Here is a 72089-nt window from a genome sequence, read left to right on the forward strand (position 1 = left end):
CCTCATAAGCCCCAAATTGGAAAGTTGGATTGTTTGGTCAGTTTTCTCCCCCCCCCCCCACTTTTTTTATACTTTGCTGTTGTGCAATGTCATGTAAGTGCAAATTAAAGTGATTTCTTTTACAAATATATTCAAATTTGAGCAAATTCTTCACCAATCTGCTAAAAAAAAAATAGTAGTGACCCTTTTTTACATTATTGGGTCGGGTAAATGAGGGCAACATCTTTTTTCTAGGCCTAACTTGCTGCAAGCCAAAAGGTGACATTCTTGAAAGCACCGTCTAAGCTGAAATAATCGGTTTTCCAAATATCTGCATGCTTAAATATCGTGTTCAGTGCCCCCCAAAAGTCCATCCAAATCACAAGGCAATTATAGTCAACCTCCTTCCCCCCATGGAAAAGTACAGGGGGGAAGTAAATTTGGGTCACTGACACATTACATAGTACCCATGACAAACTAAAAACCTGGAGCTTTCAGGAATGTCACTTTTGGCTTGCAAACTGGGAAGGGGGGGGGGAGATCAAATGGGTAATGGAGGAACAGAGGTTCAAATTGATAAAAGGGGGTTGGGGGTCACAATGGATAAAAAGGATGAGGGTGGAGAGACCACAATGGATAATTAAATGGCAGGAGAACACAGTATACTGGTACACATTTTTAAATTTATTTTTCAAGGTTTATTGGGCATATTCTTAAAAAAAGAAAAAGGTTTAAAAAAAAAATGACCAGCAGCACAGAAGATTCATCCAAGTCTTCGTACCATAGCTAACCTCTTGATTCAATGGAGTTAACCCCTTCCCTCACAAAGTGACCTACAACCTGATCCGAGCTGGGGTCTCCCAAACAAAACCACTCAATATGTGACATTACCAATAGTTCTATTTCTAAGTGTACAGGGCGGGGCACTGAACACTGCCATGCATGACATACTGCATCTGTAATGTAGGTGCTTTATTTGCAATTTCAATGATACTTTGTGTAGCCAAGAATTGTAGACAATGCATTGACTGTTGCTAACGGCAACAATTGTATTTATATTGACTTTGAAAACAATAAATTGTTTGCTTTATGTACCAAATCAATCTGTTGAACCCTTTGTAGTCTCTTTATTCATCCTTGAACAAAGACCAATTTCCTTTAATCTGCTCCCTTTTTCAATACCATCTCCCCCTTCCCCTCTTTCCTCCTTTCTACAGATTTACCAGTTAATCCAATAATTATAATCTCTCTCCCCATACCTCCCTGTACTATCTATCCCTTTACTGCAAATCTATCATTTCACATAATTTCAACATTAATAACCCATGACTGATATTACAATGTTTTTTTTTTAGTTATTTTTTTTGGGGGGGTGTGTGGAGCTTTTTTTAATATCAAATGTTCTAAATTTAATTTTTGTGCGTGTTTTTGGTTCATTTTTGTTTCCTTTTTTTGGGGGGGGGGGGGCTAGTGGATTTTTCTTTTTAAATGAGCAAATAGAATCCATTACAATGTTGCAAATAAATACACCTCTTTCTGTACATAATGCAATGTGTTTTTATGAACTTCAAATGAACACTGCATTTACATAGAAATATTTACAAAGAAACCAACAGGGAAAACTAATTTGCTGGTCTTACCTGTTTTCTGTCTGTTTCTTTGCTTTTTTGTTTGTTTTTGTTATCCCATCATTTTATTCACCATCTAGTACAGGACAGGGATGCAGTCAAGGCCAGTATTTCCGAGTCCCGAGGCCGTTGGAGAAAACCTTCTATAGACTTTGTACGCGAGATTGAGGCCAAGGCTGGCAAAAAGTGACCTCGAGGCCGGCCTTGACTATATCCCTGGTAAAGGATCAAATGTTTTGTGTTTGCATACTATACCCATCACTTATTTCCACACAACTCTGAGAGACAAGGCAAGGCAGTTGAACTGATAAGATATGAGAATCAGGACCTTAACATAGGCCTGTCCTGAGGAAGTGCACTTTATATCCCACAAATGGTTTATAATCCCCTATCAACCAACAACAGTACAATGCATGTATCCTAGTCATGAAGTGCAATGTCAAATTTCAGAGATAGCAACACCAAAAATGTCTAAATCTCATTCAAGAGAAGACTGGAAGTAGAAAACCATTTCTTAAGACAAAGGGTCGTTAAGGAGCAATGTTGAATTTCTAAAACCACATCCAAGTATTTAAAACTTGTTCCAGACTGGATGAAGGAAACCATTTCTTTAGCCATTGGGTCATTGACAGCTGAAACAATCTACCAGAAGTCATCAAATATACTACGTATCTTCAAACAGAAATTCAAAATTGCTTTAGAACACACAATCGTCTCTGCCACACTTAACCCTATCTAGGCCAGGGTATTTTGGTAGAGCATATGGCCAGGGGGGTGTTGAAAATCAGCAAACAGGTTGTCTTGGACAATTGTATAAAAATTTATTTAATGCAAATTGCCATTACTGTATGTTAATTTATGCACAATCAGTATGGAAAATCATAGTTTTTCCTCCAACTCCCTAAATAAAGCTCTAGATGTTCTAATTTTTGATGTAGGAACTCTTTGTAGTGTTTTTAGCAAAATGTACATAAAAAAAATTGTGATAACAGATCAATTTCTTATGTATTATATTTTTTTGACCAGCAAAACAAAAAATCATCATAAATTTCTGATTTTTCTTTGAAGACAGAATTTGCATTGACTTTGTTCATAAAATTACGTTTCTGAGCAATTTTTGGTGTGACATGCACTAACAAAATGTTGTTTAATTTTAGAACCGCGTACCTGGGCTTTGAAAAATTGGTCTCAAAAGATGCGCAAGACTTGAAAGTAAAGTCAGCAAGCAGCACGGTCGAGAACATTTTGTGTACCCCCCACCCCGGGCCTAGATAGGGTTAAAAGAAGTTGAGGCTATTTGAGGTATGACAAGCCTCTTTCATTGATCATCATGGTCAGGACTCAAAGGATCATTCTGCTCTTGCTCCTTCTGTTAGGCCATTCAAAAAGAGGTTGCTAATAGGTTATAACACACAACTGTCCCTGCAACACTCAGGTGTTGTTGAGGCTATGCAAGGTATGAAAAGCCTCTTTCTGGAAGACTCATTCAACGCTGGCTCCTTCTCTTAGGACCTGTCACCATCCTTTATGACCACGATGGGTGAATCCATGGCTTGAAGAATTTTTTCAGGTTTGTCCATGAAGCAGCTCTGCTTTACAGTGAATACAATTTTTAAGCCTAGAAGAGAGCTAAAGTTAAGTTAAAAGAAACCTGGATCAACCAAATCAGATAAGTGCCATAAAATGCCTTCCCAAACACTTAGCGACCCCTCTAACATTACTCCATCCAGGTGCCTCATAAGATACTACCATTTGAATGTCCATGATGTTTTGAAAGGCTCTGAATGTGACACGTAAGCTGAAAAGAACACCATTTGTCTATATTCGACAGTACTTGAGGATTATCACAACATTACAGATCACAAGATTTCAAGAAATCAAATACAGAGATGTCATTGTAAGTGAAGCAAATTTCTGGAAGTGAGCAGCACTTCAGCTCTCTTCTCTTCTTTGTGCAGATGCAAATGGGAAAACTGGATTAAAGTGGTTCTTGATCAATCTTAATCAATGCTACCGAGCCCCACAGCCATATTGGCTAAACTACTCCAGTGATGAAATTTGACAAACATGCAAGAGTCCCATTACGAATATTGATAGGGCCAATGAGAACAACCACAATGGCTAGACTCTTGTACAAAAGCTTGGAAAGTAAATCACAATGCTGGCAGAAAGAAATCTAAGTTTGACATTGCACTTCAGAGACTAGATTCAAGACTAACAAGTATTGCTGAGATTGAAGGGGCATTTTTTTTGTTTACGTATTGTGGAAAAAAAAACATTGAAGCACACAATCCTCATAAAAATGATTTACAGTTTTATATCCGAAGATGAATTACAAAATTTGAAGTAGACGAACCGATATCTCGAATCTACATTCATCACATATCTTATCATTCCAATGCGGGCAACTTAAATCTCTACACGTTCTGCGATTACATGATGCATACGCATATACAGTTTTGCACAAACATGAGTTTTATGGTGAATGGGAATACAGTGACTCAAAAAGTCTGTCCAAAAAAATAACATGTACAGAAAACGGAATAAATTAATTGCAAAATTCATAATGCTCTAAATGGTTATGAAAATGGTTTTAAAAATTAGATCAAAGTCTGAAAATACATATAAATTTCCTTGTCGAATAACTTCTTTGTCTTTTTTAGCACATTTTCATATCAGTCATGGCAAATATCCTGTTGCAAAAATGTGAAACAAAGATAATTTAGAGCAGCAGCTAGAGCAGATAGTACAGGGAGGTACAAAAAGAAAGAAGACAATCAATGGATCAACAGATAATGCAAGTATTGTTGATGTGAAAGGAGAGAAGAAAGTGAAAGTTAAGGGGAGGGGTAATGAGAAAGACAGAGATTATGGAATAAGAAGGGGAATGGCTAAATGTACAAGGAGAATAGGGAGACTACAATGAACATCAACAGATGACGATTTCATAGTAAGTCCCAATATGGTTTGACAGATTTTCATGAAAAGAATTTCATCCAAAAGTTTAAAATTGTGATTGAGGAAAAATGTAGATAAAAAGCCCAATTTGCAAGAAATGCTGCCCAATGTTTCTAATTTTTCTAACCCTCCGTGTAATGCTTTTGTAATTGTTGGAAGAACCCCGATTGCATTGTCTCACATACTCTAGGCTACACAAAATATCATTAAAATCATCAATAAAGCACTTACATCACGGAAGCTGTATACTATGCACAACAGTGTCCAGTGCCCTCCTCTGCACACCAAAAAATAGATCTCTTGGTAATGATGTCACTAATTGAATGATTCTGGAAGGAAGACCCCAGCTGAAACCAGACAGAAAGTCATCTTTGTGAGTTCAAGGGCCTACTCCATCAATCAATGATGAGGTCAACTGCTATGGTCTTCCAACTTGAATGAATCTCCTGCGCTGCTGGTCTTACATTCTTTTCATGAGTGAAAAAATATGATTAATACAAAAAAGGTATAGTACAGACAATCAAACTCAAAAGGGCAGGTCCAAGCTATCTGACATTCGCTTTCCGGTGGAGAATATCGTCGCACGCACCACGAACCGTCCTCTCTGCGCACTTCTATGCGAAAGTTACTTTTGCAGAAAACGCATTTAAAGAAAAGTTTGTTTTTTAAACCAGCAATAAGTGCACCTACTAGGAGAGCAAATTATTTACCAGTGTCTTCGTTAAAAAGTTCAGGTTCCAAAGTTTCATCCCACATCTTTATATTTTCTTGAAGTTAATTATTTACGCCACAGTGGGCAACGTAACAGAGAGGACGGTTCGTGGAATAGATGCAGTGCGCTTAACTTTCGCATCGAAGTGCGCAGAGTGGACGGTTCGTGGTGCGTGGGACGATATGTGACATAAAATACAAATCAAAGGGGTGTTTCAAAGAGATTTAAGAGAGACTGAAAATTACTGAAAATAATGGATCACCATACACAAGTATCGGTTGGATCAAGCTCACAGGACGTGTTCTGCATATTAATCAATTAGAATGGGCATTAAACATCATGTGCATGTTAATACACAAGCATGACTTATAGTCAGATTTAACTATTTGTGAAACACCCCTTACTGTTATTGTAATGCAAGCTCCAGTAACTTTCTTATGGCCGTAAAATGATCTGATAATATAGGAACACTTTTCAATAATAAATTTTTTCAATGAACAGATCTTAACCTGCGTCACTAGTAAAAATTCATATATGTATCATTATTTTTCACTTCAGATGACTAAAACAGATTAGTTTCATATTCTTTTGTTTCAGAGAGTTCAACCAAAACTTTTTTTCCTTTCCAATTAGCACATTTGTAACAAAATGCTGGTATGTTCATTTTTTTTTCTTACAAATCTTGAGAACAACAATGCCCATTTAAAAGTTATTCACAAATTGCTAATAAATCTGCTCCAAAGTTTTCTTTGTTTAGAAATTCAAAAAGATTTGTGTAGTGAACTAAAACTTGCACATATGTTTGGTTCTACAGCATGAAATTATACATGTACCCTTAAAAATGATAAGTGTTGATAATAAATTCCTTAGAAAAATAGAAATACAAAGACATAGGCAAGAAAATCCTATTGCTGATCACTACATGTAAGCAAAGCTCTTGATTAACCTGACAACAGCTTACATGTACTGGGAATAATTTTGCTTTACAAATTTGAATAGCATTTTTGGTCATAAGAGAAAAGCTCTCAAGTAATGTAGACTCTACAATCCTATGTAAAAATATGCTATTACAAAAGACTATGCATAGCAGTCTATCAAAAATGTGGGGCAAATTGCGATGCGATACCAGGAAAATTATTCCCTGGATTCCCTGGTGTACTACTTAAACAAGCTTATGAAACATTTGAAAATTAGCTCTTTCAGTTTATTGCTACTTAATTAATCCAATATTCTCAAAGATATCAAGATTAAACATGCAGTGTCCTGCAACGAAATAAATTGGGAATTTTGTTGAAAGCTAATAAGCTATTAATGAATTTTGTTGCTGATAGGTCGAAAGAAATGGTAGAAGATAAATATTACCAAATATATATGTTATTCTATGCATTAATAGAGTATCCTGTATCTGTAATGTAGCTTTGAAAATAGGTAATATTGAAGTTGAAAATATCTATATCCTAAACTTTCTCGGTGAATAAATGGCGGAATTGTATAGGAAAGATTAAAGATATTCATGGAAATATATTTTTAATTTTCTAAATTTTATTATAAATTTTTTTGGGGGAATGTTCCGTATTAAAAGGGAGGTTCATCCTGATAAGAAGTTGATTTAATTAAAGCAAAATAATATGAAAATATCTTTCATACGGAAGGAGGTATGAAAAGATGTGTCCGCTGGCGCTGATATATCCACGCATTTTTCAAAATGGCAACTTTTAGAACATATGTCGCACCACATATAGATGAGTTGCTCGTCTGTGACGTCAGAAAATAAAATTTTTGAAAATTCACAACTCCATTATTTTCTTAAAGATTTCCATCAAATCTTCACCTATATTGTTCTGTATTTTTTCTGCTTTTATTAAAACCAACTTATTGTCAGGGTAAACTTCCCCTCTAACAATTCTACGACAAGTAGATCCAGGGTAAAAAACCAGAGATAAAACACTGTAGGGAAAAACTCTGGAAAACCTTTGGATCCACTTTTGCAGAATATTCGGAACTAAATAAAAACAAATTATACAAACTTCATCAAGGTAAAGTAAGTTAACACCACAAATAACCACAAGGCCTTATTACCAAACCATCTTATAATTCTTATCAAGCCTATTAAAGCCTCACATAACTTATTTCCAACTTTGTTCAGACTAAGTGTCTTACATAAACAACAATTTAGATACTTTGAACTGTCAGCTAAGAGATGAAAGCCTGGACCTGCTCCTTAGAGTTACAAAAAGTCATCATAACATACCTGACAAAAATGGGTTCATATTATGTCACATATTTGAAACTTGAAATGTTTTGGATAAATTGACAAATTTTGAAATGGCAATCGGGTCGATCAATTTGATTTTCTTGACTAAAATCTCCTACATTAAACAAAAAAATTAATTGCCCCAGGCAGTATCACCTGCGATCTGAATAAATAAAATTTTTCTACTGCCATTACTTGATAACCATTCAATGTAAGTTTCAGGGACAAGGGACTCATTCTTTCAAAATTACCTTGAAAATTCAAGTTTTTAACCTTAGCTAACTTTTTGAAAGTTGATACCAAAACATGGTAAAAGTTCATTGACCCTATATGAGCATGAAATAGGTCATTAACTTAACCTTGGTAAAAATTTGAGGTTGATTACATTTCAGTGGATCAAGTATAAGTCAAGTTGTCAGTTTTTCATCAAGATATCCAAAACACTGCAATAAGGGTTCAACGATGCCACTATGAATTCTTCCAGTAGACACTGGTTGTATGCCTTGCACGCCGCTGAACTGGGCCACCCACATGGTCTGCCCGTCGGGTGCTCTAAGATCGTGCATGGCAAACCTCATCACCAACCAGCTTTTAACAGTCAGGGGGACATCACCTTTCATGGGGAGTGGATTACTATTTGCTGACTCCGGAATTTGAATAAAGCATTGGAAATACATGTAACTAAGACGTCTTTCTGGGTAAAGTGAACTCGGTGTACCAGCGACAAGCCTCATTAGTCTTGGGCAAGTGTCAGGCTACGGAAAGTGGGATAATGGCCAATGCCATAAGGCATTTTCCAGTGACATTAAATACATAATTCTGTTAATCATAAATCTTGATCAACAATGTGTGATCTATATCCAAATGGTGTCAATCTCCCCATAAAAGCTGATGCCCCATTGACTTTAATTTTGTCTAAAATGTTGATTATATATGTGAGTTTAATCATAATTTTTAATTTGCATCATTGATGTTGTTGGGATTAGATAGAATGATGCCACTATAAGGTTTGATAAATAAAGACTGAAAAATCATCTAGAATGACCCCCTTCTAGTATGAAAAAGGCATTTTCTACGCCCGAAAATATGTTAAAATGTCTGAATTCAGATTTTAGTCTGAAAAGTGGCATTCCTGTATAAAACAAATTTGTTTAAATGACCTATTTACAATATATACATGGAATGAAAAACATCTACGTGTATAATAATATAAAATTAATCAATTTGGTGTCAAACTTTACATGAGTCTTCATGGGGCTACACAACCTTGTGTAATTTCTATACAATTCTATCATGATTAGGCTTCAATAGACACCATGTGACATTTTACAATAAGATTAGGTTTTGATCGTTCCATTGACTGCCAGGTTTATCTTGGATCCGCTTGCTCCCAGCTAATAGAGAGATCTTTGTGGTACGAGTCCAACTGTAAGACAGAGAGTGAGTCAGAGAGAAAGGGTATACAAAAAACATTTTTTACAATTTTAAAATCAACAGGGGGATCTTAATAACTTCAATATCTATATTGTATCATGTAAGATAAATAACAATATAATGGCAGAATACTGATTCTGTAATAAAGGGATATATGGAACAAAAACACACAAAATTGTTAAAGGGGAATGAAACCTTTGGAACAAATAGGCTTGTGTAGAAACAGAAAAATCAAAGAATAAGAATAAAGAAAGTTTGAGAAAAATCGGACAAATAGTGAGAAAGTTATGAGCATTTGAATATTGCGATCACTAATGCTATGGATATCCTCACATTGGCAATGCGACAAGGATGTGTGATGTCACTGATGAACAACTTTCCACTTGGTGGACTATAAAATACCCTCAAAATGTCTCTTTTTGCTTTTCTTATGATGATACAAACTCTTTATCCATGATGTATCTTAAAAAAATATGTATTACAAGCCCTCATGTAGAAAGAACAGTATGATTTATGGATAGATGTGATAAAAGAGGCAATTCAAGTGAAATATATACTAAAGTAATGTGGAGAGTTGTTCACAAGTGACATCACGCATCTTTGTCGCATTGCCAATTTGCTATCTCTATAGCATTAGTGATCACAATATTCAAATGCTCATAACTTCCTCATTATTTGTCCGATTTTTCTCAAACTTTCGTTGATCTGTTTCTTTGATTTTTCTGTTTTTACACAAGCTATCTTGTTCCAATGGTTTCATTCTCCTTTAAAGAAAAAAATTTGAATTAAAAAAATACTGAAATATTGGAATAGAATTGTATCAAAGAAAATTAAATCTAGCAAAACCCGACCCTATTTTAAAGATTCAAAGATTCTACTTGAGATGGAAGTCACCTTGACTCCCTCTTCAGATACCGGCCATTAACTGACAAATCAATGTAAAATACTTGAGATTGACTTGTGCAAAAATTTAATTTGATAATAAGCCAGAGTCAAATTAATTTGATAATAGTGTTTGATCAATGTCATCATGCATCTCTGCAGATTAATCAACAAATGTATACATGTAAAACTGACCATGCAAAGGAAAGAAATATTAAGTAGACACTCTTCAATTTAGTACTGTCTGGCTGGTGATGTAGTATAGTCCCAGAGATTCTCAGAAAACTATCACCTAAGATGCTTATTACCATCAATTTGAAGTTGATATTAAATCCCAGTTTAAGTGTTACTCATCTATTCATATCCTAGCCATGACATAATTTCTTTTGGCAAGACATTGATCTACACTGTGTTGCTCTCAACCCAGGTGAGGTAAATGGGTACCAGGAAAGAATGTATTCCTTGAAATGCTTTCGTGCTGTAAAGGGAGGCAGGCATAAGCCAGGATACTAATATGCAAGTCCCTGGGAAGTACAGGGACATTATAAGATAATGTGCTATGTGCAATAAGGGCAATTCCATTAAATGATCCGACCCCCATTTTTCTCAAGTCTTTCTTCACTTCATTAACTGACCAAGTCATGGTCATTTGAGAGCATTACAGACTATCAAAAGAACCAGAAATCAGGGAGAGAACATCTCATGAAGGTCCCACATGTAGGGGGCGGACGTACATGTTTTATGGAATTGCCCATTAAAAAACTGCGTTATCATTATTATTCATGCTAAGATAATTTATTGCCCAGTATACATTCCCTTCAAGTTAGGTAATTCCAATCATCAATGCAAGTTTGAGTGTAGGATTTACTACTTACAGCTACAAGGAGGTGTTCATAGTTATCCTTCTTTTTCCTCATCTGTTCTTCATGGCTATTCTCCTCGTCATTCATCTAAAACAAAAACAAAAATTAAAGAAAACAACTTCATGAAATTTCTTTTCTAAAAATTATGTTAATGGTTGGAGAATTGAGGGGAAAATGTTATATAACAAAACTAAAAAACACCCCCCTAACATTTTTCATGAGAAATCTGTAATGCAAAAATTTGTGACACAAGGGTATGCCATTCCGAAGTCACAGAACATTATGTAAATGCATGTCAGATCCAAAATTGCTCACACCCATGATTTCATGTTCAAATCCAATGCAAATTCTGTATGTAGCCAAAAGTAATTAATGTATTTTTTTTTAACTGATTCTTACTGATTAAAAACAAATTGATTTCATGTTATTTATGACTGAAATAGTGTTGCTGATGATTTCCATAAAAAACAATGAAAAACGTTAAGTTGAAAAAAATGAAAAATCCATTACCATTCTTTAATTTAAATTTGCTTTTGATAATAATCCTACAAGATTTGATAATAATCTAGAAGATTTAAGGCTTTATTTAAAGATTTAAAGCCAAATTATGATTTAATGCAATAAATTGGGATAATGCAGTAAATCAAAAACAAATTTGAGTAAGTTTGGTACAATTAACAATCAAATTGTAAATATTACGTCATGGGTGTTGTGCGTGCCAATATTCACCCTGATCACGAGATCAATGGCCATGTAATTTCAAGATAGCCTGGGCTACATAGGGTTAAAAGTCGGCAATAAGAAAGGACAGCCACCCCTCCTCAAAATGACTGGTATAGGTTGATGATCAGCAAATTCATAAAAACATATTCTTTTTGGCAGTTCTGTTTTGCCAAATGCATAAGTACAAAGGTATTTCAGAAAATGAGAAACTACAGGTAACTTTGCCTAAAGTCAAATACTTTGAAGATACATATATTCCACATGCCTTGCAGGGGCAGCGAAACGTTTTTCAAATTGGGGGGGGGGCTGATCATGCAAAAAATCACAATCATATGGTCGTTTTTGTAAACGTTTTTTTAAAAAGGGGGGGGGAGGCTGAAGCCCCCCCCCCCCGCTTCAGCGGCCCCTGCCTTGCATAATCTAGTCTGATGAATTACATTTGCTTTGTTCAATATTAAACTTTGGGGTTAAAAGGCTCGAAGTGACTTCAAGAGAAGTCGGATTTTGCCTAGGTCAAACGCATTTCATTGGTCCAAACAGACTTGACTTGCAGATTCAGTTGTATTCAAGATTTACTCTTCCTTTCAATAACAGATATTAGAAAAGCAAATTTCTTTCAGTATGAAGGGACTCTTGATCAAGAATTTCAACTCATAAATGTACCCTCTGAAACTGGTGATGAATGATAACTTACCTTTTTCTTGATGGCGTTTTTCTGTTCATTGAGGACCTGAATGTGACCAAGTTTTTTCTCCTGTTTCTTGAAGCAGTCTTCCATCTCCCTGAGAGAGAACATTTAAATAAAAAGTTAACGGTGTAACATATTATTCCAAACATACATACCTAAAAATAGAAACAAAAATAATTTAACACTGTTACTGATTACTGCCAATATATAGCCTACGTTGCCTGCATGTAATTCTCATCAAATAGGATCAATGAAATAACCCAACTACCATGGGCCGAGGCATAATGTAAGAATGAATCTTCTATCAAAACAAGTGAAACGCCCTGGCAGTCTCGTCTTTGTTTAATATGTAATCCAATAGAGTAGCAATGCCGACTTTGTGACATGAAAAATGTATTCTCATTATTCTTCCACCTTTCGATATATGATTAAGAAAATCCAAGACCACCTAGGCCAAATACCTTGGAATCAATGCCAATCTCACTGGCCTTTTAGAGTTCTTTTCCTATTTATGCTGTAATGGTTGTAGCATATTTTTCTTGGTGTAAAACTATCGGGCATTTCCATGAAATAATCAACTTTTTTGTATGTAAGACCACCATTTTTCTCAAATTTTACTTCACTTCATAAACTGATCACCAAGTCACGGTCCTTTGAGGACATTACAGACTGTCAACAGAACAAGAAATCACAGACAGAAAAATTTCATGAAGGTCCCATGTACAGGGGGTCGGACGTACATATTTTATCTTATATCTAATTCCTCATACCTCTTAATTACATATATATCCAATTTAGAAAAATACTTATAATTTCAAACTTATCTTGAATATTCAAAATATGAACTTTTAGTCATACTTTTTTTTATCTTCCAGGAAAAAATTGTACTCAATTTCAAGTTCTTTATTCACATATCGCAATTGTTAATACCAACCTTTGTTCCCTCTGTACATTCTCCTGCAGTGCTGTGATGGTGTGTTGGTGCTGTAGCTGTAGCTTGACTAGTTTCTCTTGCTTTGATTCCCTCTGTCTGTTGAGATGGCCCTCCTGGGCTGTAGAGTCTCTCAGTTGATCCTTCTCCACCTGAATCTGATCTCTCACACCTTCTAATGCAGCCTGACCTTCCCTGTAATATGTGATTGTAAGCACACATTTAATTCTGGCATATATTCATATTAATATCTGCATAGCTCCAACTTCTTTATCAAGTTGAATAGTCGGCGTAGTGGAAGGAATTTGTCAGACTAGGGCCAGGTCTTACAAAGAGTTGCAATTGATCCGATCAATCACAACTATGGAAAGCCAGCAATGTCAACAACCAAACTGCATGTTCGTTCAAAATATTTTCCAGATATGATGTATATTACGTTCAGTGTTTTCTTGAAAATTCAGTGCGCTTCTCTTTATTTATTTACGAAGGACATTGTACAAATTTTCTGTGGAATAAATTATGACATTGATGGATTTCCAGACAGATGAGGTTGATCGGATCAATCGTAACTCTTTGTAAGACAGGACTGCACAAAACATATGCATTTACAAGGTGAATTTCACCAAAGTGAAACAGATTTCTGTGGTCCTAGAAAATTTGACTTCAACAGATTAACCTGTAGGGGAAGGCGGGGTAAGTTTTGACAGTTTTTGCTTTTTGCATGTTAGAATTGATATGATTAATAATCTTGTCGAAATAAGTACCTTGCCTTGATATTTAATTCTTCTGAAATATTTTCCACCTATATATAACTTTCTATCCCCACACTGAAAGTCATCGTGACCTTTGAAAAAAACGATGTCAAATGGCTCAACTTGCCCCATATATGGGGTAAGTTTGAGCCACCTTCTGGGGTAAGTTGAGCCACAAAAACTATGTACAAAATGTATGAGGGGAGAACCAGCATGTCAATTTTTTGTTTAAAGTCTTTTCACTTGCTAATTCTCTATAAATACTAACACCCTTTAAAAGGAAAAGAGCAGTCATGTAAATTTGCTCCTTTCAGCCAGCATTTCAATCGATTTTTATGGTTTGTTTGTTTTTAAAGATACATAACCATAGGAATTACCATGGCTCAACTTGCCCCATGCTGTTTGGCTCAACTTACCCCAGTCCGAACTTAGTGCGATAATTTTGTACCCACACATTTATTATGCATCCATCATATATAAGACTATGACAAGAATGAAGATCGATACCTGGACTAATAATGTTGTTATCAATGTCTTTATTATATTCAAAGACGTGTGTGTTTATAAAGCACTTATCTATTTCACACTCTTTTTTAAGTTTTTGGCTGAAATTCATATTTTTCCCTCTCAAAAACTACTTTTTGTTTCAAAGTTGAAAACAATGTGGTGGGGTTAGGGGTTATGCTATGGGTCATCAATACATGACACCACCACAATGTCCGACTCATTCATTATTGGCCTGGGGCTGGCGGCTCAACTTGCCCCTATGCTCAACTTATCCCGCCTTCCCCTATATATGCAAATGTTGAAAGCTTACAGGTAAGCCTAAAAGGACAGGGCTATTGAGATGTATTGAGGACGAGCATGATCGCCCCCCCCGTCTGATCTCAGCCGCCGTGATCACGCCAAAATTTGGAACACACATTCCTTACCACATAAACTACAAGCCAGTAAAACAAATTCTGAAAATAATTATTTTTCTTTAATATGAATAAAGCATGCAAATTTATCACCCAATTTCACTTCAAATTTTCTTTTTTTTTCAGATGTCATCTTTGTAATCTGATTTAAAGGTTTCCGCAAAGAAAATCCAGAATTCTGATTGGCTGAATTATGTTTCCAAAACAGGTGTGGGTAATTTGAAGAGACTACCACATGGGGAGCATGACCCCAGCATGGAACCCATTGAAATTTGGGTGGGTGTGCGGTCTCTTTGACCAGTATTCTTGTTTTCAAGCTGTTGAACGTACTTGGCCTATGAAAGGCTGGAAGTTGACCCAGCTAAATTATGTCTTCTTATAAAACCTATATCATATTAAAGCTTAGGACTTCAGCTTTATCATATAATCTAAAAATAATTTGGGCTCAAACAAAAATTAAGTGTATAAACAGCAACTTCTGTTGGATGAAAATAATTATTTTGTGTCATGTTTTAGATAAAAATTTCACCAATATTACAAAATGTTTTAAAAAATCCAGACACATGACCTGAAATGATTTTCTTCTTTACAAAGAAAAATCATGAAATTTGGCCAATATTTAGAGCAGCAATGGCCAATGAAAAGGTCTGCACCAAACTCACTAATATGCAAAAACCTAGTCATGGATATTACTGAGATAAAACAAGCTGCCTACTGGCTGTACTTGTCTTGCTGAAATTTACAGATTAGTAAGATCTAGATCTACAATGATATGATGACAATTGACATTGTGACTTTCTCATGAAACCATTGTTTGTTGCATCTAAAGGTACTGAGCATAAAAAATTTGTTGTGAAAAATTTCCCCAGAAACCTGTGCACCCACCTCTGTTTTTCCAGCTCTGTGTTGATAGCTGTAATCATCGCATCCCCTTGATCGCTGGACTGGAGTAGCAGCTGGCAATTCTCATTCTGACCCCGTAGCTCCTGCACTCTGTGTCCCTTCTCCTTCTTGGTCTCCTTACGCGAGGCTAAGGTGGAATGCATACGTGATATGTCAGCTTTCATCCGCTCTGGGGACTGAACTACCTGAGCTTGCATCTTGCTCACAGTATCCTTCTTGTTCAGGCTAGACAGCTTACGCTTGTCCTGGAGAAAAGTGAGAGAAAGTCAGAAACTTTTGTTCAATTGCAAATCGAGCACAACTCAGAAAATTGGAAGAGAGATGAATTGTAATTGAAACTCAAGTCAAGTACAAATTTGCTTTTTAATCAAAGGACTTACAGTTGGTTTGGGAGCTTATACTTGACTTGAATCTGAACGGAAGGTTCTTGCAATGCACCCTGAATTTGTTTAGTTTGAACATATCTTCTACAGAATGGAAGTTAAGAGGTACAGGGAAGTGATAACTGAAGCGAAACTCAAAGAAAGTCTAGTCATTACCTTGAATTTTCAATCATAGTTTCACCCTAGATATAATCTTTGCAAAAAAAAAGTAGCTTCCTTCCATATCTTACAATGCTAGGGAGGACCAAGTCATCAAACGTGCCATAGTAACCAAAAGGATCGGTTGCAACTTACAATCATACTTCACGACTTCCTTAAATGTAAGAAAAACTTGCTCCATTTCCCAACAAGTAACTCTTACTTTTCTGCCATAAACTTGGTATATTCTGCTTTGATGTGGTACACTATTACAGTAATGTCTTGTCTAATATAATGGCTACTGTACATTAACATTGCCTATTTACTCACTGGAAAGTGTTGATATTTTGGCATCATTCCTTACAATAATACTATTTAGATTACTGGTCAAGCAGTTGCCAATTGGGCATGCTTCATGGATCTTTCATCACTGTCACACAGAGCAATTAGACAGACCTTGATGATCCACAATGGGACAGCTGTAACCTCACACTTCCGATATACCCGGTAGACCTACAGTTGTAGGATGGACCTCTTCTTGATTTAACCCTAAAAGAGCCGGGTTATTTGGACCCATCTCACAGCCGAGGAGGGGCGGATTCCGCCTCCCTGAGATCTCGGCCTTCGATCGCACGCGCACCATGAAAATTTGCAGTGGTAGGGCGCGATATAATCTACAAGGCTGTATGGTTATTTCTTTATAAATAATAGGATTTTTCATGTAATGAATTAATTATGCTAATTTATTGATGAAACAAAACATTTGCTCGAATCAACAATTATACTGCCTCAAAACTGCTAATTTTTTTATTAACAGACCCTTTGTAGTAACACCATCAAATGTACTTGAATAAAAAATATTGTATAGCAATTCCTAGAAGTATTTTATTGTTTTTTTTTTCTTATGTATTTCTTTGTTTTTTTATTTTTTGTTTATTGTTTTTTCAATGGAAATTGTTGCAGACTTAATTTTGACCATAAACAAGACAAAATTAATTAAATTTAATCAGTAAAAGTAGAAATAATCATACAACATGAATTCAACAAGCTCACATCACTTCCCCCTCCCCCACTCAAATATAACATTAAAGATTATTTCATGAAAGAAAGATCAGAATCATGGCATTCCCATGTTCGGTAGTTCTCCGTTTCAGGCAATTTTTTTCAATACCTACTGCCCTTCAAAGAAAAGTCAGTTGAATGTAAAAGTATAATTTATAATCTCCCGCAGAAAGAAGCTGGCTTTCACATGAATTCACACATTGTTTTCATTCAAACTGTATTTATTTGCTGTATTTTTATTTATCACTGTAATTCATTTGTTATGGATCCCCTCCTTTTCAAGCCACGGGCTGTCCTACATCTAGGGTGTTTGATCAAAGTATTCAACATTGTATGTATCTACTCATGTAATTTTTACCTAATATCAATAAATGAATTGAATTGAGATTGACTTGAACCTAGTTACATGGGGGAAGGTGCCATCAGTCAAACACAAGAACTGTAGCAACAGGGAGACCTTCACCATGTTCTGAACGTACAGTATGTCCTGTTGCCCTTGATGACGGATACTATAAATGGCGGCCTGACAAAGTTATATTTTTCAGACCTTAGTGTTGATACCCCACACTAGTTTCTCTTTGGTTTCAGACTGTCTTTCATAATTGCTGGCACTCACCGCTAAGGCTGCTTTCTCAGCCACAGTAGCCCTTAGCCTTGAGATATCTCTCTGTAGTCCTGCTTGATCCTGCTGCTGTGCCATCATCTTACTGTCCAAGTCATCAATCTTGTCTTGCAACTGTAGATGAAATCAACAGAACACATGTGATTATTGCTAGAATAGTGGGTCTTTGTCAGTAGACCTTATGTACTGATGTCATCGCACCACCATCTTGGAGGCTGAAGCCATTGCTTTGCACGAGTTTGCTGATTTACAGCTGGCAAATCTCTGACAAGTTAGTGTACATGTATTCCTTTATCCTCTGAAGGAGGGCGCTATGAGATTATGATGTCATAATGCCTCATAAGTTCTACAGATATTGATGAATAAGCAGCAAAAATCATCTTTGTCAGAGGGAACATGAAAGTACATTTATGTTTAAGATTGAAAGCTTAAAGTGTTACTTTATACAAACTAGTGAAATTCTCATAAAATATAAAAAGTAACAAAAACAAGCTGAAATGTTAATTTTCAGATGCAGCCACTAAAATATTCAACATATTAGCTGAATATTTGATGAATTAACATATACTTTCTAAATGAAGATCTTACCCTTTTATATTGTGAAAAGCTTGAATTTTTTTAATTTCCATATGTTTAGAGTAAAACTCATAATCATATGAATAGATCTATTTTAATCCAATCTATACAATGTATTTTTTGTAAAGTTCATAAAAGCACATAGTAAACAAGCCGTGGGGCAAGCAGACACAAAGAGAAGAAATGGTGGATACGGTAAGGAATTCATTTTGATGAAATGAAAACATCACTTTATTGTCTCAAATTGATGATGAAACTCAAAGGATCAGATAATTATGGCATAGAGTTCAACATATATGCCAGTTGGGAAACAATTAAAAATGAGTTCAAACATAATTCAATAATATGACAATCCAAGTATTTGTATGTATAAAAAGAAAACATGTGCCAAATGTTTCTTGTAGAAAAAAATACTAATTGCTAAGAACTAGACAAAAAAATAAAGCAAGGCATTCCAGTCAGGTGATGGGTATTTTCCCAAGCAATAATAAAAAAAAATGTCCGATATGTTCTTATCGGATATATTAATATATTCATATAAAATCTGCGCTATACAAATTTATTTTTATCATTATCATCTGTGCTGGTGATCTTCAGTGTGACCATTTTACACCTTTGTCATGATTTTACAGTCAGATTCAAGTATTTGAACCAAGGCCCCGTAACATGAAGTCTAACAATTAATCGCTAAATATGAAATGACCTATCAAGATCATTGTTGCATGCACACTTTGCTCAACAGACTGAATAGGAACCAGTCAGAATTGTTCTTTCAAATTAGCGATTAAGATTAATTGCTAACCTTTGTGTTACAGGGCTCAGATCTATATCTACAATGACATGACAACAATCATCCTTTATATGAAATGAAAAACCCAGTGGGTGTTTCACAAATCTGCTCGTAAGTTAAGAGCGACTTTAAGAACGGCAGGTGATCCTTTCTTGTGGTAAATGGTATATTCATTGCCGATGGTTTAGCGCATAACAAAGGTTCACCAATTGCAGATCTGGTTTCAGGTACACCATGTGGAGTGTTATAGTAACAGTGGATAGAAGAAAGGAAATGGATAGGCGAGAAAGTGGAAATTTGAGAGTAGAGTATTCTTTCTTGAATGTAGTCCTGAAAAGGACTGTAAACCAGAAGAGATTGATGAGTTAAAAACAGATTGAGTAGTAGGATGGATGAGGAGATACTTGCTTGAGCTGGCGAGTAGAGATGATGAGTAGAAGCAGTTCAGGAGTGAGTGTCCGCTCGGCATGCAGATGTCACAGCGGGCTGAGGTTGTAGGTGGCGCTCTGTGTGAGGTTCACCAGTCATTCTTAAAGTCACTCTTAAATTACGAACAGCTTTATGAAACGGCCCCCTGCCCATCAAATCATTATTTGTTGCAACTGCAGGTACTTTGATGATATTGGTCTCACCTGTTTTGCATGCTCCTCCTCTTCAGCTCTGTTCATTCTAATAAGATTGATTTTTTCTTTTATCTGTGAGGTCCTCTCTTGACATGCACTCCTCTCAGCCAAAGATCCTTGCTACAAATAAAATAAAAAACACATTTCAAATTTTGCATTAACTGCAAGGAGTATTCTAATTTTCAGCTCAAACAATGTGGAACTTGCTTTGAATTCCCAAATGATAAGATTGATCTGTGAGGTCCTCTCCTGGGACCCATCTTACAATTGATCCAATCAATCGTAACTCTATGGAAATCCATCAGCACAATTTGCACAATGTCTTTTGTAAACAAAGAGAAGCAGTGAATTTTTAAGAAAACAATTCACGCATGAATATACATCAAAGCTAGAAAATATTTTTAAACAAGCATGCATAACACATGTTGACGTCCATAATTGCGATTGATTGGATCAAGCGCAACTCTTTGTAAGACGGGGCCCAGGCATGCACTCCTCTCAGCTTATGATCCTTGCTATGAATTAAATGAAAAACACAATGCAAGTTTTGTAATTTAACAATACTCCAATTCAAATTCTCACAACCTAAAAATGTTTTTGTCACTGCTCCTTGCAATGGACAGCGACTAATGAGATATTGGATGAAATCTGAAATTCTTACACTCAAATGATCCCATCAAACATCTGATTTCAATTATGTTATGATTTTATTGATTGTTACAAAGTAATTCCTGAAATAAATGTAGTTTGAAGACTGTACAATTTGCATTTTATATTTTGATCAAAGCTTGAGCCAAATTATGCGAAAACCAGTTTTACATAATGTACATGAAACTATTTTTCTAGTCTTATCTTGAGTGGAAATGTGTGGAATAAGTCCTTAATAAAGCTCTATACCACAGTGAGTTTGGAAGGCATCATGCATGATTAGCTCAACACCGACACATAAGATGGAATGTAAATCCACTTTTATCACAACACATACATTCCATTTCTCAATTTCATAAACTTACAATTTCTTGACAAATGTTGTAATAAACATCTTCCCTTTCAACACTAAACCGCCAGAAGTTAACAATGGCACTGAGAAAGCGACGGGTACGCTTGGGCTCTGTAAGAAATAAATTTGCAAAAAACTACCAGTTCCAAGGATAATTAGATGTCAAAGAAATTACAATGTTCAAACATCAATAAAAGACAATCCAACAATGGTAATGAAATGATTTAATTAGCTTGAAAGTAGTGAAATGATAAATAGAAAGATTACAGGAGATTTTTCAAATTAAGTTTAATATGGTTATAGAATGAGATTACTCATCTTTGAAAGAGTGGAAGTAATATTAGGGTTACATGAATATAATTAAATTTTCCTCTGGACTTTTTCCCTTCACATTTTAACAGGCCTTTTTCAGTATTAAAAAACATTGGAAAAATGTTTATTCTTTCGTTTTGTGTAATGGAAAATATCTGTGACTTGTAAAACAAACTATCACGATGAGAATGCTTTTTATGCCAATCTACAGTGCACACTTTTACAAATGACATGAATTTCATTTTGTCCACTTGTTTTAAAAATTTACTTCCCTGAACTTTCATCAGTCAACAAAATAAAATTATAAAATTATATACAACAAATTACATACATATTTTAGTATGTTTATTTCATTATGAAATCAACAGATTATAGATGCTGAAAAGTGCATACATGCAAACCCAGTTTTCGTTCAATTGTTTACAACACATATGTTATACAACTCAGTCTACTAATTTGATATCGTATTCAGAAGCTGTTTGTTTAGTACTGTGGAAGATATGCAAAAACGGAGACCACACGATTTGCTCTAGCATTTAAAAGTGGCAACTTACTTGGGTGTAAAATATCCTTCATTTTGAAATCCTTCACCATGCTTCCGACCATGAACCGTTGCCTTCAAATTTAAAATACACAAAGACAAATACTGGTTGTTACTGTCACATGCAAGTCCTTGTGTACAAATACACTACGTAGTTGCAGTGACTCAAATTTAAATGGAGGAAGTTTATGAGAGAGGAAGTGGATCAAAGTGACTTGAAAAGAGTGAGACGGTGGGAGGAAAGGCGTGATTGCAGAAAGCGAATAGTTCAGTGCTGCACTCAACCCAGGTTAGGAGAATGGGTAATCAGAAGGACGACATTCCTTGAATACTTGAGCACCTATATAGTATGGATAGCCACGCTAAGGGCGGGGTAATCATAATAGAGCCTGCTGGAAGAACAGCTTTCAAAACTAAAGTGGCTTCCCTGGTTAAATATGCCATTATCATTATCATTATTATTATTATTACTGGTGTTATAATTGTCTTTCAACACAATATGTTATTTTAAACAAGTGGAATGCCTCTGGCCATCTCACCTGCATCACGCGATTCAACATAGCAGCAGTGCTGACTTTGAAAACTACTATAACTCGCACAAGATGTTCAGTGATACTTGGTTACTCTTATTTCCACATTTTATGAACTAGACGAATACACTTTACAGAGATAGGATGGTAATTCAACAAATACCCCCAATGTGGCCAAAGTTCATTGACTTCACATGACCTCTGACCTTGATCATGTGACCTGAAACTTGCACAGGACATTCAGTGATACTTGATTACTCTTATGTCCTAGTTTCAAAAGTCAGATCAATAAACTTGCGAAGTTATGGTAATTCAACTGATATCCCCATTATGGCCAAAGTTCATTGACCTTTGACCTTGGTCATGTGACCTAAAATGCACACAGGATGTTCAGTGATATTTGATTACTCTTATGTCCAAGTTTTATGAACTAGACCAACATACTTTCAAAGTTATGATAGTAATTCAACAAATACCCCCAATTCGGCCAAAGTTTATTGACCCTAAATGACCTTTGACCTTGGTCATGTGACATGAAACTCATGCAGGATGTTTGGTGATACTTGATTAACCTTATGTCCAAGTTTAATGAACTAGGTCCATATATTTTCTAAGTTATGATGACATTTCAAAAACTTGACCTCAGGTTAAGATTTTGATGTTGATTCCCCCAACATGGTCTAAGTTCATTGACCCTAAATGACCTTTGACCTTGGTCGTGTGACATGAAACTCTAACAGGATGTTCAGTAATACTTGATTAACCTTATGGCCAAGTTTCATGAACTAGGTCCATAGACTTTCTAAGTTATGATGTCATTTCAAAAACTTAACCTCAGGTTAAGATTAGATGTTGACGCCGCCGCCGCCGTCGGAAAAGCGGCGCCTCTTGTCTCACTCTGCTATGCAGGTGAGACAAAAACATAAGATCAAAATTAATAGGACCTCAGAGGGTTTTTAAACCTTTCCAAAGCCATCTACATCTACATGAATTGACTTACATGGCCAGTGTGAGGTTCATGAGTGGGAAGGTGTCTGTGTACAGTTCAGGATGTAAGGCTGACTGTGAAGCCTCCCACTGGGGCTGGTTAATCTTATCCATAGGAGTATTGATGAGTCTCTGCAGGAATGTGGCATACAGCTTCTGGATCTTGGTGCTCTGGAACAAACAAAGGAAACAATAAGATATTAATTTCACTTTATATTTCATGATTTGGTAACATCTCAAGAAATAAAGAAAGAAAGAAAGAAAATAAGTGTTGCAATGTGCAACACTACCCTCTTAAAAAAAGACATACTTAAATCACATATTATTGACTTGTGCACTGTAGTCCAATGGCAATTTTTTTTATACCGGTAGTTGATAATGTATTATGGAGACACAATAAAAAAAATTGTTTCTTGTAGGACAAATTAAATTGGAGTTAAAACACAGAATATCAATTTTTGTTGCTATTAAATACACCTTTTATTTTCATCACTGTATAAAAATAAAATCCAAACTAAAAACACCATATACCACGACCTACTGGGTGGGTGATAATCTGATAAGATACATTCATGCCCACGGGATGCGAAAGTTGATCTCACTTTATCAATAATCAAATCAGGTGCAATGTATCAAATCATTCATTGTAATTTACTGCATACTCATTTATTAGCCTTTCTTCAAAGGACAGGTCCACCCCCCAACAAAAAGTTGATTATAATAAAATTCAAAAATATCAACCAAGTTCAACTTTTTTTTTAATTTCATCGAACGATTGTGCACATCCTGGCCAGTATGCAAACGACTCAGAGGAAACCAAATGATGCAATCCATTCAATATTATTTTGTATCTTATTGTCTGAAATGAACATTTTAATTTTGTCCTCATTGTTTCAAAGTTCCATTCCTCCCTGAACAAATGGAATGCTTATTCATCTTCCATGTGATGGTTTTGTCTTATATTCTGGAGTGACCTTTGTGAATTCTTAAATGTGCTGTGATTGAGAAAGTTGGAACCCCACAGACATCCAAGATCGTAGTCCCATACATGTACGTACATCACAGTGCCTACAAGTGAACATATACTGATCATCTGAACTCAATTGATCCGGACATTCAATTCACCACTGAAGGTGAGGAAGGACGGTCACTGGCATTTCTTGACACTTTGACGGTTATTCAACCAGACGGCAACGTGGATATCAAAGTTTACCGTACACCTACGCACACCGACCAATACCTAAACTTTTCATCTAATCACCCACTTGAACACAAGCTTGGTGTGATAAAGACTCTTTGCCATCGAGCGGAAGCGGTTATCACGGATCCAGTCACCGCTTTTGAGGAAAAAGCTCACGTGAAACAGGCTCTCTCCAAGTGCGGCTATCCTAGTTGAGTCTTCAACAAGATCGATAACTCAGCTAAAGGAAAGTCTCCACCTAAAAAGGATAACCCAAAGCCACCCAAAGGACAGATTGTACTTCCGTATGTTAAAGACAGTACTTGGTTGCGTAAAACAGAGATAAAACAGAGGATATCACCGGTCCTATTTATTTGAATCCTTATCAAGGGTTTATGTCAAGAATGATATATAAGAGAAACAGAACGTTCCCTTAGGACAAGATTCCTTGAACATCAATGCCCTAGCTCCACTTCCTCCAAGGTATCTCAGCACATCCACATCAAATCCCCTGGCTATTGTGTTGACATCAACAAGGTACAAGTGCTGGACAGGGAGCCGAGGTACTTCGAGAGAGGTGTGAAAGAGGCTCTCAACATTCGGGCGTTCAGACCTTCTCTCAACATAGATGGGGGTGATACAAGCTTCCGAATGTCTATGACCCGATCGTCGACCATTACGTCACTAAGGTCAAATCGGGTAACATCGCTGACGAAGGTTGTAGTTAACAGCCGAAAATTTTGAGGTAACTCTTCGAAATTTTCTGTTTTTTGTGTTGTGAACCAAAGTTCAACAAAATCATTATATACTGGTGAGAATACATTGCAATTGTGTTACACTGACTGAACCATTGTTATGGATCCATTTATTTGTATACAGTGACATTTTATCAAGCCTATTAGAGATCCTGACAGTGTTAATACGTGATTGCATTTCAAATTAGTGTCGATTTTCCATACAATGAAGCTAAAATCAAACATTCATACCGGATCCCCAGGTTCAGGAGCTTTCAGATATAAGTTACCCAAATGTATGACTACATCTGCGCTGCAATTAGCTGTATACCATTTGCATTATTCTTATGAACAGAATATAGAGTGGAAAGATGAGAAAGTGCGAATTGACTATATGTGACAGATTTGTTGTGTCAAATATTACCCCATCTTGATTCTATTAAGATATATGAACATTTCATCACCATCCATGAACAAGGCAAATGTGGCGTCCATGACCAGAGAAAGAATCAACATGATCATGATGAAGACGAAGTAATCCACCATGAGATTGAGCGTACCGAGGACAAATCAAAACATGGAGAAGCAAAAGCTTCTCTTCAATTGGATCTAATCTCCTTTCTCTCCAGGAGCTAAAACAAGCTGAAATAAAGCTGAAAATCCCCACCAAAAATGGCTGAAACCAGCTAAAAGGCTGGACTATCACAAAATACAACAGCATACATTACCTGAGGGTTCTTAAAATCCTCTTCTGAAAATGTCTCTCCAAGGACCTCATGAAGAACTGAAGCTAAATCAGCTGACGACAGCAGAGGGAAGCTGTAGGCTGCCATCTTTTCTTAGTACAACTCACGTTATAATAGAAATCTGAAAATAAATGAAACGAAGATGAAAATGAGTTTATACAATTTTCAGTTAAATGAGCACAAAATCTGTCAGAGAAAAAAAAATGAAACCCAGGGGAGGCAAGGCCATCACATAAACCCCTCAAAAAAAGTTTGGAAATCTGAGCTTGGCCATTAATATCTCCCCACTCCCAATTTTACACAACACATACATGTATTTGATATCATTCAAAGATCATTCAATTCTCTTTAAAATGATACCATGCTTGTTATGATCATGCCATCACGAAAAGAGCCAGATTCAAAAGAGTTGGATGAGGTCTGAATCGAAAAGCTGCAAAACGAGCAGAAGTAGTCATGAAGTGTCAATAAAGAACACGATTCTTTTGTCTGTGTCAATAGAGATGAAAATCCATTCAAATCAAGCCCCTGCTTCTTCATTTTGGATGTTTTGTTGTGATTTTTGTACTTAGATTTTAAAAAATACTTGAATCGGCCTATAAATATCATGAATCGTAAAATACTTTTTTCCGTCAAAAAATATCATAACACATGCTAAATGATTCATATTTATTTTTCGATGCAAGCATTTTTAAAATCTTAAAAACTGCAGCTCTACATGTACATGTGTGTTGTATCTTGGTATCGATAACAAAAGATTCTAAAATGGCGACGTAAACAGACTGGGTAAGTTACGTTCGTGCTCTTATGTTTTTTTTTAATTTAGTACTATTTATTTAATAAATATAATAAGGAAATTTAGTACTAACGGGGGGTTAACATGGTTTGGGCCCATTTACATGAATTTGGGCTCCAAACATAACCAGTAGAGGCACACGGCCAATATTGGAGACTGTCTCAAACGTGGGAGATTATCTCCAATATCAGAGAGTTTTGTAAAGAATTTGAGTATCCAATTTCAGAGACAGACTCCAGTTTTGGAGACCAATTTCCTCTGTTTACATTTGCTGCAAAAGGATTACCTTGGCGGCCAATGAGAATGTGATAAGCAGATTCCTCATAAAAATTACCCCTTTTCACCGTCTACTTTGAAAATTCATCGTCTACTTTTGTTTTGATAAGGATTTTTGTTGTCAATTACACACAAAACAAATGGGCTTCAGACCTCAGTGAGGCAAAATTTTGGGTGGAAAAAAAATCATGCTTTTGTTTTGTGGGTGTTGTTTCTTTTGTCCTTTTGCAAAGCAAGTCTCCAATATGGGAGACAATCTCCCATATTGGAGAGTCTCCCATATTGGCCGTGTGCCTCTACTGGTAACGGACAAGTGTTGATTTAGCCTAACTTTGATCTTGGGAATCTCATCCCTACACAGAGATAAATGGGATCCAGGCTAACCAAGGGCTTGCCAAGGCTAACATCAGACTTAAATGGGTGATTTCAAGTACAGTGTTGAGCTCTGGTGTTGAATGTTGTCTGCCGAACCGAGCATTACAGCTGGTGTCGACGATCTACATGCAATTTCCCCATTCACCAACACCAACCCCCAGGGATTGGGTTTCAAGTTCGGTGTTGATGAACTGTAGGAACAGGAGGCGAACACGATGAAACACCCCCGTAAAATTATCTATTACAGTTAAGATGAGCACAAATCATTAGAGTCTTACACGTTTTTTACACAATATGAAAAATAATATTTATGCTTTCTGATTATTGCAGTGATTTTAACCTGTGCATTCTGTACGATAAGATTTTACTGAAATTTCTTCCCGATTTCACTTTCGTCGTCAAGAATTTCTCGCGTAAAGTTGAGATGATCAGCAGCACAGAGACTAGACCAAAAGCTTCAGTCTCTGTATTTTGGTTGTTCCGCTGAACTGCGTTGGCTCACTCACCAATACATAGACTGAAGAGCTTGGAGGCCCGTACGTACAGACAACGTATTTTAGCAGTAGCTTTAGATCTAACAGCCGAAACCCGATTTTCTGATTGTTTTTTAGTACTTAAAATGTCATATTAGGAAAAAGAAATCACATCCATATTTACGAATTAATGTTTGAAATTCAGAAATATAGTACCTTAGACCGCAATTACCGCTAATTCCTTTGAAATGATGATCGAAACATCGTCATCTTCGATCCTTTCGTTGGTCAATGTAAGTTGCCATCTTGGATGACGTCATCATCCTTACAGACGTATTTACCAGTCGCTACCTATTGCGATTTGTGCCGCTGCTTTGCGCTTGTACATGTTGATGTGCGTGCGTTCAGACAACAACAAGTTCAGACTTGTCGCTCACATTGATTGCCAAGATATCGAAAATTTAAGCGGAAAGCCTTGATAAAAGCACAACTCGTTGACGGCTGCCATATTTTCCTCTCCGGCAGAAAATTAAAAAATAAGGAATAACCCGGGGAATAACTCATCGGTAACGTATATTTTCGATATTTTATCAATTTTATATAATATCAATAGAAAGATTAGAGTCTAACGAAAATAATGGGCCTTCGTTCAAGATAATATGTCATTTAGAATCTAAAAGAAATAAAAAATCTGGACAAAACCCATCCTCCGAATTGTCGGGCCAGATTACACATGCACATGGAGGCTCGCACTAACACATTACCGTCGGTGAATGGGGATTACAGTAAAATGTCAGAAATTGTTGAATAAATCCCCATAAACGACGGTTATTCCTGTCTACGCAGAGGCGTGATGTCATCGATAACGCGATCGGTATCGCTCCTCTGAACTCAGCTCGGTGTTGGGGCTCGGTTCAGCAGCCTTTTCATGCTCTCAACACCAACACCAAACACTGTACCGGTACTTGAAAAAAAAATAGGCCTAGATCTAGGCCTAAATTACTTAAAAGGCAATGGGCATGATGAGCAGTGTTTACTTTTATTTGAATTTGAGTGATTTTATTATGGCAGTGTATACAGCCACACGCGTGTCTTTACCATCCAGCCACATGCGTGTGGTTATATCCAGAACACATATCTGTGGATACCGCCACACGCCGCCAGTAATAACAGTAAAACACGTATGTCTGACCGTCTATATCACGATCAAAATAACCTCATTTCTTCATTAAATTCTTACATTCTAAACCCCTTTGATATCCTTAGATCGTTTCAATTTCATTCTCACCGTCTTCTCTCCTTGCTTTTCTTGTCTTGTTACAAACGGTCGTCTGTTTAACAGCAAATTCTCTTTTTCTACTTGTGTCGATTCTGGCTTCCTTCGCGGTGGCAGACCCATACAGCGTTAGCGCAGCACAGTAGTAGACATACACAGTTTGGGTTTCGTACGTACGCGCACATTGCCTAGATTCAGTAGAGAATCGACACAAGAAGAAAAAGTGTGGAAATTTGCTATTTAACAGGCGGCCTTTTGTAACAAGACAAGAAAAGCAAGGAAAGAAGACGGTGAGAATGAAATTGAAACGATTTAAAGAAATCAAAGGGGTTTAGAATGTAAGAATTTAATGAAGAAATGAGGTTATTTTGATCGTGATATAGACGGTCAGACCTACATACCGCGGTACGTGTTTTACTGTTATTACTGGCGCACAACGAACAATTGTCCATAGACTGTGTACAACGGCTAGATCGTCTCCGCACAGCAATTCTAAGACCGCTGATTGGTCAATCGCGCAGATCACGTCATGATCACGTGGTCCGAAAAATAATTCCTTCGGACTGCGTGCGGAAGTATCGATAGCGATAACGATATCCGGTCACGATGTGTACGCGGTAAATGGTCTTGGTTCGTGATCGGATCGCTCCGGTATCGATCAAAAATTATCGAAACCCTGCAATTTCATGCATATTCACGCGACGCTGCGAAACCCGGAAGCCAATTGACTTTGTGCACGTTGCAATAGACTCTACAAATTCCAACGAACACGATGACATACAGACGCTAATTTGTAAGATTTTGACGGAAAAGCAAAAATTTATCGAAATTCTCTTACCTGTGCGGTATCGGTGAGAAAATAGATCCTCCAAGAATACCTTTCATAATTCATATAGAATACGCGAAAGTGGAATTCTAGGTCGATTTTGGTACGAGGTGATAGAGAATTGCACACTTGTTTTGTTGGAATTCTGTGTGGGGAAATAAAATGCTTGCACTACGCATGCTTACTATATTTTCATTCATAAATTGGTTCTCAGCAGTGGCTGGATGACATCATGTAATGTAATAAGCAAAAATGTACACGACCGCTACGTTCACGCTCCGCTATCCGTTGTACACAATTTGTCGCTGTGTGGCGGTATCCACAGATAGGTGTTCTGGATATAACCACACGCGTGTGGCTGGATGGTAAAGACACACGCGTGTGGCTGTATACACTGCCTTTTATTATATCATCAATGCCCCTAGTCATTTCCCGTTCTACTTTCCTTAATGGCAAATACACAACATACAATCTAACTTTCAAACATCCAATTAATAAATATACCAAACACGGTGTATACTGCTGATGACCCACACCAATTCACCTGTGCTACCTTATTAACCCATCAACCTGGTCTCCCATCCGAAGTCAATAACTGTCTGCTCCTTAAATCTCTCTTTTTTCTACATAAAATACATGGCTACCGCATACCGTTCCAACCTAGTCTTGAGGACGCAATGATGATGATTTTTTTTTAGATGTCATATATACTTCATCATTGACGTCTTGACACTCTCTCCATACTGCCTTCAGCGAACGACCAAAACAAAGATGGATTCCCCCAAAAAATCCATCTTTTTAAACCGAAATCAAGAAAATTCATTTACTTTTATTAATTCTTACACCTTCCTACGCCTAATGCGTAGGAAGGTTTTAAATATTACTTTAAAAAATGTAAAAAAATGAAGATTTCTTACCTAACTGATGCCGCGTAGACCCCTCGTTCCACATGTAAACAACGGAAATACAATAGCGTCGACCCTTGAACCGCTTATGTATGACGTACTTCCGGAAAGCAATGCCGGCTTAACGAACAATTTAGAGATAAAAAATCTTATTTAACAAATATTAAATTTATTTTGTAATCATAAATAATTTATATATATTAATATGAATTATTTATGATCACAAAATAAATTTTAATATTTGTTAAATAAGATTTTTTATCTCTAAATTGTTCGTTAAGCCGGCATTGCTTTCCGGAAGTACGTCATACATAAGCGGTTCAAGGGTCGACGCTATTGTATTTCCGTTGTTTACATGTGGAACGAGGGGTCTACGCGGCATCAGTTAGGTAAGAAATCTTCATTTTTTTACATTTTTTAAAGTAATATTTAAAACCTTCCTACGCATTAGGCGTAGGAAGGTGTAAGAATTAATAAAAGTAAATGAATTTTCTTGATTTCGGTTTAAAAAGATGGATTTTTTGGGGGAATCCATCTTTGTTTTGGTCGTTCGCTGAAGGCAGTATGGAGAGAGTGTCAAGACGTCAATGATGAAGTATATATGACATCTAAAAAAAAATCATCATCATTGCGTCCTCAAGACTAGTTCCAACCTGTGATTTATGAAGTGTGATTTACCTGACTGGGAATTGTTCTATTTGTATCTTAGAATCTCCAGAACAGTGGAGGGATCACCTAAGAGAGAGGCCGCCGAAAACGTCAGACCGACGACATTGACATGTCAATGAAATGGTCGTGCACACATATTGAAAATCTCATCGGACCGCGACGGCGAACTCACCCGGGTATAGCGGCGTACACAGCAGGCTACCGCTGCTGCATGATCACACTGCACATCAGGGTTTTTTTGTTGCAACAACAGTTTATTAGAACGATAATTTTCACATTAACACATCAGTAAATAGGTCGTTAATACAAAATCTCATAATCTATGAATTCAATGAATAAAGAAGATACCTTACCGACTATCAATCAGTATTTACTCCAAATCCAAATTCAAATTCGTACCGCGAATTAAGCATAGGTTTTGCTTTCAATGCGCATGCGCACGCTGCTCTTGCTCATCTAGTTAGGTCCATGGTTAGGCTTTGTCAAAAGATGGCGCTAAAAAAGAAAACAGTTGGTGTGTGGTGAAGGGGAGGCACTGATCTGAAATAGTGTGCAGATCGGGGGGGGGGGGGGGGGGGGTCTTTTGGGGCAAATCCAAAAAATGCGTTCTCCGATCCCTATCGGAACATGTGGAACCTGAAAATGACCTCATATCCGGGGGGGGGGGGGGCGTAAAAAAGGGAGAAGAAAGAGGGAATAAAGCTAGGGGAGGAGAAAAAAAGAAGTGGAATACAAGTGAATAAGAAGACTTTGGAGAAAAATTCATGTCACAACATGAGAAAATTTTGCTTGCGTTCGCATTGCCTGTTCGATGAGATGCTTATCTTGCTCAATATGCTGCTACGGTGCGTAAAATGTCCAATTTTGACCCGAGTTTTGAAGTTCATACACAAATTTTATGAAGCAAAGCGAAGTCCATAAAAAAAGTTGATGAAGCGAAGTAAGATCTGATATAAATGGATGGGGGTCGCATGACAAACATGTTATTGTTTATTTTTGTGAGTGTCTTTATTCATATGAATATTATCGCTTTAATGAACATGGTTATTAAGAGACAGCATGTGCGTATTTTGGGAAGGGGGTGGGTCGGGCCCCCGGGGGCGCATACATTCGTAATTCCGAAGCTTCGTAATTCCGAAGGTTTGGTTATTCCGAAGGTTCGTATTTCCGAAGGTTCGTAATTCCGAAGGTTCGTCAATCCGAAAACGAAATAAGGTTCGTAATTCCGAAGGTTCGTTAATCCGAAAACGAAATAAGGTTCGTAATTCCGAAGGTTCGTTAATCCGAAAACGAAATAAGGTTCGTTAATCCGAAAACGAAATAAGATTCGTTAATCCGAAAATTAAATAAGGTTCGTATTTCCGAAAATGAAAATAATTCATTTTGGTAACAAAAACGATGTCATTACAAGATTACACGATATTATGCAATGATAGTAATAACGATCGATGATACATGCGTGTGTTGGGGCCAAAGCATGTATTTCATTAAGAATGGCGCCCTGGTCAAGCATAGGCTAATTTCGATTTTATCTGAGCAATTGCTGCCTATAAGCAAATGGTTTAATTAAAGATGCAGGGGATCAAGTGTGTTGGAAGCGTGCGAGCAACCTCTAGATAATAGGATTTGTATTGGAGGGGATGTCATTTTTAATAACAGCTTCTGCTGGTAATAAAAATAATACTAATAATGATCCTTGTGAGATGTTGAAAGCGCGAATCGCAAGCTGAAACTAGTAGACATTTCATGTAACAAGACGTGAAGTGAGCATTCGGAGCATTTTTTGTAATCGTGAGAAAGATGTGTATCTTTCTAAAGAATTAATGCGAGGGCGAGCTGTAATTTGTTTATATACTGACCTGGGGCCCGTTGCATGAAACTTTTTACCTGAGAAAACTCAGGTTGTTTTTACAGGAGTTTTTGCCCTGTGCTAAAGTCATTGGCGGAAATCAGACTAACCTTAGTTTTCAGTTTTTACCAGAGTTTTCTCAGGTAAAAAGTTTTATGCAACAGGCTTCAGAAAGTAATCTTTTAAGGACTGCATTTAGTGACTCATGAATAGAATATATATCTCACGAACTAAATAATGAGAGCGCGAACCGCAAGCTTAAAATTTGTGATATTCCAACCTGAAAACTGAACATTTCATACTTCTTTTTTGTAACCAGGAATAGAATGAGTTCCTCAATGAACAATACTTGATGCGAGCGAGAAACGTGAGCCAAATTTTTCAGATTTTCCAACCTGAAAACTGGACATTCTAAGCATTCTTGTAAAAAAAAAATAATAGCTGGGAGAATAGTTTTCAGAACTGAAGTGGCTTCCCTGGGTAAATGATATCTATATCAATATTATCATTCTAGGCCCACATGAAATTTCCAAAAGTTTGAGCACGTGATTCGCTCGCAACATCTCACAAGGATGCCCTTTTAACAGTATTGACCAAAAAGGTGAATTTTACATCTTCAGATTTGACTTTTTCCCCCAAACCGCTTGCTCTCTACGCTCGCAGAAATGAAACGTAAATATATAACTTTAGTGATCACTTAAAAAATTGTGCTCAATTTAGTTACTACAAAACACACAACCTCTTTACACAGATGATAATCTAATGGTGAAAATATCCGTTTGCACCAAATTGCCCCTATTGGCCCCTTTTGTTTTGCTTTGCCCCCCCCCCAAAAAAAAAAAAAAAAAATACGTTCCGCCGCCATTGGCTAAAACACGCATCGTCTTCATGGCTAACTGCAAAAAGTTCTTAAAATGTCCCCTTTAGCATGTTTAGATCAGGTCAGAGCTTATATATTTAAAAATTCTGTTCGCGCTTCTTGCTAGCAGTTATTATCTAAATTTAGTTACATAGGCATCTCGCTTTGAAGATCACAAACATATTGCCCATCATATTAACAAAAATATATAGCTCGCGCTCGCATTATTTAAAAAGGGTTTATCATGTTATTACATATTTACTTTATTTTATAAGGATAAAGCTAATTATTGACTGTTCGGACTACCCTTTCAAAGAAACAATCAAAAATCAACTTTAAACTGCCGATGAAGGAAAATATGGCTAAAAAAATGCCCCCCCTCTATTTGACGAAAGTTGGATCCGCCGGGAGGGAGGCAGGGGGCATCAAAAATGGAATAAAAAACAGGGGAATTAATATTTTCCAAAATGGGAAAGTTCCTTTTTCAAAATTAATATGCCGTTTTTCATGTTTTTTCGAAATAAAATACTCTTTTTTAAAGTATACAAGTTAAGTTAAGTTTTCAGGCTGGAATATTGAAAAATTTCAGCTTGCGCTTCGCACTCTCATTCGATTGGTGAAATATGCATCCTAAAGAGGTCACTAAATGCTTTCTTTAACAGGTTCCTTTTCTGGTCAGTATGTTTAAGCTCGCGTTTTGCGCTCGTGTTAATTCTTTAGTTAGATGCACATCTTTTTAATGACAGCAGAAATCTGCTCGGATTTTTAAAAACTAATTTTCATTTTTTATTGAAATAACCTAAAGTTTAGCTTGTGATTCACGCTCGCAACACCTCGCAATAATGCCATTTTAAGAATAATTGACCACAAAAAACGTTATACAACTTCACCTTTGAATTTGTTTTACCAAGCCGCTCGCTCATTATACTCTCTCCCGAAAAATAAAGCCTAAATATACATTTTGCCATAATAAGAAGTCACTTCAAAAAAGTTTTTCTCTACTTAATCACTATCAAACACACAATGACTTCAAGCAGATGAAAATCTTAAGGTGAAAATATCACAAAAGTGCCCATTTTGACGTATGAGTTTCATTTTTTGGCTTTACCCCCAACAAAAATTCGTTCGACCGCCCTTGCCTTCCCATCCTCATATGATAATTGAACGGCAACAGTGTCCCCCGCCCCCCTCCCCTTGCCTCTGCTTTCCCGGTTTTCATTTTTCGGATTAACGAACCTTATTTTGTTTTCGGATTAACGAACCTTATTTCGTTTTCGGATTAACGAACCTTCGGAAAAACGAACCTTATTTCGTTTTCGGATTAACGAACCTTCGGAAAAACGAACCTTATTTCGTTTTCGGATCAACGAACCTTCGGAATAACGAACCTTTTTTCGTTTTCGGATTAACGAACCTTCGGAACAACGAACCTTATTTCGTTTTCGGATTAACGAACCTTCGGAACAACGAACCTTTTTTCGTTTTCGGATTATCGAACCTTCGGAATAACGAATCGTCGGAATTACGCCACAAATGTTCGGATTAACGAACCCTTTTTCGTTTTCGGATTAACGAACATCGAGGTATAGGCAATTTACGTGTTTCGGAATTACGAACCTTCGGAATAAAGAACCTTCGGAATTACGAAGCTTCGGAATTACGAAGTGTAACCCCCGGGGGTGCCAAAAAGAGGAAGAAAAGAGAGGGAAAAAGAATGGGAAGAAGAAGGGAAAAAAGGAAAGAAAGAGAGAGAGAAGGAAAAATAGAAGAAGAAGAAAAAAAAGAAGAAAAGGGAATTAAGAAGGGGGCACCGAATTGATGTATAACTTCGGGGGTGCCGAACTGTTCGACAAAGGGGCGCCAAATTGATGTTATACATGAGGGGGGGGGGGGCAAATCATGTTATTCGGCATATTGCAGAGCTCAGTTGCAAAGGGTATTATTTCAATTTTTCATCAAATTTGATTTTTTTTCTTGTCTCAATGTATAGGTTTTTAGTAGCTCTATAAGATAATACAAAAAAGTTGATATTCCCATTAAAAGTGAACAAAAATGGCAAAGAAAAATCTTCTTTTTTAAAGGGGTCAGGTCCATTTCAATATTTGGTTGCAAAAGGGGTTAGGTCCACATTTCCACAAAGATTTTATTTGGAAAAAGAATATTAAAAAAATATGAAGACATGTAGATTTCTTTTATACCCAATATTATGTTCACATGGTAGGGTTACATGAATAGTTTCGCATAAGAATATTGCAATATGGGAGTATAAAAAGTGATTTTCTTGGAGTGGACCTAACCCCTTTTGCAACCAAACTCTTCTGAAGAGCTCATTTGTCAAAAGGGGTTAGGTCAATTTTTCATAAATTTAATTGTTTTCTGTATAAAAACCTACAGATTTTTAGTCGCTCTCATGATACCAAAGAAAATTTGAAATTCACATTAAAACGTGAATAAAGGTGGCAAAGAAAAGTAACTTTTTTATTTAAAAGAGATTGGATTCATTTCAGTTTGGTTGCAAAATGGGTTTGGTCCACAATGATAATTTTTGAAAAAAAAAATACACCGAAAAAATTGAAGACAGGTAGATTTCTTTTATACCCAATTTTTATGTTCACATGATAGGGTACACATCATGACAATTTAGCTTCTCGTAAGAATATTGCAATTAGTGAGAATAAAAAACCTGATTTTCCTGGGAATGGTCCAAAGTGGACCTAAACCATTTTGCAACCGAACTTATCATATATAGGGGGGGGGGCACCGAACTGATGTTCGATCTAGGGGCGCCGACTTGATGTTCGACATAGGGGCGCCGAATTGATTTTCAACCTAGGGGAAGGAGGGCGAATTGATGCCCGACCTAGGGGCGCCGTATTGATGTTAAAATGTTTTGTTAGATATTTCATCCTGTTCATGATTACCAAACATGCTTACTCGGACGTTCAAAATTTAAATCAGCTCGTGCTTCGCGTTCGCATCAATTGTTTAGATTAATACTCTTCCTGTTCATGGTCACAATATGTGCATGGAATGACAAGTTTTAGGTCGAAATATATCAACTATTTACAATTCACGGTTCATGCTTGCATCGATTAATTATATGCTCATCCTGTTCATAGTGACAGAAAGTGCTTAGGATGTCCAAATCTCAAGGCAGAATCTTTCAGCTTGTGCTTCGCGCTCGCATTAATTGCTAGGTTAGATGACCATCCTGCTCAAGATTACCAAAAGTGCTTAGAATGTCAGGGATTTAGGTCAGAACATCAATTTTTTTCAGCTCGCGTTTCGCGTTCGCACAATAATAGATACCCATCCTGTTCATGGTTATAATTTTTTTAATGCTTGGAATGTCCAGTTTTGGGTCGGAAATTCAATAAATTTCCAGCTCGCGCTTCGCCCTCGCATGAGATGTTATTTGAGATAAGGAGATGATCCTGGTTAGATAAAATGCTTAAAATGTCCAACTTTGGGTTGGAATATAAATTTAGGCTCACGCTTCGCATAAAACGATTGGTTAGATACTCATCCTGTTCATGATTATCAATAGAGCTTAGAAAGTCCAAACTTTAGGTCAAAATATAATTTATTTTAGCTAGCGCTTCGCCCTCGGATCAACTATTTGGATATATAGACACCCTGTTCATGGTTACAAAAAGTGCTTAGAGTGTCCAGTTTTGGGTCGGAAATTTTATCAAAAATTGTCAAAAATTATCCGCTCGCGCTCGAATAAAAAATTAATGTTCAGATAGATACCCATCCTATTTTAGATTACCAAAAGTATATATTTATAGATTTTGCAAATTTGAGGTCAGAATATAAAATATTTTCAGCTCGCGTTTCGCGCTCGCATCAATCATGTGTCAATATTGTTTAGATATACGTATATACCCCTGATGTTCGCTGCTGCAAAAACTGCTTAGAAATTTCCAATCGGGAAACACATAGGTGAATTGATCCCCCCCCAATTAGTGATGAAAGCTGGATTCGCCCCTGGTAAAGAAATTACAGCTCCAGAATTAACACATGATTTCAGTAGAGCCTTCCACTCTGATGAGAAGTTAAACTATATTTCGTTTACCACGCAGAAATAAACTTTTTAAAATAAAAATCTGATTTTGTGAAAATTTTGACATAACATTAAGAAAACAAGGCACATTTTACCCTCTTTCCTTTCCCATTTCTACTATTTTTCCTTGGTCTTGAAATGTATTGGGTGCCGCCCCCAAGCATCCCCCTCCCCATTAGTATATACACCAGTGCCGTTTAAGTTAAAGTTAAACTTATAGAGCAAAGCAATCTTTACAGTATTAGGAGCGGTGCTACAGGTAAGCAGCCAGCCAGGGCGGTCGCCCCATTTGATTTTTTAAGTAGAAGGGGAAAAGAGGTGAGAAGGAGAGGAAGAAAATGAAGAGAGAAGAAAGAAGACCATGAAAATAGAGGTACTGGGGCCCGTTGCAGAAAGAGTTGCGTTTAAACGCAAGTAAAAAAATCAATCGGAAGTCAAAATGCGCGCTGTTGATTGGTTGAAAATCAAGTTGCGCATGATTTTTAAAGTTGCGTTTGATTGCAACTCTTTCTGCAACGGGCCCCTGGTCGTGTAACTTTATATTATCCCTCTAAATCAATTGAAGAAAAACCATCCCTCTCTTTATCAAAATAGGCCGACCCCCTGGCAGACCACTATGGGCGGCCATAAGTGCCAAAATTACCGATTTGAGAAATATATATGTACCGTTGAAAATAAACTAAAATGCAGAAATACATCTAAAAATAAAGAAATTTTTAAAATAATTAAGATAACAAAAAAATAGAAATTCACAGAATCAAACATTAGTGCAGAAATAAGGACAAACACAAAAACAAGACAATCGCAAAGAATAATAAATGATAAAAAAATACGTAGATAACCATATAATTGAACACAATCACAGAAATATAGGTTCATGCAGGAATAGAGAAAGACTGAGAAATGTAAAGACATTCATAGAATTAAATACAACTTCAGAAATATAGACAACCGCAGAATTGAAGAGAACTACAGGAATAATAGAGACGTCAGAAATAAAGACATTTTCAAAAATATAGACAGCCAGAGAATTGTAGACAACCTAATAAATATAGACAATCTCAGAATTTAAGAAAACTTCAGAAACATAAACAACAGAAATATAGACAACCTCAGAACACAAAAACTTCAGAAACATAAACAACAACAGAAATAGAGGCAACCTCAGAAATACAGACAACCGCAAAATTAAACAAAACGACTGAATTATAGTCCATCGCAAATAGCGCTACCTCGTCGAAAATAGAGACTGCAGAAATTCTGGAGAGCACAGAAATTCTGTAGAGCTGAGAAATAAAAGTACAGCACGTCAAACATACTGGAAATGAGAGGGCAATAGAGGGCGTACTACCACCACGCACGTGTATGATGCATGCATGCGACGAGTGCGATCGAGCATGTGATGTGCTATGGTTTTCATCGTTACCAGTATTTTGTATTACATTATCCCACTTGTTTTGGGATTTAATTTCAACCTCTATGGTTGATTACGTTTGTTGGGCCTGAACTTGGTAAAGAGGACTTCGTGAAACAGCGGACAAGTAGCTCACTATCTCCGATTCAGTCAAGAAGTTAGACTTATAACGGTGTTGAGAAACGGGCCCCATGATGTCTAATCTACGATGACCGGCGTGAAGTTGGTTGGATATTCGATATTCGATATTCAAACTGTGAAGTTGGTTGGATATTCAGGTTCGATATTCAAACGCGTGTGAAGTTGGACAGATATTCAATATTCGATATTAAAAAATTAGGGGTTTTGAAAGCTAGCTAGGGGGTTTAAAAGGTGGAACACGTCTCGGGCAACCATAAAATAGCTGGCTTGCCCTAATACGAGGATTTTTTAGGGGACAAAAGTCAGTGAATAAAAGGGTTGGAAATTTCTAATTTAATTGTTTTTTCAAGGGGCCCCCAGGGATATCCCGACGGCCTAGCCAGGGTAACCACCTATCCTAACTTGTAGAACTCGATTCGGGTAACAAGATAAACACCTGCTTGACCCGGCGTATGTACATTAGGGGGCTCAAATTAACAAAATTAAAGGGAATAAAGGGCTATTTAGACAATTTTTTAATTTAAAAAAGTATTTTTTTCAAGGGGCCCCCAGGGATATCCCGACGGCCTAGCCAGGGTAACCACCTATCCTAACTTGTAGAACTCGATTCGGGTAACACGATAAACACCTGCTTGACCCGGCGCATGTACATTAAGGGGGCTCAAATTAACAAAATTAAAGTGAATAAAGGGCTATTTAGACCATTTTTTAATTAAAAAAAGTATTTTTTTCAAGGGGCCCCCAGGGATATCCCGACGGCCTAGCCAGGGTAACCACCTCTCCTAACTTGTAGAACTCGATTCGGGTAACAAGATAAACACCTGCTCGACCCGGCGCATGTACATTAAGGGGGCTCAAATTAACAAAATTAAAGGGAATAAAGGGCTATTTAGACCATTTTTTAATTTAAAAAAAGTATTTTTTTCAAGGGGCCCCCAGGGATATCCCGACGGCCTAGCCAGGGTAACCACCTATCCTAACTTGTAGAACTCGATTCGGGTAACACGATAAACACCTGCTTGACCCGGCGCATGTACATTAAGGGGGCTCAAATTAACAAAATTAAAGGGAATAAAGGGCTATTTAGACCATTTTTTAATTTAAAAAAGTATTTTTTTCAAGGGGCCCCCAGGGATATTCCGACGGCCTAGCCAGGGTAACCACCTATCCTAACTTGTAGAACTCGATTCGGGTAACAAGATAAACACCTGCTTGACCCGGCGCATGTACATTAAGGGGGCTCAAATTAACAAAATTAAAGGGAATAAAGGGCTATTTAGACCATTTTTTAATTTAAAAAAGTATTTTTTTCAAGGGGCCCCCAGGGATATTCCGACGGCCTAGCCAGGGTAACCACCTATCCTAACTTGTAGAACTCGATTCGGGTAACAAGATAAACACCTGCTTGACCCGGCGCATGTACATTAAGGGGGCTCAAATTAACAAAATTAAAGGGAATAAAGGGCTATTTAGACCATTTTTTAATTAAAAAAAGTATTTTTTTCAAGGGGCCCCCAGGGATATCCCGACGGCCTAGCCAGGGTAACCACCTATCCTAACTTGTAGAAATCGATTCGGGTAACACGATAAACACCTGCTTGACCCGGCGCATGTACATTAAGGGGGCTCAAATTAACAAAATTAAAGTGAATAAAGGGCTATTTAGAGCATTGGGAACTACTGCCCCGACTTCCTCCCTATCTCTTAGTGCCGGCAATGGGAAGAGTAGAAAAAAAAACCAATAAGAAAAGGGAGAAAATGAAATAGAAGATATCATTTATTCTACTCTTTTATATTGTATTAATTATATTTGATTTTTTATACAAAATTATGAAAAAACAATAAAAACTTTAAAAGATAAAAAAATAGAAGAGAGAGAAGGGAAAGGGACTCGGAGAGAGAGCAAAGAAAAGGAGGGGGGAATATAAAGAAAAATAGGGAGAACGGAGAGGTCATAATAGTATGAACAGGATACTTTAGGATTGTGCCCCGAGCAACTTTGAGATTGTTTTAGACATGCATGGTGTGCAGAAAATGAACATCATATATCTTTCATCTTCCTTTCCTTTCTTTCCTTTTGTCATTTCTTTTTTGTTCCCAGTTTCAGAACTTTTTGGGGGGCTTGGGGCAGTGTTATCGGATGGGGTCCGGAACAATAATGGCACAAGGGTTTTTATCCTATATGGAGGCAAAATAACATTCTCGGTGGGGGGGGGGGTGACACACAATTTCTTTAAATCGAGCGAGAAGTGCGAGCTAATTTTATTTCAAAAATAATGGTGTCCCTCCTGACTTGAAAAGCGACCTGTTAAGGACTAGCTGTTTGCATTAATTGGGTCATGAAGATGATATCTCACCAAATAAATAGTGTGAGCGCGAAGGGATGATACCTGGACGTTCTAAGCACCTTTTTTGTCATCATGAACTGAATGGGTATCTAATTCGCTGAAAATATTTCAGTTATGAAAATTGTGGACACGCAGGATATGTATCTCGCTAAAACAAATAATGAAAACTCTAATGACATTGGATTTTTAAGACCCATGTAAATAGATAATTTACTTATTTCAATTATTAGTTACTGCGAGCGCGTAGCGCGAGCGACATCGTGAATTTTATATAATGACCTGAAAGATCTATGTTAGTGACCAAAATTGTCGGGAGCTAAATGCTAACGGTGAATGGATGAGAAAATTTTCAAAATTTTAAGAACAAAAAAAAAAGTCTTGGAGAATTATGACAATGCTTACTAAACATTTTTTTCTTCAAAATTTCGGGGGGTTGGGCAACTCACTGGGCCTCATCCTTTGGTGCCACCACTGGTCTGGGGCTCCGCCCCGGGACCTCGTGATATTTTAAAACTTTGCAGATGGCCAACATTTTTTTACCATATCGCGGGTATATACACCACATATTATATTAAAGGGATGGTCCGGGCTGAAAGTATTATAGCTTAATAAATAGAGTAAAATTCACTTAGCAAAATGCCAAAAATTTCATCAAAATCGGATAACAAATTAAGAAGTTTAAATTTTAGCAATGTTTTGTGAAAACAGTATGGTCATGATATTCATTAGGTGGGCTAATGATGTCACATCTCCACTTGTTCTTTTGTATTTTACTATATGAAATTAGGTCTATTCAAATTTTTTTCCTCCAAGAGCTAGAAAAATTGGATTGTCCATTGATTCATTGCATTTGATATTATTTTATTGCTGCAACTTATTTCACTATAAGGGAGACATTATTCACACAAGTATGAAATAACGGGGAAAAAAATTATGTATTAACACGTTAAGAAAAATGAAAGTTGAGATGTAACATCCACAGCCCATCTAATAAATATTCATGATGATTGTTTTCACAAAATATTGCTAAACTTTAAACTTGTTTGTTTGTTTTATTTCATAACAATATAGATACAATAACGGAGGATCGCCCAATTCAGCTGTATTTGCAAAATACTGCTGTTCTTCCTTGGGGTCCTACATTTACCAAACAAAGTAATATACACCAATAAAAATACTAAAAGAAAAACATTTCCAAGTAAAGTACATTGACAGAAAAGTGTTCAAAAAAAGCTTACTAAAACTATGAAAACAAAAAGAAAGAAGTAAAAATACAAATGCTCAATCTAAATAATCATAATAGAGTATGAGGCAACTTAAAGTTGGTACATTATGAATTTCATTGAGCAATCGATTATAAATTGATATCCCCGATAGAAAAATGTCCTTTTACAATTGTTAGAATTTGGCTTGGGTAAATTAATAACAAATACTTTAGTATTTGTTTTCCGATTTTAATGAAATTTTTGGCATTTTGCTCAGTGAATACCACTCTATGTATCAAAATATAAATATTTTCACCCGGACTATCCCTTTAAGTTCAAAGCAGTTCAGTGCGGATAATAAACGAAATATATTAAAGCAGCAAAACATAGCAAAAGTGGAAAATTTGTATAAGTCACCAGCGAGCGAAGCGAGCTAGAAAATCTTGGCCTTTTAAAAAGATTTTAAATATAAATTCAAATTATGTGATGGTCGCATTGGCAATTTAGCCGATCAATCAATCAATAATTAGTCACGCGATATCGTATAAAAGAGACATGTTAATTCATAATACAATTATTTTTTAGGGGTATAACTCCGTCCTTGTTGATTAATTGAATTGAAGGCTACACGTGCCATAGAAAATGTTTCCTGAGAATTATTTGAAGATTAGAAGAACGTTAAACTCATATTTTCAACAAGACGTTTTGTATCGATATACGGCCCCATATTTTTTCGGTATGCCTATTTTCTGCAAGAGCATGCAGAGACAGCCGATCTACAACAAAAGGCTAAAGATAATCATTCGACCCAACCCATTCTCATTTTTCTTACTTTGTAATCTGATTACAAAAAAGTAAGTATGTATAATGATTAGACTGATTCGAGAAGAAAAATATGGTTAACAACTCAACAAACTTTGTGCGAATAAAACAAAATACATGTATCACTCGGTTTTCGGAACTATGTTAGTGGCGGAGGAATTAGGACTGAGTGTCATTAATGAATAAAATCTGCTGATGAGATGCTTTACCGAGTTGCCCCTAAATGTGCATGCGCCGGGTCAAGCAGGTGTTTATCTTGTTACCCGAATCGAGTTCTACAAGTTAGGATAGGTGGTTACCCTGGCTAGGCCGTCGGGATATCCCTGGGGGCCCTTGAAAAAAATACTTTTTTTAATTAAAAAATGGTCTAAATAGCCCTTTATTCCCTTTAATTTTGTTAATTTGAGCCCCCTTAATGTACATGCGCCGGGTCAAGCAGGTGTTTATCTTGTTACCCGAATCGAGTTCTACAAGTTAGGATAGGTGGTTACCCTGGCTAGGCCGTCGGGATATCCCTGGGGGCCCCTTGAAAAAAATACTTTTTTAAATTAAAAAATGGTCTAAATAGCCCTTTATTCCCTTTAATTTTGTTAATTTGAGCCCCCTTAATGTACATGCGCCGGGTCAAGCAGGTGTTTATCGTGTTACCCGAATCGAGTTCTACAAGTTAGGATAGGTGGTTACCCTGGCTAGGCCGTCGGGATATCCCTGGGGGCCCCTTGAAAAAATACTTTTTTTAATTAAAAAATGGTCTAAATAGCCCTTTATTCCCTTTAATTTTGTTAATTTGAGCCCCTTAATGTACATGCGCCGGGTCAAGCAGGTGTTTATCTTGTTACCCGAATCGAGTTCTACAAGTTAGGATAGGTGGTTACCCTGGCTAGGCCGTCGGGATATCCCTGGGGGCCCCTTGAAAAAAACAATTAAATTAGAAATTTCCAACCCTTTTATTCACTGACTTTTGTCCCCTAAAAAATCCTCGTATTAGGGCAAGCCAGCTATTTTATGGTTGCCCGAGACGTGTTCCACCTTTTAAACCCCCTAGCTAGCTTTCAAAACCCCTAATATTATAATACTAGTATCGAATATTGAATATCTGTCCAACTTCACAAGCGTTTGAATATCGAACCTGAATATCCAACCAACTTCACAGTTTGAATATCGAATATCGAATATCCAACCAACTTCACGCCGGTCATCGTAGATTAGACATCATGGGGCCCGTTTCTCAACACCGTTATAAGTCTAACTTCTTGACTGAATCGGAGATATAGTCGATTTGACATTTTCCGAACCTAGAAATGTTCTTTCCGATGAAGTTTTTTTTCTTGATTCGTGTTCCTAAGGGGTCCTAGAACAAATTCAGCTTGGTTGCCAAAAGTTGCCGTTTGGGCAATTTTGCTAATTTGCATAAATCCAAAATGGCCGCCAGATGCCATCTTGAAAACCTAACTTTTGAACCCCTGTCCACAAAATGATGAGTAATGACTCGTTTTAGGGGTTTAGAGATGTGTAGAACTGATTTCTGTAATCATTTTTGCAATATAAGGTCATCTTTAGGTCAAATCCAAGATGGCCGCCATATGCAATCTTGAAAAATTGACTTGTGTTCCCCTTGCCCCAGAATGACGAGTAATACCTCTACTTAGGGGTTTTGGGGTGTGCAGAATCCATTTCTGCTTTCTTTTTTGCAATATAATGTCATCTTCAGGTCAAATCCAAGATGGCCGCCATATGACGCCATCTTGAAATATCAATTGTTGAACCCTTTGCCCCAGAATCATGAATAATAACTCTATTCATGAGTCATTAGGTATGTTGATTCAATTCATGTAGTTATTTTGTACAAAAGATAATCTTCAGATCAAATCCAAGATGGCCGCCAACCGCCATCTTGAAAAATTACTGTCTGAGGCTTATACGTGTTAGAACTAATGTAAAGGGATTTCAGTAAGAATACTCATTTCTTTTATTAATTCTCAAGTTCATTTCAACATTAATTGCTCAACTTAGAATGAATCCTCTAGGTTTGGGCTATCCATTTCGAGTGTATTTTTTTAAGGTCCATTCATACCTTTGTACTGAAGAGGCTTTTAGGGTCTTATTTCAATTTGAAAGTGTTTTATCAATATTATTTTTCTAAATCAATGTGTCCAATAATTGGTAGGCATCAGTTCGCCTTAAAAGACGATGGTGTAGCGCTATAGGCCTTACATTTTCGAGAGTGACTATAGAGCTCCACTCTAGAGTGGCAGTCTCTAGAGCAAATTTTTACAGATGAAGGAGGATGGCGCTGAGACACGTTTATATAAAGATGCTGCCCTAGCCTTCCTCCTAGGCCTTTGGTCTGCCAATTTAGCATTCCAATTATTTTCTGACGTCTTGACCCCTGTACTTAGTAGCTCTCCATAAAATGGATGGCGACTATCATCTACACCTTCATAAGTGTTAGTGTCTATGCCGGCAAGTTTTATGTCATATTTGCATATGTCTTTAAAACGGAGGTGTGATCTATCGATGGGGTGAGACCAATCACACAGCTTACCTTACCTTGGCGAATCCAAGAAGGGATTCGCCAAGGTTTCATGGGGCAAACATGCCCCAACCACCTGAGGTGCCTTTGACTAAGGAGCGAGAATAAGCTTTTGATGCTAGCACGTACGCTGAAGGGCCTCTGTATTTTTCACTTTGTCCTGCCATTTAACGTGCATGATACGTCCGAGGCAGCTGACATGGAAGGTGTTTAGCCACTTTTCTTGGTCGGCGTACGTTTTCCAGGACTTACTTCCGTGCAGGAGCTTGGCCATGACTGTGACAGATTTTACAATCCTGATGCTTATATGCTTGTCCTGTGAAAGGGGACAAGAGACATATAGTCGGTCCAAGGTAGGTGAGGAGTCCACCATAACCAGACGAGTGTGTGCTGTTGATATACATATCTGGAGGACAGTCGGTGTCTTGAGTCTATCAGGATTTCTGACTGTCTCAAACATGTCAAAGTCTGATGGATGGTCCAAACCCCTTACATGCACAAGACAGGCAGCTGTTATGTATGACTAGGTCTTGTACTCCCACTTCTTGAGAGGCAGGGGCGACATCGTTTCCGTAAAACATTTCACGAATGAGAACAATCCTGACCGTGGAACAGTCTTGGGGAGCCTATCTTCTGCAGGAGGCTAAAGAGTGCACTCCTGCTGACCAAGTCAATGGCTCTTGTCAGGAGGAAAAGTCCAATAATAATTATAAAGGAAGTTAATAATTAAATCATTTTTTTTTTTAAAATACGGAGAAATCACTTTTTAATTCAAATAATACTTTAAAGTCATTTCACTGGAAAAGTATGGTTGCACAGAAATAAAAAAGGATCAAAACTCCCGAAATCATAGCCCAAACCTTGAATGGTTTAATTCTAAAGTAAGCGGTTAATGACGAAATCTATCAACCATCTGACCATCTTAGACATGACTTGACCTCGAACTAAAAATGGAGTGATTAAAAGAAATGAATCATTCTCACTGAAATCCCCTTACATGAGCTCCAATACATAACAACAACCTTATTAGGGACAGCACTTCTTCAAGGTTCAATAGTCTCGGAAGTAGTTTTTTTTATTTCTTAATATGGCGTTTAGTGGTCATGTTGGATTATTTTGACCTGGAGATGATCCTACATTGCAAAATTATGAACAGAAATTGAATAAACATACCAAATAACTCACGAAAAGAGGGATATTATTCATGATTCTGGGACAAAAACTTGAGAATGAATAAAAGAAATGAGTATCTTACTGAATCCCTTTACATTAGTTCTAACACGTATAAGCCTCAGACAGTAATTTTTCAAGATGGCGGTTGGCGGCCATCTTGGATTTTATCTGAAGATTATCCTTTGTGCAAAATAACTACATGAATTGAATCAACATACCTAATGACTCATGAATAGAGTTATTATGCATGATTCTGGGGCAAAGGGTTCAAAAATTGATATTTCAAGATGGTGTCATATGGCGGCCATCTTGGATTTGACCTGAAGATGACATTATATTGCAAAAAAGAAAGCAGAAATGGATTCTGCACACCCCAAAACCCCTAAGTAGAGGTATTACTCGTCATTCTGGGGCAAGGGGAACAAAAGTCATTTTTTCAAGATTGCATATGGCGGCCATCTTGGATTTGACCTGAAGATGACCTTATATTGCAAAAATGATTACAGAAATCAGTTCTACACATCTCTAAACCCCTAAAACGAGTCATTACTCATCATTTTGTGGACAGGGGTTCAAAAGTTAGGTTTTCAAGATGGCATCTGGCGGCCATTTTGGATTTATGCAAATTAGCAAAATTGCCCAAACGGCAACTTTTGGCAACCAAGCTGAATTTGTTCTAGGACCCCTTAGGAACACGAATCAAGAAAAAAACTTCATCGGAAAGAACATTTCTAGGTTGGTGTATTGAGCCTATGAGACTGTCAAATCGACTAATAGTGAGCTACTTGTCCGCTGTTTCACGAAGTCCTCTTTACCAAGTTCAGGCCCAACAAACGTAATCAACCATAGAGGTTGAAATTAAATCCCAAAACAAGTGGGATAATGTAATACAAAATACCGGTAACGATGAAAACCATAGCACATCACATGCTCGATCGCACTCGTCGCATGCATGCATCATACACGTGCGTGGTGGTAGTACGCCCTCTATTGCCCTCTCATTTCCAGTATGTTTGACGTGCTGTACTTTTATTTCTCAGCTCTACAGAATTTCTGTGCTGTCCAGAATTTCTGCAGTCTCTATTTTCGACGAGGTAGCGCTATTTGCGATGGACTATAATTCAGTCGTTTTGTTTAATTTTGCGGTTGTCTGTATTTCTGAGGTTGCCTCTATTTCTGATGTTGTTTATGTTTCTGAAGTTTTTGTGTTCTGAGGTTGTCTATATTTCTGTTGTTTATGTTTCTGAAGTTTTCTTAAATTCTGAGATTGTCTATATTTATTAGGTTGTCTACAATTCTCTGGCTGTCTATATTTTTGAAAATGTCTTTATTTCTGACGTCTCTATTATTCCTGTAGTTCTCTTCAATTCTGTGGTTGTCTATATTTCTGAAGTTGTATTTAATTCTATGAATGTCTTTACGTTTCTCAGTCTTTCTCTATTCCTGCATGAACCTATATTTCTGTGATTGTGTTCAATTATATGGTTATCTACGTATTTTTTTATCATTTATTATTCTTTGCGATTGTCTTGTTTTTGTGTTTGTCCTTATTTCTGCACTAATGTTTGATTCTGTGAATTTCTATTTTTTTGTTATCTTAATTATTTTAAAAATTTCTTTATTTTTAGATATATTTCTGCATTTTAGTTTATTTTCAACGGTACATATATATTTCTCAAATCGGTAATTTTGGCACTTATGGCCGCCCATAGACCCCTGCATATTGGATGAAAAAAAAATATAATTGTTTTCCGGTCTTCCCTATATCAAGGCCCAAAATTAGAATACATATCAAACACTTTTCTTGCTATTTGTTATTTCTTTAACCTTGATTGTACTTATTCTCCAAATCTGAAAATGAAAATTATGATCATGAAACGTAAATCTAAAGGCGCCAAATACATGTATCACTATCCCCTTTTGCATAAAAATGCTTGAATAAAAAATGCAAGAAAAAAAGTTTAATCATTTCCTGCCAAGCTATGTAATCACAAATATCCTCATTCTTCACATTCACCATGCAGCTTATTTATAATTCATTGCAATAAGCCATGTTCACTTGTACGTGAAACATTACACAAATTATGTCTAAAGGGGCGAATGAATAATAGGCCTAAGTATGTACACACGAAAAAGCTCCTGGTTTACTGCAAGGAATGATGAGGACTTTATTTTGAAAAATATAAAAAAAACGATGTTCATTTTTTTATATTCATTGGATTTAAAAGCATAACATTATTAAAAATTTTCGAAACATTTTGTTGATTAAATTCAGCTGTAAGTTTCTAATAGATAACCAGGTTATATAAATGTATACCAGTATTTTGTTTTTAATAAGTAATTGGTAAAAAAATGCATGAAGAGGGAAACTTAAAAGAGATCTGGGCCCCGTCTTACAAAGAGTTGTGATTGATTGGATCAATCACAACTACGGACTGCCAGCAAAGTCAAGATCTGTTATGCATGTTTGTTCAAAAAGTTTTCTAGATATGAATGTATATCCATAAATTCATTGATTTCTTGACGATTTGGTGTGTTCTCCTTCATTATGACACTGATGGATTGCCATAGAGTAACGATCGATTGGATCAATCGTAACTCTTTGTAAGACGGGACCCAGTTCAAGTCGGTCAAGTCTGGGTCGTTTCATTGATTGTTTTTTCTTTTCCCGAAAACGTGCTTCCGACCTATACCAGCGTGATGTTTCACTTTTACATCTGACCTATAACCTTTCTCATTACAAAAATGGCCTCAGTCTGAACCAAGAAATAGGGGAATATCAAGGATAGGAGAGCGAGCGGGGGGGGCAAGACTAAGAGAAACATTCGAAGAAAGAGGGAGATATATAAATGTAATCAGAGAGATATTGAAAGAGAGAGAGAAAAAAAGATAAAGAAAGAAATACACTGCAAAAACTCCGGTGTTGATTTAACACCAGCCCGGAATCTATATTATGTCCACACCAGAGAAACAACACTAGTTTGGAATCAAACCGATGCTGTTTTGATACTAATCGGTGTTGTATAAACACCTATCTGGTGTTCGACCGAAACGAAACTGATGTTCACTTATACTTATACACTTCTCTGGTGTGGACATATATAGATTCCGGGCTGGTGTTAAATCAACACCAGAGTTTTTGCAGTGTATATATAAAGAAATAAGAAAGGGAGAGAGAGGGTGAGGGGAGGTGAGGAGAACATACAGAGGTGGGGGGGGGGGCAATAAAGGATTACGTGAGAGTGTGAGAGAGAGGTCTTTCAACAGACAGGGAAAATGCTATAGGAGAGGAGATCAACCAGTTGCAAGCTTGCAAAATATGGTTCCAGCTTGTCATCAATAATAAGCACGTACTGACTGAGTGGATGTGGATATTGGATCATAAAATTCAGTGATTTATTCCTCTATATTATATCACTTGACTATCAGTAATTCTGGTTGCAGTTAAAACTCTTAATTATGAGGAACCTACCTTCGTAGTTTTCGAGAATCCTGAAGCGGTGAGTCCAAATAATCTTATTATGCTTTCATCACAAACCGAGTGTAAACGTGCGGTCTCATCGGTACACCTAAATTTGAGCACATCAAAATACACATGACGTTGGCAAAAATAGATTTTATCTACGTTTCATTATTTTGGGGAAACATTTTGAATAATATACATGAATAAATTTATCTACTTTTACATACTAGGCTAATCAGCCAGCAGTTGCCACCGTGATAAAACATGTCTTAACAGATAAAATATTCAGATGTTTATTGATCAAGCTGCAACTTTTTAGAGTCTCGCATGCAGTGTTGCTATGGGAACACGAAAAGACTGGACAGTAGGCCTATTCTCAGAAGGATATCTCATGGAAATATATCCCATGATTCCCTTTATTTTGTAGTATTCACTTATGGAGCCCAAATTGATGAAAAATAGACGCAGATGTGTTCAAATAATATTTCATTCATGAAGATGATGTGGGACCAATTCATTCATAATTCATACAGGCCTTGATGTTCTATAGGATTATCAATTATCTTTTTAGTTTATTGAATAATATTTCGATCAAGCTATCGATATATTTTTAGTATTGTATTTCTTCATTTTTCTTGGGTGGGGTTGACCAATGAAACACCAGCTTAAACAACTCTATTTAAAAATATATAATTGTGTTTTTTTTCAGTGAACGGCCTATTGTATTTATAATTAGAAAGTGTTTATTATTAAGAGACTTTTGTTTGACAAGATTGATAAAACAATACGAACCACAGAAAAGAATGAATTATATATATTGCATATATCAAACAAAATCGTTATCATCTTATGTTTAGTCGTAATAAAGTCTGCTATTAAAAGTAATATATGATTGAGAATGATAATTGAATTGAACTAAAAAATAGTGTTACGCATTCTAGTTTATGTTGTTTAAGCTCTAACAAAAACTGTTTGAACGTTTAAGAAGTTTAAACAATTACAAAAAAAGTTTAAAGTTTAGAGTGACTAGCTTAAAAAACGTGCCACTTTCTTTTACTGTGTGCGTAACCCTTTTTATAAGCCTTTGCCTGAATTGAAATATAATGTAATTTAAGTTTTGTTCTCGAAAATATGATAAACGAATGACCGCAGTTTGCGTAGACAACTACAGTGTCACAGCATGGAATAAGGAGGTGGAAAAAAATCATTCAAGTGTCCAAGTGTCTCGTTATTGGCATGTCATAATTGTTATCTGGATATTTCGTATTGGTGTGAAATTCGCTGTTATGAATTTAAAAAGATTGATTATGATACTAATAGGATAGACATCGTGTAGTAAAGCAAGGAGATATCGTGTCCGTATATAATCCACCTAAATTCTGTCACTCGGCGGTCAGGGTCAAATATAGACTCTTCCCTAGTCAAAGTCAAGTCGAACAAGGTCACTATCAGAAATCAAGCTGTGGAAGGGTTCATGTATAGATTGTTTTTCCGTAACGATTTTTAAGGATTGCGACAGACTAGAGTCAACCTTACATGCTTTCCTGTAATCACAGTCGTACGCATGGAGGTTAATTCCTTTTTCTTTTTTCTTTTTGTTTTTTTTTGGGGGGGAGGCCTGGGTGGGGCAAGAATTTGTCAAGTAATTGAGATTACGTGACGTTGATAATTACTTTCTAAATCACGTTTGAAGGATTGTTGTCTGACAAGTTGTCAAAATACAATACTAATATGGTAAATATTAAATGAAATATAGATGCGGATTAAGACAAATTTTTGTTATCACTCGCATCACAATCGCATAAACAACACACGTTTATAAACGGTATTATTTCAAATAAAATATGCATCCAGAACATAAAGTCAACTATCATTCAATGACATACAAACAAAAGGTTTCCTCATTCAACTTTGATAAAACATAGAAAGCATGCATGCATGGATAGTCAAGGCAGATTAATTATGATTCATGTTATGCGAGGCCTAATTGAAAATAACCTTGCCGAGAGGAAGCCAAACGAACATTGACGGATTATCAAAGCGATTTCATATTTCATCAAGAAGAGAATATGCAGGGTATTAACATCAGTCATCACAGTCATTTGATATTGATGGTTATACGTACATGCTCTTAAAGGTAGGTTTCATAAATTTACCGAAGAGGTGATAGAAATTAGACATAGGAGGTAAAGACTATAATGTTAGCTTAGGGCCTTTTCACACGTGAATCTTGAATCATCATTGTAATGATGATTACTATTGTAATCGTGACTGTGTTCAGCGTTCGTGATTCTAATCAAATTCTAGTTTTGGTTTCACACGTGCTAACTATTCGTCATTAGTCTTATTTTTCTCTGGAATCAACATTCAAAGTACGATTTTTTTTACCGTGTGAAAAGGCGGAGAGTACACTTCACTGGCAAGTTCTATAGAAAGTGTTTTCGACATGAAATTTAGAATAAGTCAGTTTTCTAGAATCCTCATTCCTGTCAATCTGTTTCTGTTAACATCATTCCCATTTGAATGTTATTCCTTTGTCTTTATTTATGATGGATTTTTTTGCTTTTGCTTTCCCATCCCGTTGTTCTCAGAAACCTTTTTATTAATTGCAAAAGCAGTAGATATTTTAGTGTTCACATCTTTCTTTCCTGTTCTCGTTATTTTACTTTTTTCAATTGCGCCTGATAAAAAGATTTCGAACTTTTGCAAAAGATAATTATTGTGACCAAGTTTAGTTTAATGTATATTCCTAAAACGTCTTTTGCTTGGCACAAGCCATTTACACCATCCATTAGTACAGTTTCTTAATGATTTTTGTCTAAATTCCGGAAAAGGTATTTGTTTATAGGACCGAATGCTATATAATCGAAAATTCTTCTAAAATCATCAGTGGTTATCAAAATAAAGAAACAATTTGTCCTTGTTAACAATAATTATTTGTCCCTACATGAGAAATAAAGATAAATATTAATAGATCTGAACAAAATTCATGCTGGCCTCATGGTTAAAACAAAATAAAAGAGAGACTAATTTAACTAAGTCTTACATAACAACTAAGCACATTTTACTTATTACTCATGGAAATGTAAGCAATGAAAATAAACTAATATGACATATTTCACAACGTAAGACACTGCTAGTCTTGATATAGCGCCACCTATATACCAATTTTATATCTTTCATGGTTTGGATGAAAACAATTTAATAGAAACGAATTAGAATGACTTTTCTTTCCCTTAATTCAGACAAGCCATTCGGGGCCTATCTCCATCATAGCTGGTACATGGAGGGGGAGGGGGGGGGGCTGAATTCGTTTCTCATCATGCTCAAGTGGTAGCTTGACTCCTTATAGTTAAAATGTTAACATGGTGTTAGTCAGTCTAGTAATATTCGTCTCATGATACCGTCAACGATGGGTTACAATGCCTATTGTATTATTCTGTGGAGACCACTGGTGTGCTACTTGGGGAGGCAGTTGGCTAGTTCCCCCCCCCCCATCCCTCTAAAAAAAGTGTTGCACGACCTCAAGGGAAAATGAAAAAAAGGAAGCATAAGAAAGAGAAAATGATAAATGTGACATTATTTTCCGGTTAATGTGTCTACAAAAATAAATGCTTTTGTCGCTCCCCATGATATCTCGCAACTATAAAACTTCCCCATATGCCATGCTTTTCACCCCTCAAACATTTGACTCATTGCTCCGCGGTGTGTTATTTTTTAAGTTTTGCCCCCAAACTCTGCTTATCATTTTTTTTTACAGTTTCTAGCATGAAAGTATCAATATAGACATACTATCGGTGATCATTTTGCTAACACCAAAGGTCCATGGAATCAGTGACTATTAAACATACCACAATGTAATAGCTATTGTCTGCCAAGAAAAAAAAAACATTCAAAGGTCACTGAACTGAGAGGGCGGGCTCCAATTACGATCTCAATGACCCGTTGCTGACTTGATTGATAAACCGACCTCGTCTCGCATCTGTTGCCAAATTTACCCCCCTGTAACCATAGCCTACCATGGACCTACCAGGTCTATACCCTAACGCTGTTACATGTCTAAACACACTGGCCCGTATTCTGAAGTCAGGGTTAACTTAGACCATGGTCTAACTCTGTGCTAAAATTATTGGGAGCCAAAAGTGTCAAATTTTTTATTAAGTTGTATGTTTCTCATGTTTACTTTGCTCTTTCCTGATTCATGTTATGAATGATTTGAGAGCCAAAATGGGCTGAAACATGATATCTCTATACTGTTAGTGATTTATGTAACAATTGGCTATCCATACTTAAACCACAACTTGAAGCCAGAGTTTAAGTTAAACCCGACTTCATAATACGGGCCTATGTGAACACTCGCACCGGAGAAGGGTCCACAGTGTAAAATTATCTCCACAAGGTTAAATTTGAGCATATCAACAGTGTGAATCACATATCCATACCATGTATATAGATATAGTCCTCTCAATATGAACGCACTGTCAACATACTGAGTAACACTCCTGGGTAACACTGTATTATTTACAGTAGGCCTATAGGAAAATGTGTTCACCCTTTCAAACTCTTGAAAAACATGATTGTTGAACTGCTCTCCATATTAGAGATTCGTGATTACCGTACATTGACCAGGCGCGGTTTTAGGGGGGGGAGCTTTGGGGGTTGAAGCCCCCCCCCAAAAAAAAAAATAGACTACGAAGAAAAAGAAAAAAATATATATAATATGCCTAATATGCGTACATAATTATTTATTGATTAATGCAGTATCCCATTCATGTCGCCAAGTGCTCTAAAATCAAAGTTTTTACTATTCAAATTCGAAAATTTTCTCGCTCGGTCGCGAAACGCTCTCTCGCAAAATATCATCAAAATGCAGAATACATTAATGCTCTATTATGGTGCGAGAATAGGAAGTCAATGATCTCATGCAATATAGTAGACTGCGTTGTGACTTTATTTTCTCCAAATTAACCTCCCTATATACTTCATCCACCACAAACATAACAATACTAATGCCATGAAATCTAAGTTTTAACTCTAAACCTGTCTGTATTTTGTCAAAAGCACTCCGAATTTTTATAATTCTTTATGATTTTTTTTAAAAGAAAATTGCTCTGTCGCTCTATACTTCCTGATTATTTAAAACATAGGTTAGATTCAGGAGCATAATAATGGAAATTTTTTTTCATGGGAAGGGGGAGGGGACTAGCTGCTTGATCAGTCTAAGGCTACCCACAATAGGCCATTTTCACTGTATTGAATAAACCAACATCGACAATTTCCCAAGCCCCCAGAAGCCGCCGCCCCAAAACTTTTAGTCTAGAACCGCGCCTGCCAATAATCATGAGTGATAAACACATTCAATATTCTTCCCGATAGCTTTTAACAAATGACATTTTTGCCAATATGCAAAATTTTAACTACATTAAAGTTTGCAAGTGCATGAATGAAATCATTCAATCTCATTCTGAGAAAGATTTCAGCTCCATTTAAAATAGCTCGATCTCGAAATGAGATTGATTGTAATATATCGCTAGTCTTGAAAGGTTAGAGACCATGGCTTCATGTTACCAAATAGATTTTCGAGAGCAATGTAATTGAATATTATAATTATAATCAACCCCTCACTCTGTGCATATTATAATAATGCTATTCACCTACACTGCAAAAAAGTGTCTCGCAGTGTATGTGTTATTTATAGATTAAAATAAATTTTACCTGAAATGATACTGATAACAATAGTATTCTACCTTACTTGACATATTGTAATGTTGCCTGGGGAAACACTTTGAAGTCTTAACTTGATAAGGTGAGAGTATTGCAGAAAAGGGCAATACGACTTATAACAAATTCGAATTATATACATGCAAGTTCTCCGTTATTTCTTCGTCTGTAATGCTACCACTAAGTGAGCTTGTGTCGTTCATTTATTGTGTATTGTCCATGTTCAAAATACAACCAATGCCTCAAGAATTACATTAAAAAAAAATTATTTCTTCAGAACTCACAAATACATAATTATAATACACGTCAAAGGAACCTTGTTCGCCAGTGTTTTGCGAGAACAAATGTCACTCTGACCTCCTTTCATATATTATGCATTAAAGAGAGGAACAGTTTACTTAGCTGTTGATATACAACATAGTGAAACTCTTTCCATGTTCTATCCAAAACTTACTTTCTTTGAAGATTATGATTATTTTCCTTCAATATGTATTTAAGTACCTTTTTTGCATTTAAGTTGATGACCTACTCATTAATGTTAAGTATGTGCAGGTGTGGGTGGATGTGCGTGTGTGCGTATATGTGTGTTTGTAAATCGTTTACCATTCTAGTATAGCATTTTAACTTTATTAGATAATTGTTTTTCTCTTCTTTTTCAAATTTTATTGATAAGTATATCCTATATGTTATGTTATTAATCATGTTAAGTTATTCAGGCCTCTATATCACAAGCCTTGATTTTAAAGTGGTCCTAAAACCAATTCGTCTATGCTATAATCTAATGGATGCGTGTTAATGTACTCATTTACATTGTATGTATATACTTTTTTTAAATCATAATGTGATATTTTTGGTTTTTAATAAATAAACTTGAAACTTGAACTTGAAACTATTAATCAGCATCATAAAGAGTGTCACAAGTTTTATATGTTATTTGTCTAATAATTTCATAAGTAGAGCGGAAAAAGAATCAGCAATTGACTATTTTTCCTTGGATTCTAAATACATAAAAAAGCACATGCAATGATAAGCATAATTAGCAAAGTAAACGGCTTTATTGTAATCAAATGTCAGTCTTTTGTCTTCTTCATCATGGTTTGATGAACCTGAGATAGAATGGCCACTATAATTAGCACGTCTCAGATTTGATTCAGGGGTAGAACAGCTGATACTGGGATGGTTGAATGGGCGCATAAACGAGTTTTTGTTCCCAATACAACGGGATGAATAAGGAGTTGATTAGCATGCTGTCGTATCGGTGCAGTGTGTGCACTCTCCCCCCCCCCCCCCCTCTATCCCGGGCTCCACCCCTTCCTTTCCTGAAAAGGTATCAATTTACATAACGCATGCGTCCTGGGGGGAGGGGCTGCTTGTGGCCATGGAGTTCGAATTTCTCATAACTTAAAGCCCCTTTTACACCTTCACGGATGCAACACGGATCATCACGGATCTCAGTCCGTGATGATCCGGGGTGCCAAATTTGTATTTTCCTAGCATTCCCGGAGTGAGTACGGAGTTAACTGGTTATTAACACGGATATGTACGGAAAAGTACGGAGTCTACAAGGATAGGCAAGGTAGCAATAGGGATCCTGTTTGATATGCTCCCGGAGCCCACACGGAATACCCGGATGATCACGGATGTTACTGGGTCTTTACACGGACCTTCACGGTTGCTCACATTCTGTACTGGGATATATCTTGCTAGAATGAAGTTTCGTCCCTTTTTGCAGCATCTGGAGCATGCTCGTGCTTGGTTATTACGGACTATTGTTCATGTACGCAAACAATACAAACATTTGACCCCGGATAAAGCCGGTATCAACAAGGATCACCCGGTTCTTACAAGGAGCCTCCCGGATGCATTCGGTAGCTACACGGATGTACAAGGAGGCTACAAGGATGAACACGGATGATTATCAGTCCGTGTACTCCGGGATGAAAAATTGAACATGTTCAATTTTTCATCCCGGAGTACACGGACTGATAATCATCCGTGTTCATCCTTGTAGCCTCCTTGTACATCCGTGTAGCTACCGAATGCATCCGGGAGGCTCCTTGTAAGAACCGGGTGATCCTTGTTGATACCGGCTTTATCCGGGGTCAAATGTTTGTATTGTTTGCGTACATGAACAATAGTCCGTATTCATAACTATACAAGACCAATATTGGGAGAATTTGAATTCAAGGAGCATTTTGGGGTAAAAGTTGGAAACCGGTCTATTTCACCTAATTTGAAGGTGCTGAATCTGATAAGACCGGTTCCCAAGCCAATTTTTAATGTCTTGACCACCTAATTTGCATAAACAAAATGGCTGCCAAATTGACCATTTAAAATCTTATTTCTACAATATTCTTTTATAACACTCGCTTTCATCGACATGGTTACTGCAAAATCCTGCATACAGTACCATTCGGGAAAATTTGTTATTTCTGTTTGCGACTAATTAATTATGCAAATTTATGCATATTTTGCAATATTATGTATAATTTGATAATTACCCCTAAAAAGTTTATCATTTTTGGTACAAATAGCATTTGTATCATTATGATAATTGTTTGGCCCTTAAATATAATATTTAGGTCAATTTTTCTATGTATTTTATCGTCAGAATACTTGTCTAATGCACTTGATATATCCCAGCACAGAATGTGAGCAACCGTGAAGGTCCGTGTAAAGACCCAGTAACATCCGTGATCATCCGGGTATTCCGTGTTGGCTCCGGGAGCATATCAAACAGGATCCCTATTACCTTGCCTATCCTTGTAGACTCGTACTTTTCCGTACACATCCGTGTTAATAACCAGTTAACTCCGTACTCACTCCGGGAATGCTAGGAAAATACAAATTTGGCACCCCGGATCATCATGGACTGAGATCCGTGATGATCCGTGTTGCATCCGTGAAGGTGTAAAAGGGGCTTTAGAAAGGAAGGAGAAATAGAAGAATCGGAAGGGATAGGGGTAAAAGGGTACCCTTTCCCTACAATATTTTTGGCCAGAGATTCATACGAACATAAAAATGCGTTTGCACTACTTTATGGGCATTATGGGGCTAGATTTGAGGGGAAAATAGTTTGAAAGCAAGTGTAAATAATTATGATAAGAGGTTATGAATATGAACGATGAAAACTAAGGATTTATTGGTAGTTTTTAATCAAACCTTTTTTTCATTTTGCACGCTCTCTCTCTTCATGCCACCCACAGTCTCTCAGTGGGCCCCCTTCATAGCTATCTATCTATCGATCGATCTGTCTGTCTGTCTATCATCTATCAATCTATCTATCTATCTATCTATCTATCTGTCTATCTATCTATCTATTCATATATCTATCTTTCATCTATCTATCTATCTATCTATCTACCTATCTATTTATCTATTCATATATCTATCTTTCACCTATCTACCTATTCTTTTCATATATCTATCTATCTGTCTATATATCTATCTGTCTATCTATATATCTATCTATCTATTCATATATCTATCTTTCATCTAGCTATCTATCTATTTATCTATCTATTCTGTCTATCAATCTATCTGTCTTTTCCTCTCTATCTCTCTTTCTTTCTCTTTCACCCTCCCATCCTCCTCTCACTCTCCCTCATCTTACCCCAGGGGCTTCGATAGTCTTACGACCACACACTTACCGCTCCCCCTTACAGCTCCAAGCCTTTCGTAATACGACCTGGATTTCTCTCTTTAAAATCACTTCATCGGTTTTAAAAACAGACGATTGCCCTTTTCGAGGACCACTCCAGGCCCCCCTTAAAAAAACCGCCCAATTTGTGAAAGAGATTTTCCAGCTTCTTCTTTGCGTATATACCCCTTGCAACATGCATACCAAGTCGGGGGAGGGGGGGGGGGGGTGGTGTGGGAAATACGCACACAACTGGAAAAGAGAATAGGCCTATAGAAAATTAATTTAGCATCACTGATGCAACATAGTTTTTCAGTTATCAAAAAGTAGGTTCTTTGTCCAACTGCCTTGTAGGCTTATTAGATGATCATAACGAAACTTGGGAAGGTAATTTTGTTGAATCAAACTTTCTTTATTTCATAAATGCTGCTATCAGCTTCTTATGAAATTGGCATAACCATCCTGTTTACTGAAAAGTGCGGTTCTTTCCAGGATATACTATTTTTATATCGCCTTAACCTACGTCAGTATGATTATCATGCTAGAGTCATATCAACGAATTCACTACCAGACAAATAAAGTTACTATATTATTTTGAATGGCTTATTATCAATCGTTTTGGACTCGGTTAGATTGGATTGACTGTATACCATTAGTCAGAACCCATTCATACAAAAAGCAATTTGAGTTAATTAACAGCTTTGTCTCCCTGTAGTCTGTCACTATGGAAACCTACAGACAATGCATGCTTTCTTTAAATAGTTTTGACATTCATAATTATAAGAGACGATTTTTTGAAATTGCCGATGGCAATGAAGGACTGCAATCGTTAACTTCATGTCCTAATTGCATCATTTTGGAAGCATGTTGAAAACAGTCGATCTAAAAACTGACGAAGTTAAAAAAATATAGAAAAGAAGCATTTTTTCAATTCACCAACACCATAATTCACATCAGAAAATCTATCCGGAACCCGGTAACAAAAGTAACCGGACGCGCCCTAATTTTGTTGCTAGAACGGGCAAATGCATGAAATAAATTCCAGTTTACTGCACTTAATAACTGAATCAACACAAAAATGTTATCCATAATCTTGGAAACTTACCTTTTTTTCTGGCGGGACATAATGTCTGAATTAGTTCAGTTGATTGTTAAAAACTTGATAATAACCGGCGAATTCTGACAGAAGGCATCTGCATATCTCCATAACATGATATGCGACACACGTGGACTAGCGTAGCCAGAACAAACCTAACAGAATTTGACAAAAAATAAAGAATATTATGGTATCGTTCATTAATCTGAAAAAATCAACTTTGGTTTGCATTCAATACTTCCTATTGTAGAAAATGACATATTTAATAAATTTTATGTCCAAAGCAAGCTTTCACTCAACGAAACAATGGGTGTGCTGGCGATAATGGGGATGATGATGATGGTGGTGGTGGTGGTGATCATATGATCATATGATCATAACGACGGTTATGGTGATCAGAATGCTCAGTAGTGAGCATATTATTTACTAACAAGCTATACTTACCTATACCATCTCATCAAATTGCTATTCGTTACCCTAACTCGAATAGCCACCGGTAAAAACTCCCCGAAAAAGGCTAACTGCATTCAGGTAGCCTGGGAAACCCGTCACGGAACGAGACCCATAAAACCCGGTCTCCGCATATAAGCCTCCTCTTTCGTAGCCAAGGAGGGGCGAAGTCTGCAGGGGAGGACGGGTGGGGAGTTATAGGTAAGTATAGCTTGTTAGTAAATAATATGCTCACTACTGAGCATTCTGATTTACTACACTGCGCTATACTTACCTATACCATCTCATCAAATTGCTAGAATAGCACGGAAAAAACTGGAGGAGGGGCAGAAATGAGACCCTTTCCAGACATGATATCATAACGATAAAGAAACTGATAGACTATAAAATGGAGCAGTCTCCCAACTGGAGAAGCTACCCTAGGAATGAGGGGTAAAAATAACATCAACCTCATTAATGAAATATATCAACTGGAAATAGTTTAGGAACGATTAGGACAGGACAGAACCGCCGAGGCAAAACCTGTGTCTCGGCTTATAACATCGGATAAGTAATAAGATACAAAGGTATTGGAATTGGTCCAATAGGCTGCCTGGAGAATCTCCTCTATAGAGGTACCCTGAAAAAGCGCCCAAGATGTTGCTATGCCCCGTGTATCGTGGGCTCTAATGGACCCTGATAATATGGCGTCCCCTCCACCTGACTTGATCCCCTGTACTAACCATCGGGAAATTGTAATTGGACTAACAGGGCCGTGAGGTTCTATTGAACTAATGAAAAGTTGGTGGGAAGTGCGAATACATTTAGTCCTATCAATGTACCACTTCAAGGCACGTACAGGACACCATAACCTATCTTCGGAAACTGACGAGAGATTGTTAATGGCTGGAAGAACAATTTCACAAGGTTTAGAGCTTTCTTTTTGATTTTTAGCTAGGAAACCTGGTCTAGGGATCAGGCGGACTCTGCCCTTCTCCCAACGGATATGACCCGGCCTTACCGTGAGTGCATGAAGCAAACTACGTCTTTGACCTGAAGCTATAGCCAACAAGAAGGCTGTTTTAATGGACAGATCAAGGAGGGAGCATTTATGCATGGGTTCAAAGGGGGGTTTCGCCAGGGCCCGAAGGACCCGCGGAAGGTCCCATTTGGGGAAGAGTCTTCGGCGAGGAGGATTCTGTAAGAAAAAGGATCTTGTTAGTCTGGCAAGGACAACTGAATTTGAGATAGTTTCCCCATTAGAGAAGCCTGAATGAATGGCTGCTATGGCTGACCTGTAACCCCTTATGGAGGAGACAGATAAACCTTCATCAAATAGTAGAAGTAAGAAATCTGCTATCTTACCTAAAGAGGCAGAGGTTGGATCAATCTGTAAACTGTCACACCACCGGAAGTATCTCTGGAGTCTAGAATCATAAGTGTTCCTGGTGGAGGATCGCAGGAATCTAGAGGCCATGTCTGCAGCTCTCTCCGAAAGGCCCGCTTTAGTTGCTGATTTCCTGAGATGGGCCAGAGTGTTAGGCAAAGTCTTTCCGGGTTCGGGTAATAAGTGTCCGTCCCGGGTTGTTTTAGGAGGTCCACCAGTGGGGGTAGTCTTTTGGGAGTCCCCACTAGGAGATCTGTAAGTGTTGTGAACCATGGTCTCCTCGGCCACCAAGGTGCGATGAGGAGAACGTAAGCTTCTTCCTTCCTCACTTTCTCCAGCACTTGAGGTATTATGGGAAAGGGCGGAAAGGCGTAACCCAGGATCCCCTTCCAAGGGATTGTTAGGGAGTCTGTCGCAAAGGCTAAGGGATCTTGATGTTTCGTGCAATAAGTCGGGAGCTGCTTGTTCAGGGCTGATGCAAATAAGTCTATCTGAGGCTGGTCGCCCTGACTGAAGATTCTCTCCACTATGGTGAGATTGAGTTGCCATTCTGATGGGAGATAACTTCCCCGAGAGAGGAAGTCTGCAATGTAATTTTCTTTCCCTGGGATGTGGCAAGCCTTTAGGGTTATGTGATTGTTCTGGCACCATGCTAGAATTTCCAATGTTAGGAAGCAAAGAGTAGATGACCTTGTCCCTCCTTCCCTGTTTATGTAGGAGACCACTGTGCTGTTGTCTGATTTTACCAGAATGCACTGGTTGGCAACTTGGGGGAGGAAGGCAAGTAGAGCCAGTTGAACCGCCTTCATTTCTAGAACATTGATATGCTGTGCTGAATCTCTTTCTTGCCATTGGCCGGAGGCTTTGAATTTCCCCATGTGTGCTCCCCAACCCAGCTTTGAAGCATCGGTCGTTAGGGTGAGGTTTGGTTTTGGGTTCTGAGTTTGCTTCCCTTGGTTCAGAAATCGACATGCTGACCACAGATGAATTGCATGCATCATCGCATCTGTCATGGGAACAAGATGGTCCCTGGGGTGAATTCTGGGCCTGAAGTGTCTCAGGAAGTGCAGTTGGAGTGGCCTCATATGTCGTCTGCACTGCGGGATTAGATCCACTAGGCTTGCTAATAGACCGAGGAAAATTTGCCAAGTTCTGGCTGGCGAGCATGAGTTTGAGTAGAGCTCTGCACCTACTGACTGGATCTTCTTTATTCTGTGAGGGGAAGGGCGAACTATTAAGTTTGGGATGGATATTATCGCCCCTAGAAACTCTGGTGATCTTGTTGGTGTGAACCTTGATTTTTCTTTGTTGATCAGAAAACCTAGATCCGAAGCTAGCTTTCGGACAACGCTTACGTTGTAGGCAAGAGAGGTCCTGGAAGGGCCGAGGAGGAGCCAGTCGTCCAGGTAACAGAAGATAGTAATGCCTCGCCTTCTTAACTCTGCGGCGAGGACTCTCACCAGTCGGGAAAAAATCCTTGGGGCAGGCTTTAGGCCGAACGGAAGGGCTATGAACTGATAACAAACGTCTCCTACTTTGAAGCCCAGAAACTTGCAGGCCTCTGGGGCTATAGGAACATGATAATAAGCGTCTTTGAGGTCTATAGTGACTGCCCATTGATTGGGTTTTATCAGAGGTAGGATGGTTGAAAGGGACTCCATTCTGAATGTTTGATCTGGGAGGAGTTTGTTTATCTTCTTTAGGTTGATTATCATGCGAAAACCCCCGGAGCGTTTCTTTACCAGGAAAACGGGGGAGAGGATGAGGGACTTGTGGTCTGGGACTGTTATGATAGCTCCTTTGTGGAGTAGAGACTGTATTTCTGATTGGAGAGCCTCTCGGCGTGAAGGATCCCTTGGTATGGGGGTCTGTTGTCGAAAATGGGAAGGATGAATTACTCTTGGGAAATTTGGATTGTATCCCGACCTTAGTATCTCTAGAACAAATTTGTCTTTGGTTATCTTTTCCCAGTTCTGTAAGCAAAGAAAAAGTCTTCCCCCTACTGGGACTTGCTGAAGGTGGGGAATGACTAGTGTTTGATTGTCAAAAGTCCCGGTTTTGAGTGGGGGCCCTAAATTCGGTGCGCTGAAAGTGGGCCTGGCGGCCCCGACCTCCACCCCGAGGTTTCCTATGACTTTCCCCGCGGCCCCTTTCAATCCTGGCGTCAACACCAGAGCGAGGGAAGAAGGAGAGGGATGACCCCTTATGTTCATTGTAGGCCTGGGGCTGGGGTCTGGAGCTAGAGCTAGCAAAGGGGGGTCTCTGGGCCTGGCCCTGTCTAGCATTAGCGGTGCCTGGCGGGCTAGGTCTACTCGAAGAGAGCCTATAAAAAGTCTTGTCAGCTGTGGTGCTGGCTGAAATAGACTTATCCAAAACATCTTGAAAATGTCCATGAAATAAGTCCTTACCTTCACAAGGGAGCTTATTGAGCAGTCTTGCTGCCTCTTTTTCAATTTTGAGGGCATCTAAAACTTTGGCTCTTCTTGCCCTCGAGCATAGTAGAGTTGATCTTGCTGCTTGCTCATACTGGAGATCAGCAATCTTTGTGAGTGATTCTAACAATAAGTTTTTGTCACCGGTAGAGACTCCAAGCCGCTCAGCCTCACTAAGAGCGGTTAACAGGCACCCCTGGTACATCGCGAGTCTCATACTGCTCCGGGCGGCCGCGTCCAGCGATGCAAGCTGATAGTCGGCTGAGCGGTAGCTTGAGCTGCGGAGAGGGTTACGGCCCGATCTAGACTTCCTCGCTCCCGCATCCCCGACACGGAAAGCAACGTCCGGGACTGAAGGTGTGCACAAAAAATCCTCAAAGTCTTGAGCGGCAAATCGATAATCCCTCGACACTTCTTTACTGATCGGTTTAAGCCGAGAGTGTTGCTTATCTAGGCCCCGAAAGCAGGATTTATACGGGGCATCCATCTTGATCGCCGGACTAACTTCGTCCGAACGAGTAAGGGACGAGTTCAGGCGGAAGATTGACTTCTCTCGCTCAGTTTCGCTACTAGTATTGTCTTCGGCCCGAAGTTGAGGGCAGTATTTAGTCAAGATCAGGGCTGACTGATGCCTGTTCCCACTAGCCGGAGTATCGCGTTCGTGTAAGTCAGAACTCTCTCGTACCCCCAATGGTGATTGTCCTCGTTCGAATCCCATATGCTGGGCAGCTTGGAGGGAATGCGCGGGGCTGCTATTAGAATTAGATGGTGAGAAATCGCCCCAATCTCTTCTGCGAGATGTAACAGGTCGGTGGTAATCAAATTCCGAATCAGATTCTCCCACAATGGAAAATACTTTTTCTCTACGGCTAATACGAGGCGAGTTATCATTAGCCCCCACTCTGCGACCGTTACGAGGCGATCTAGACCTCTCTCTACGTCTAGAATGAGTCGAGTCTTCATTAGACCGTTGTCTCGGGCGACTTTGTCTATTACTTGCCGGGCTGGCGGTAAGCAAATCCAGAGGGTCGGGGTCTGGAAGGGTCGATGGCGGCGCCCGCTGGGGAAGGGCCGCCTGCAAGGCTTGCAAGATCCAACTACCCGCCTCGGCGGGGTCTGGCAATGAATGGACTGACCTGTTACAATCCTGGGCCAGTCGGCTCTTTTTCTGAATTACAGGGGGTTGTAGTGGGTCAAGACTTTGAGTCTGATTGTCATGAGAACACGAGTGGTCATCGCGAGGCCTCTTCTTGCCCGCCCTATTCTTTGATGAGGAGCTACCCCGATCGGAAGGAGTGTAAACAGTCTCTTCCGATTTATCCATACCCTTGTCTACCTCCCGCCTATGGGACTGGGTGTCTGATTGTGTAGAGGTATTAGCCGGCGTTGTCTTGGCCGGGTTATTAGTGTTAGGATTCTTGTTCTTCGGCTTTGTCTTGGCCGCCTTATCATTATTTTTCGGCTTTGTCTTGGCCGAAATATTGACCCTCGGCTTTGTCTTGACCGAGTTATTCTCCCCTTGATTGAGATTTGGGGAGGCTTGGGAATTAATGTTCATGTCAGTTATTTCTTCAGACATCGTGATTCAAAAGAAAAACACTGAAGCGCGGTGGCTAAACGTTTACTCAGCGACGTCGCGGTAACGAAAGAGGGGGCTTATATGCGGAGACCGGGTTTTATGGGTCTCGTTCCGTGACGGGTTTCCCAGGCTACCTGAATGCAGTTAGCCTTTTTCGGGGAGTTTTTACCGGTGGCTATTCGAGTTAGGGTAACGAATAGCAATTTGATGAGATGGTATAGGTAAGTATAGCGCAGTGTAGTAAATTATACATGTTGATGATGACGAGTATGAAAATTGTGATGATTATAATGACGAGGTCGAATGGTCGACAATGTGATGGTGACGATAAAGATGACGATGACGACGAATACGATAGGGATGATGACGACGATAATGACGACTACGATGATAGCGATGTCGATATTGTGATGATAATTCAAACTAAATCTCATCATAGACAAACCACAATTCCACAATTGACTTTTAAAGACGATAATTTGTCCATAAAACGTCATTTAATGGCCTCTTCTCCGCCAAGTAGAACATGACGTATTTTTCAGCAATCCTACACTGTAAAGACTGCGGTGTTCAAACTGATACCAATTGGTGTTAATAGCGGACCGCACCCTGAGGTGTTAAAATTACACCCTAGGGATTAAATATAACACCGAAGAGTGTAAATATAACAACAAAAGGTGTTGTAATAACAGATATAGGTGTAAACTAACACCACCAATTTAACACTGGTATAAAATAACCGGTGTTGTCCTCTATGTACACCGGTTAACACTACAGTTTCTATCGACACAGAATGCCTACAAAAAGTCTGGACATCTATCTTCCGATCCTTGTGTCACAAACTGCAACATATACAGTATCTAGTTTATCTTTGTTAAATCCAAGTATAAGTAAATGAAGTTATCTAATTACCTTGATAAAAGTTAATATATGCATGGTATTTTCTCTTTTGTCGTGATAGCAGCATGTCAGCATATAAAGTCTCGACCCATCTCTGCCCATAATGTTATAAAAGGATGACTATTATGCGACTCTCCATTTCCGTCGGTCGTAAATCGACAACATAATTACATCCAACGTTTCTCCCACTCTTCCTCGAAAACTCCTTATACTTTCTTTATCCGGGTGTACATGATTTATTTCATGAAGAATATTTGATGGCCATGTTTCTGGGTTAATGTGGCTGAAGATGGCAAACAGATCATTTCGGAGGATTTTAATTTCTAACTTTGATAAATGGATGTGGCGGCGTCGCGTGTTCCATAAAATCAGCCTCGTTCACATGAAGAGTACAGAATGGGTTCCATTCCACTATGGCTCCCACTCACATGATAAAAATCAACCATTACAAGGATATATATTTCCTTTGTTATAGATAATGAAAAGAATAATTATTGAAAAATAATGATATAAATAATGATTATGATGATATCAATAATGACATTATTAATAATAATGATAATAATGATGATGACGATGATGATGATGATGATAATAATGATAATAATAAAAATAATACTAATAATACTAGTAATAATAGTAATAATAATAATAATGATAGTAATAATTGTAACAATAATAATAACAATAATGCTATATCATCAAGTATTTGTCAACGATTTCCCCCTGTCATTTGCTACGTATCATTAAGTTTCAATGTGTGTACTTTATATGAAAATATAACACAATTTGTACTATATCCTTATGAATATGTATGAAATTGTAAATAGTGTCATGAACGTCATAATCCACGATTATTACCTATCATTAGGCCTATTCATTGAGCGCGCAATAACTGGACCGTTATAATTATGCACTTTACAATAAATTGTGAATAAATAAAATGTAAAATATCATATCAATTTTAGCAAATGTATGCACTATAGCAAGAAAGTTTTATTACAAAGAATAAAATAAGAATATAGGATTTTATCGGTAGGTCTCTCATTAAAACATAATTATCTACCATTGTGACCCGCCATTCACTTTACTGTACATACTAAGAAATGTTTGAACCCTAATGAAGCACTTGTACCAACCTTTAGGGGTATAATCTTGCACCCTAAAAGTGGCAAAAGGTGAAAAATGCACTTTTTTATCATTAAATGCACCAAGAAATGCTCGCTCGCATCCTAATAGGTGCAAATATGAACCTGTTAAGGTGCATAGTACTTGACATTAAAAAAGATTCAAATTTGAACCTTTATTACATTGTTCGATTTCGCATCCTATAGGGTACTTAACAGAGCTAAATGCACCCTCAAGTAAGCATTATTACACTCATTAGCACCCCTTTGTGTGCAGCTATTGTACCAACGTGGATGGTTCAAATTTGATCCCCTATTTCTTAGTGTGTATATAAGTGAAATTTCAAATTACTTCACCATGGCATCTCTCACTGATATTGTATCCTGGTTATAGTTTTTGCTAAAATCTGCATCCAGGCGGGTTGGTTCTACGACATTTGCTCTGGCGACAATTCCTCCGATGAATCATCTACACGTTAAGCCAAACATAAAAATATAATCTCCCAAACTAAATAAACCCAAATCCTTATCTTTTCATTATTCTGAAATAACAAAGAATCGAAAACAATACCGACTTTAACCCTCTAAGCCCTATGAGCAATTCAGACCAGAGCAAAATTAATGTCGCAGGAGAAAACGTCGTGTCACCAGCCGGGTCACTTCAAATGTCAATTCGTTTAAAAATGATTTCACAGAGGGTGGTGTAAAATATCCACCGAGTACCAGTTGTCACATGGAAACTGCGCGTTGAACATTCACCATGTTCGCGACAACGCGAACATTCATGTAGTTGTACGATGAATGCATAGCAAGAGTAATGACACTGTTAAGTTCAGGGAGGGTGTAACCGTTTCGAGTTCCTCACACCTCCGGTCATTTACACCGACACCCTTTTAACACCCCTCCGACACCCCTGACTTACCCATGCGTTCATTGGCCCTGTTATCTCATTACTAGGTGACATTTTAAGGGCCATGCGAGGGCGTTGCGAGGGCGTGTGCACAGTTGGTGAGCGAACGGTCATAAACCGTTATGATTATGAGTAATTACGACTGAGGTAAAGGTATAGAGTTTGGAGTCAGTCGAAGGATGATAAACGGGAAAAGAGATCGAGATAGAGAAAAGGAGAAAGCGTGTGTGAGGGTGTATGTGTGTGCGCGCTTGCTTGCGGGTGTGTGTGTTATTGTGAGACTTAGAGAGATATACAGTAAGAGAGAGAGAGTTAGTGAGATGAATAGGGAGAGGGAATTAGGAGAGGGAGAGAGAGATGGAGATAGAAAGAGAGAGAGAGCAGGATACGAGGGGGCATTTTGAAATAAGATTCCCATGGTTCGTACTTGTATAATGGAAGACTATATGGAAGTCTTGATAAACATTTGGTCTGCAAGCAGTTTGGCTCAAATAGTCTAATAGCACGTGGTAGCTAAACCTATTTGTTCTATTATGAATTTGGTCTGATTGCCCTCTGGTCTTCATCAGACCAGGTGGGTGTTTCATAAAGCTGTTCGTAAAGAGCGACTTTAAGAACGACTGGCGAACCTTTCTCATGCGCTAAATAATCACAAAATGAACATAATGGTGACCATCATTTACCACAAGAGAGGATCACCAGTCGTTCTTAAAGTTGCTCTTAACTTATGCACAGCTTAATGAAATGGCCTACTGGCCTAATAGTATATACCCACATACTAGTAGTCAATATTTCATTTACACTAATGCAAATTTCTACTTCGCCTCCTTATCATTTTGCAGTCCAATGAAAAGTTAGCTCATAAACAGTTTATTTATACACTTTAAAAAATACTGGGCAACATACTGTCCACACAAAAATTGTTGTGTGGACAGTATGTTACACAATATCTTCAAGAGTGTTTTCAACCAATACTGGGCAGTTCTCACCTAAAGCACACATCATTGTTTAAAAATTACCCCAAATTAGATAAAGTTTTAATCAATTATTGGTAAAAACTTTATATCCAATTTGAGGTGGTTCAAACTTTATCCAATAACCAATAATGTGTGCTTTGGGTGAGAACTACCCAGTATTGGTTGAAAACTATATCCAGATTTTGATATTTTTTTAACCGATTGTTGTGTGGACAGTATGTTGCCCAACATTTTAAGAGTGTAGACTAGCCGCATTTTCACACAATAAAAAAAATCGTAATTTGAATGATGATTCCAGTGAAAACTAGGGCCCAGTGTGGACGTCAAATAGGCACAGTTGGCATGATTGGCACAACCTCACTGGAAAGCCGTCAAAAGGATAAATATGATTGATGGTAAATTTACCAAATGGTTAGAAGATAAACTCTCTACATTCCGTACATTGAAAGTCAATCTAATAGATAGAGTCAGGGACCGATCCAAATTTGGATCGAAAGTTTCAATCGAATAAGATTGAATTCTAAATCTATTAGACTGAAAACTTTGGATCGGTCCCCGAATAAGATTGAAT

The 72089-nt window shown here is 37.6% G+C and overlaps 1 protein-coding gene across 1 annotated transcript; it reads right to left on the reverse strand.

Moving 5' to 3' along the window:
- Nucleotides 1–8362: 8362 nt before the first annotated feature.
- On the reverse strand, nt 8363–31887 carry LOC121423157 (kinetochore protein Nuf2-like). The gene is made up of 12 exons (XM_041618460.1): nt 31801–31887; nt 25834–25972; nt 23205–23362; nt 21688–21749; nt 20835–20932; nt 19831–19941; nt 17827–17946; nt 15610–15872; nt 13056–13247; nt 12128–12215; nt 10723–10797; nt 8363–8957 (listed from the first exon to the last, which is right to left on the reverse strand). The coding sequence occupies exons 2-12, from the start codon at nt 25936–25938 to the stop codon at nt 8901–8903; spliced, it is 1329 nt and encodes a 442-aa protein (XP_041474394.1). The 5' UTR covers nt 25939–25972; nt 31801–31887; the 3' UTR covers nt 8363–8900.
- Between the last annotated feature and the right edge of the window lie 40202 nt (nt 31888–72089).

Source organism: Lytechinus variegatus, chromosome 10 (assembly GCF_018143015.1).
Source record: "Lytechinus variegatus isolate NC3 chromosome 10, Lvar_3.0, whole genome shotgun sequence".
In the NCBI taxonomy this organism is placed as follows: domain Eukaryota; kingdom Metazoa; phylum Echinodermata; class Echinoidea; order Temnopleuroida; family Toxopneustidae; genus Lytechinus; species Lytechinus variegatus.

Excerpts from the sequence above, each read along its gene's own strand:
- LOC121423157 (XM_041618460.1), bottom strand. The coding sequence starts at position 25,938 with ATGGCAGCCTACAGCTTCCCTCTGCTGTCGTCAGCTGATTTAGCTTCA. Across the intron at positions 23,363-25,833 it reads AGGATTTTAAGAACCCTCAG|AGCACCAAGATCCAGAAGCT; the intron begins GTAATGTATGCT and ends TGTTTGTTCCAG. Across the intron at positions 17,947-19,830 it reads AGGAGGAGCATGCAAAACAG|TTGCAAGACAAGATTGATGA; the intron begins GTGAGACCAATA and ends TTTCATCTACAG.